Here is a 69,892-nt window from a genome sequence, read left to right as displayed (position 1 = left end):
TAACAGCCGCAGCCTCAGTCTCTGAGATGCGCCGGGTGAAATTGGGAGACAACCAAAGAAGTTTGAACCGATGACCAGAAAATTCAGAAGGATCTGACATCATCCCCAGCAGGCTCATCCAATCATCAGGAAAAGGTATCGAGAGATCATCCTCGAATGGGATGGATCCCTTATTATACCTCAGACCCAGCTGCATATAAATGTTGTATGGGGTGATCCCCCATTCCCCAAAGGGCAAATGGAAAGTGTGGGTCTCTGCATGCCGCTGTTCCATCAAAATAGACAAGAGGGACATATTTGTCTTGCTAAGATGAACTCGAAATAGATCGGTGAAAGGGGTACGCTCCAGTACGTCAAAGAACAGAGGCTGAGGATCATGAAACCAGTCAGGCCAGTGCGTCCTGACTCCACGACCCCTCAAGATCGCAGGAGCACCGCCCACCCTAGCCACGTCAGATAAGTGATGGCCCTCATAAGGAACGTAACACGGATCAACAGACTGATGGGAAGGGCCAGCCTCATTTCTACTATGGTGAGGCATGCTGCACAAGCAAGATTTACAAGTAAGTATCCTTCTCACCAAGTCAAAGCTCAAAGTCAATGGTTAAAGCCCAAGTCAATAGTCAAAATATGAAGACTAAAGGGCCAAGTCAACGGTCAAGGCCTAAATGCTCAAAGTCCATCAAGGCCCATTTTTAAAGACCCATGTTTCTAAGGCTTAAGTCTACTTCTCCAAGGCCCATTCTCTTGGCCCACATGTCCATAATTCAGGCCCACTTCCATAAGTCCATATTCTCACAAGATCATCTCCTGGGACCATATATCCAAATCAAGGTACATTCCAATTTGACTAAATCAAGATCATGATTTGGGGCCCATTTGAAAAACTTCATCAATGGAATCGAAAAAATCAAGCAAAAGTGTGCGACCCACTCCATAAGTGGTGGCCCGCCATCAAAATCCATACCATCCAAGTGCTCAAGTGGGCCTTAAATCATCAATCCTATGGTCCAGATCATCACAAAAAAAGAGAAAAGAGATAAAAAACCAAATAAAAGAGTGGGGCTCCCTTTCTTATCACACCCCACTCTAAAAAATATAAAAATAATAAACAAACAAAAATAGAAAAATCCAGCCAACTCTCTGGCCCAAAACAAAAAAAATCTGGCAAGATCCAATGGTCGAGATCTAGCCAAAATGATCCAACAGTTTCGATCATGGTCCACCTAGGCCCAAAAGAAGATTTAAGTCCACAGAGGAACTCCTTCAAAAACATTCTACAGAGGGGATCCAACCAAAGTAAAAACATGACAAAATCCTTGGATCATCTACTTGAATGGTAGAGAAGGAGAGAGATAAAGAAAAATCGCCAAGATCAAAGACCAAAGAGAGCTTTCAGGGACAACAATGGTGTCCTTGGATATCCAGGAAGTGAAAATAAAGAGGGAAGGAGGCCACACCCATCGGACCGGTGTCCAGCTTGAACCAGTGGACAAACGCTTGGATCTGCGGTAAATGGATTGCTGCCCCTGACCAGATTTGCATGGGACAGTGGGTTTTTCCCCCATGATGAGATAGGATGTCCAGATATTTCCTTAGCCCATTGGATAACAACCCAAGAAAAGATAAAAAAGAGGGAAAGAGAAGATTTCTTATGAGATTTTGAATTTCTCGTGAGATTTTGAGATGAGAAATCAGCAGACTACATGGTAAAAGATTACCTTCACATACCTTGTCCAGGATGTTCGAAAAATTTGATCGAGTCCAAGTCGGTGTAGTGAGTTCCCCATAAGGCCGCACTAACGCGCGGGGCAGCTAACCACTTTGACGATTAAACAGAACATATACTCTTAAGGTGATTACATAGCAAAGGAATGACAGACTAAACAGTACAGGAATCCTCGTAAAGCCGCACCTTCCAGAATAAGTCTCGTACTCGAGTTCTGGAAACACGAGGTGTTACAGTTGTGGTTGGTGACCCGTAATGCAGCGCTAACACGCAGGGACAATCACAACATTTTTCTCAACCCTCATGATATGTGCAAGTCATCTCTTTTCCAAACAGTCACCTGACAATGATACAATGACAAACAAGAGATTCGAATCACTATCCTTTCTAACCAGAAGGGTGGGGTGTCCACTCACTTTGACCTTCGGTTGCTCACAACCTCGGCCAAAGAGGGGCATCTGTAGACACCCCACCCAGGCTAAGAGGCAAGGAAAAATCTGGACCATGATCAATAAACCAAACCCTAAACCCTGATCTAAACCCTAACCCGAACCTAAAGCTCAAATCCCAACCCTTAGAACCTCACAAACCAACCCGAAATTCCAAACTTAAAACCCATCAGAGCTAGATCAGCATGAAAACCCATCCATTCAAACCCAAAAGCCTGAAAGAAGATTGTTGGACGAACTAGTGCACCAAACGAGGCCCACACGCTCGAGCCCGGCCTGAACCCGGCCTGGGCGATAGTTTGACTACCGCCGATGGTATTACTACCACTCGCGAGACGCGTGTCCTCCAAGCAACAGCTAGCTTAGCACCCAAAAATTAGCTTTAACCTCCCATTCGACCTTATTTACTATTTTACCAAACCCAATAGCCAATGAGAGTGCGCCATGTGGCGTTTCTCTCTCCCTAACTACTCATAACTTGCCCCATCAACTTTTACCCCTGTTAAACCCCACATTTACCATAAGACCATTAGAGAAGGCTATAAATAGCCCTCTCCTCTTCACATTTACAACAACAACTTCCACTTTTCAAGTGTGAGAGAGAGAGAGGGAGAGAAGAAGAGAGTGAGAGTAAGGGTGAGAGAGAGCTCCCAAGCCTCCAAGATCAGATTTTTTTAGCCATCTCTTAGCCTCCTCCTAATCTTCTCAATCCCAAATCTAGCCCGGATTGATCATGGTGCAACTCATGTTTTAGCCAACTCAAGTTCAAGATAAAGATCCATTTATCTCATACCCAAGCATTCATCATGACATTTATTCCCTTCTCAACCCCCCTACTCCTCTAGATTTTTAGTGAACGTATGCTCTGTGACTTGCCGTATATCGGATCTGTCACATCAGAAATTTCTAGCGATTTAGTCCGATTTTCTTTTTCTCTTTACATAAGCATATTTACAGCCACCTTCTAGACACACCATTGGACGTATGCTCTGTGGCTTTCTGAAATCTCGGATCTTGCTACATCAGAAATTCGCATGTGTGCCTAGTCCCATCTCAACCACAACATACATCATCCCTTGAGATTATTTTACCACACCAAGTAGAGACCGTACATTTATACAGGCAAAGAGGGTGCCTAACACCTTCCCTCTTTATAACCAAGGTCCCTTACTCGAAATCTCGGATCGTAAACCAGGAGTCAATCTAAGGTAGAAAAGTCTTCAGACTTCTCCAACCTTACATATTTCGGGGGTTCTAGCCGACTGATGGATTCTGAGATTAATTGGCTGGTGGTGACTCCAACATTCACAAATCAGCCTATTTTCACCTTTCATAATCCAAACACCACTTAAATCAGCGTGGGCGCCAATTTCTAGTGTCCACAGATGTATATGAGGCCCATGAGTGAGGCCCAATAGGATGTGTATTAGACCCTTATATGAGGCCATGGGCCCACTATATGTTTGGCCCTTTGAGGGCCACCCCTTGGGAGCAATGTTGGTTGAATGTCCATATTGATGGGCAATCATGGTTAAATGTCCACATTGTGACCTTCCCTTAGGCCTTGTTAGGCTCATTCTCATCCTTCTCTAAGTGGGTTGACCCTAATCATTGGGCCCCATTTGCATGATCCATCTATTCACATTGGGCTATCCTAATATGTTGGGCTCCCCATTGGTTGTTAGTAGGATTATTTCTTTTATCTTGTAGTCCATCTAGGACTTATTTGGCCCCCTAGGGCATCTAGCGGGTTATATGATAGTATAAAAAATGAACCCTTTCTGGATCCTTAGGATATAGGTAGGCCACCTAGGCCCAACCCTGATATAAGGAGAGTTCATCCTTACCATAGACGAAGGAATTCGTGCTATTAGATTTGGTATATCCACAGTCAAGGACTAACCCTCATGTTATGGATCTACTGTCCATCTATGGACCCCGCCTTATATATAGGCCGGTTATCGATACCGATTATGAGTATGTGATAACTTTGCATCATGATACATGCCCATACGCATCATCTATATACTTGTGATGAGATGTGGTTGACCATTACATATGCCTTTGGGCAAGTTGTTTATGGGACTCCTTGATAAGCGGAGTTGTCTCACATGAGCACACGATATGCACAGGATTGATGAATGACTGGACTGTGTGACTCATGCGTCTTTCATTATGTGTTATGATTGTTGTACGCCCTAACGACATCAGGGCTATAGCCTCCACAGGTATAACACGAATAACAGAATTGGATACTGAAAGTACTTGTTAAGCATGGGAGAGCGAAGGATGTCACAGGGTGAAAGTCCCCAAACCCTTATAGTACCATAGAGGATACTTCAATGCTTAGACCGAGTAGATGTATGAGCACATGAAGGCCAAATACTAGGAGGCTGCATCTCGCATTATGTCGTGGTCGGTTGGAAGGGGGTGTGGCCTTACTCGCTCGAGGGTAGGGGGCAATTGCTAGGCTGAGTATGACCAGCTCGTAAATGGGTCCATTATCGACGTGCCGGATAAGTATTGGCAGATTATTGGCCAGGCAGATAGTGAGGTCTCTTATGTTCACTTGGACTGTGCCCCTGTGAGAGGGGCGGTGCCATTTGGAGTGTACTAGACCCTGGTGATTATCTAGAGAGAACTGTACTAATATATGATGCTCCAGAGATGATCTGGATTGATATGTGGATCGGTATGCTTGAGTTGCATCTTGCACATGACCGTGGCTATGTAGGCCTTGCATCATGGCTGATAGCATTCATGCCTTACATCGCATGACCTTGGTGTAGCCGATAGCATTCATGCCTTGCATTGCATAAGCCTTGGTACGGTTGTTAGCATTCATGGATTCTCCAGCATATTCTGTATCACTATGATATTGCATTTTGAGCACGCTTATATTACACACACATTTTCACCACCTTCTAAGCTTTCTATAAGTTTATACATGATTGATGCATGCAGGTGACGCTAGACCATAGCTGAGCAGGAGTAGGTGCGTGTCGTAGTGCTTCTGGAGTTTTTTTTTTATTATCATTGTTTTTCCCTCATGCGTATTATTCTTAAGTTTTTTTTTAAAAAATCATAATGGACTTTGTGATAGTGTTTTAGTTATGCTTATTGTGAAATGAATTTATTTTAAAAATCCTCCTTTTAGGATCTCAGGATCGGAACCTAATATATGGGTGCCAGGAGCCGAGAATGGGGTACTAAGGAGGCCATCGGCAACGGATTCGGCGATCAGAAATTTTGTGAGCCTGGTTTCTGAGTTTGGGGCATGACAGTTACATAATCCAAATGGCATCCGTTTGAAAGCAAACGTGCCAAATGAATAAGTGAACGTGATTTTCTCTTGGTCTTCCAGGGCTATCTCTATTTGGTTATATCCGAAATATCAATCAAGAAAACTATAGAAGGAGTAACCTGCTACCCTATCTAAAACTTGATCAATGAATGGTAGAGGGAAATGGTCTTTCCTTGTGACTTGGTTCAATTTTCTATAGTCAATGCAAACACGCCAACCTGTGGTCACACGTGTTGGTATGAGTTCATTATTAGAATTCTACACAATAGTTATTCCAGATTTCTTTGGGACTACTTGAGTTGGACTCACCCAAACACTATCAGATATTGGGTAGATGATTACTACATCTAACAATTTGATCACCTCATTTTTTACAACTTCCATCGTGTCTGGATTGAGACACCTTTGAGGTTACCTTGGGTTAGACCATTTCTAATATTAGGGGTATAAGCCCTTTCATATGCACCCATCGGATCCACCTCGATGAGGACGCCAAACCAATTAGAAAACTATAGAAGGAGTGACCTACTACCCTATGTAAAACTTGATCAATGAATGGTAGAGGGAAATGATCTTTCCTTGTGACTTAGTTCAATTTTCTATAGTCAATACAAACACGCCAACCTGTGTTCACACATGTTAGTATGAGTTCATTATTAGAATTCTACACAATAGTTATTCTAGATTTCTTTGGGACTACTTGAGTTGGACTCACCCAAACACTATCAGATATTGGGTAGATGATTCTCACATCCAACAATTTGATCACCTCATTTTTTACAACTTCCATCGTGTCTAGATTAAGACACCTTTGAGGTTATCTAATTGGTTTGGCGTCCTCATCGTGGTAGATCTGATGGGTGCATATGAAAGGGCTTATACCCTTAATATCAGAAATGGTCTAACCCAAGGCTCCTTTGTTGTCCCTTAGAACATTCAACAATTTAATCTCTTGATTATTGTCTAAAAATGAAGAGATCACCCATGGATAAGTTTTATTTTCACTAAAGTATATGTACTTAAGCTCATTTGGTAGTGGTTTTAAATCAAGCTTTTGAACATTGGTTGGTGATGGCAGAGGTCGCGAGTCTTCGATAGATAGGATTTGAGTGCGCAGTCTCCGTTGGTACATACCAATGTCCTGGGTGGTAGTGCTCTCATTATCATCATAAATTTCATCAAGCACTTTCTTAAATTAGAATTTTTTTAAGTCCATAAAGACTTGAATCAGTTCCTTAGTCAGACTAGGTTCCAAGTCCTCTTCTTCTATCAAGCAGTCCATGAAATTCAGCTCGTGGATCTCATTATTGTCTATGGGCTGCTTACATAGATTGAAAATATTTAGATCTAGAGTCATGTTACCAAAAGACAAGTTCATCATTCTTATTCCTGCAATTTATGATTGCATTAGTTGCTAAGAATGGGCGGCCTAAAATGATGGAAACTTGAGCGTTAGCGTTTACACAAGATTCAGTGTTTAGTACAATAAAATCCACGAGGAGGTAGAATTTCTCCACTTAGACTAGCACATCCTCTAAAATTTCCCTTGGTACTTTAATGGAGCGGTCAGCGAGTTGGAGTATAATCGTGGTTGGTTTAAGCTCGCCTAACCCCATTTGTTTGTAAACCGAATAAGGTACTAAGTTGACACTTGCACCCAAATCTAGCAAACATGCTCAATTTGGAAATTTTCAATAATATAAGGAATAGTGGGACTTCCCGGGTCTTTATATTTGGGTATAACCCTTTGTTGAATGATAGTACTCACTTTCTCAGTAAGGAAGGCCTTTTTGTACACATTTAATTTCCTCTTTATAGTGCACAAGTCATTGAGATATTTAGTATATGATGAAATTTGTCTAATGACATCAAGCAGAGAAATATTGACAGTAACCTTTTGGAGCACATCCAACACCTCTTGATATTTCATGAGGATAGTTGGATTCCGAAGTCTAGATATGAATGGAACTGGAGGCTCATATGACTTAGTCTCTTTATCCTTTTGTTGTTGCGGCTCTTGAATCATAACCTGTTGATCATTATCTTAAGACGGTGGCTTATCCTCCGATATTTCTACCGGTTGCATTATCTTGTTATCGACCTCTTTTCCACTTCTCAAGATAATGATGACCTTAGCTTGTTCATGATGTAGCTCACTTGGATTTGAGTCTCTAATGAGATATGTGTTTATAGGGTTTGGCATAGGTTGAGAAGGAAGGGTGCCTTTTTTCCTAGCATTTAGTTGAGTCTCAATCCTATCCACGACCGTCTTTAATTCCCGATTTGATTGGATTAAAGTCTGATTCATTTGAGCTTGAAAGTTTATTAATGCGGTCAATGCATCCTCCACAGATGACCGCTGTGATGGGGCCACATATGGTGCATTGTTAGATGCCCCAAAGAAGTTATTTTGTAGAGGTATTTGAGGTGCATTGGACATATTAATTTGTGGTCCATTCTTCCAACTAAGATTAGGATGGTTACACCAATTTGGATTATACGTGTTTCCCATTGGTTGCATAATTGACCTTTGGTGGTTATTTATAGCATTTGCTTGCTCATGCTCATACATGATATTTTGTACAACTGGGATTATTGGACAATCCTTTATGTCGTGGTCTGCACCACCACAAATGCTATAAAAATTACCTAAGGAAGTGTTTGCTTTAACCATATCAACCTTCCTAATTTCCAAGGCTTCGACCTTTTTAACCAATGCAGTGAATTTTACATCAAGGTCGTCTTCCTCTCTTAGGACATACATCCCCGCTTGCTCTCTAGGAATAGATCTAGTTTGGTCTAGTTTATCAGAGACATCTCATGTCTGCATATTCTCTGCTAACATGTCTAGAAAATCTCAAGCCTCATTATGATCTTTGTCAAGAAAGGTTCCACCACACATCATCTTTATAAACTGATGGGTATTCATGGTGAGCCCCTTTCGGAACGCATCAATCACATTCCATGGTTCATAACCATGATGTGGACAAGTAAGTAGAAGGTCTTTGAAGCGCTCTTAAGCTTAGAAAAACAGTTCATTCCCCTTTTGGGAGAATTACATGATTTCCTGTTTAAGTGCATTTGTTTTGTGCTTGGAAATTATTTTTTTTTCAAATATTCTTTATTTATGGCTTGCCATGTAGTGATGGTATTAGATCTTAGAGAGTTGAGACATGCTTTGGCCTAATCCTTTAGAGAAAATGAGAATAACCTAAGCTTAAGTGCACCCCTATTACTATTGTTTACTTGTAATGTTGCAATTACTTCCTCAAAGTCCTTGAGGTGTAAGTAGGAGCTTTCAGAATCCAAGCCATGAAATTTAGAAATTAATTGAATCACACCTGGTTTAAAATCAATGTTCCCTATGTAAGTAGAGAACACTATACAAGATGGTAAAGTTGATCTCTCATGGTGTAGACGTTCACGTAAAGTCCATGGTTGGTTTAACACATTCATATGAACTTCATTTTCATCCTCAAGAGGAGGATTAGGTTGATTTTCTCTATTTTAATTTATAGTTGGATCTAGCAGATTTGGATTTGGATTATCAACTGGGTCTGCCATTAATTCCAAGTGATGTTGAGTGCATCTTCTAAGTGAATGATCAAGGCCTGGAATTAGTCCACCTTCGGAAGAGAGTCGATTGTTTTGATCCCTACTCCAACAGAATATAAATCATCCACACCACGCAACAAATACCACTAATTCAAATAGTAAATATGATACTTAAAATAAAAATAAAAACTTAACCAACAACCCAGGCAGCAGGACCAACCATGAGGGTTCAATCCATAAAGCAAAATAAATCAACAACCTAAGTGGCAGGGCTAACCATGAGGGTTCAAACCATAAAGAAAAAATAAATCAACAACCTAGGCGGTAGGGCAGACCATAAGGGTTCAAACCACAAAGCAAAAATAAAAATAAATTAACAAAAGTAAAACTAATGAAGAAATTAAACTATGCTAATTTGGAAAATAGATTCAGCGGATGATCTTTATGATCAAACAACAACTGTACGACAACCATAATACTTGGGTGATAAAATCCCAAGCAGGGCAACCTTATGTCACAGTTAGTGCTTGAAAGACCCAACTAAATTTACTTTTAAAGAAAAACAGAAAATCTATAGAAATTTTGGAGGGTTTAGAAGAGAACTTACCTTAGCTATCTTCACAGATCTAATTTATCTCAGTCTACCCGGCAACGGCGCCAAAAACTTGATTGCTTGCCTCCAAGTGTAGAGGTTCGTAAGTAGTATCCGGTGAATACAGGGTCGATCCCACAGAGAGATGAATTGCGAAAAGGAGAAAATCAAATGCAAAACAAACTAAATGAAAAAACTAAACTGATGATTTGATTTTAGGAGTTTTGAATGGATGTAATTCAACTGAATTAAAATAACACCCAAGCTTCAAAGTTCCACACATAGGTTAATGTTCCAAAGTCACGATGACTTGGATAACACAACTAGGATTTGAGCACTATAGTCAGCCTAATCGGAAAATAAAATAGTTTAAATATTTTAATAAATGATATAAAAGATTAGAAAATCATGGATTTGCACCATTGATATATATTCTCAAGCGCCAGTGATTTTAAGAATTCAATATCAATGAGATAATGAATATCAAAGAAATATAACAGGTTGAGAACCTCTCCTATCTAGGAAATCTAATTGATCCAAGGTAAGTATATCCATCAATGTGGATCTCATATGCTGGAAATATATAGATCTCACATGAGGATAAAAAAATAAACCTAAACAATATATAACATGCATACACCATTCTTCTCATCATTAAAATAATCAATCATCATAACTATGAAAACATTAAATCAATGTACTTCCATTCTGGCTTACGCTAGAGGAAACTAGAAAAAAGAAAGCAACAAGAAAGAATAAATATCTAAAAGCTTGTAAAGAAAAATAAATTAAAACTATGGAACTTTTTAAAAATCCTCAATAAAACTCTCTAAAAACCCTAGATCTTACTTTGAGATGCTTTGAATGATGCTTAGGAATGCCCTGGGAAGCCCTATTTATAAGTGGGGAATTCCAACTTTCGCACAAAGTTGGAAAACTCTAGAAACTGTCTCAAATTTACGCAGTTTTCCAAAACAGACTTCAAAGTTTTAGAATACGCTTTTTCAGGACGATTTTAGGATTCTTCATTTTAAATCTTTGATTCTCTTCATTCCTCATTTGGTTTTCTTGGATCTTTGATATGTGAATTCTTCAATCTTGATCTCCTAAGATCTATCCCTTGCCTTAGTGATTCTTGAGCATCAAATCTATACTTTTAACACCTTTTTAATCTAAGCTCTTAAATACACCTTGCAACACAAACATGAGTAAAATAGAACATTAAGCTGATTCATGTTCATAAAACCAAGATATAAATAGGAGAAATTATCCATTATTTGAGTCTCAACACCGACCTACTTAACTGAGCTAAAAAATACTCCAATGATGATAAGCTCTTTAGTTCACAAAGAGCTACTCGAGGAGGAAACAACTCGGCTAAGGATATGAAGCGAATGAAAGAAGGGGAGCCCTCTGCTGTTAATGCCAAAAGAAAGAAGGAAGGTAACTAAAATCGAGGCTAGCAAACCAACCGACATCTGAAAAGTCACTTCCATCAATACACTCCATTGAACACTAAGCTGAAGCGGGTACTTAAGGAAGTTAGACTAAGCAAGGAAACTTGATGACTGAGCTGAACCAATTAACCAAGCTTGGTAATAAAGCTCATCGCCAACATCAACCTCGAGTATTGAGGGATGTATCGACTAAAAGAAATGTAGGGTAAGCTCTCTTACTTCACTCATGGAATTTTGATCATCTAAAGATCCACTACCCACGAGGAACTCTGATGGGTGAAAGGACTATGCGCGATTAATCGCATCGATAGAAGCTACTCATGTTCGACCATGAGAAACCTTTCTCAGTTAAAGGGAAGAAGGTTCTCCCATTTATTTCTACTGTTTTACCTACCTTTTTTATCTACATGTTCGACTGTGAGTGACCTCCATTTGTAAATGTGAACAAGGTGTTTGTGATACTGTTATCGTTTCTCATCTACTATTTTATGAATTATACAATAAAAGAACTTCTCTAGGTTAGGTGAAGGGAATTTCTTTTAACATTATTATTCTGACTATCCAAGTTATATGACCGACCACAAGGACTTCCCTCAATTTAAGGGAAGAAAGTCCCAACAAGTGTTCGACCTATTACTATGTGGTCGACTTATTGATTCTACCGTGCACGACCTATCACTACATGCTCGACTATCGACTAAAACCCTACATGCTCGACTATCGTATCCACTAAGTCATTATACACGACCACCCACACATACAGGCAAAAAAATCAAGGAACATACATGGAACAAGCTAACTTTCTCATACATTAGTTCAAAAGTTACTTCCCGAGCTCATAAAGTATAGAGCTCAGATATAGGGGGCCACTATTATGGGTAAAATGGAGCTAAATAAATGTATGAGACAGATGAGCCGAACAACGAGACTTGATGACTATGTATTGCTTAAGAGCCAAAAAATCACTCTGACTTTTAGTGTCGACCAATGACTTTGGAGATTAGCCTTAGTCATCGACCTCAAAAGATGACCTCGACCTCAGGTACCGACCTTGGCTTCGAGGGACGACCTCGACCGTCAGCTTTGAGGACTAGCCTTGACCATAGACCTCGACCTTAGGTACCGACCTTGACCTTGTAATAGAGAGAAGAATCCTCTTTGTATACGAGTGGAATTACCTCTCAAGATTTCCACTGAAAATCACGCCGATCGAGGTAAAGTCGAATGTATTCTTAAAATTAAAGTCCAACTCCAATACGCCTAGAAAGTCTAGAAATACATCCACTACCATGGGTAAAAGTATAGACAACTATCCCGATTCCACCACACCTACTGTGAGTCCATACGCCTAACTTAAGCATCGAAGGGTCCCCGGCCTTAACCGGCACCCCCAGTGTATTCTCTTGTACCTCCATTAATTTGCAGGTACGTAGCGGCTCACAGGAGGTGAGACAAGACTTCTCTCGTTCTCCATTAAATTGCATGTGGAAGACGAGCTAACAAGGATAACTAGATTTCAGCATCAACGATAAGCTTAGGTTGCATTAAATGTACAAAGCATTAAATGCAAGAGTCATTTGTGGTGTGGTCCACTTGAGCCTTGAATCTGCCTATTTTTGTGCACATACCTTAAAGAGAACGGATGAACCACATGGATAAATAGATACATCACATCATGGTAGGTCTGCCAACAGAATTGCCCAACCGTGGCTAGAGACGGATGAGGTAGGATGCAATTTGCATCCGTAACACATACCATCGACCTAGGTGGTGTATTGATGTCATAAGTTTTGTGAGCTCCACCATGAAGTATGTGTTATATCCAAACCGTCTATCCATTTGGTGAGATAGTTGTAAGGGTTGAGCCCAAAAATAAAACAGATCCACCGATCAAGTGGACTACATTGCAAAAAGTAGTGGGGGATTGAACATCTACCATTAAAACCTTCATGGGGTCATAGAAGTTTTGGATCAATTCGATATTTATTTTTTTCTCTTTATTTGGGTTTTTGTGACCTTATCAATAGCTTGGATGAAAAATAAACATTACGGTGAGCTACAAATGTTTTAACGGTGGGAATCATTGTCCCACCGCTATTTGTGGTGTAGTCCACTTGAGCTTTGGATGTGACTCACTTTTGGGCTCATGCTTTAAAATGATCTCTCCAAATAGATGAATAGTGTGGATATAATAAATACATTATCGTGGGGCTCACATAACTTTGATCTCATTTCAACCGTTTGTACATTTTAGGGCTCAAAGATCTAACGCCACATGCCCTAGCTAATCCACTTCTAACCATAGGGCCCACCTAAATTTATGCATTGTATATTGGGTTGTCCATCTGTTTTTCGAACTTATTTTAAGAATAGTACAAAAAATAAAGCACCAACAAATTACAAGTGGACCACATAGGAAGACATGGTCTTTTAATGCCAGGTTAGAAACTTCTTAGGGTCTACCATAATGTTTGTTGACCACCTAACTTGTGGATAAAGTAACACAGTCCTAAATAAAAAGAAAGAATAAATATTAGCTTGAACCAAAACTTTTGTAGCTTATAAAATGTTTTCAATGACCACTTACCACTTTTCTTGCTGCGCAGTTCACATGAAATTTATATCTAATTTATTTTAAGGATCATGCTATAAATATAAATTGGCAAATAGATGGACAGTGTGGATGTACAATGCATACCTCCAGGTGGCCCTACCATTAGGGTCCCACCGACATCACCAGTTTTGGGTTGCATCCAAGTGGTGTTGGTTGTTCACGGCAGGTGAATCCTTTTAACTCATCATTACTTCTTTACAACTATCAAAGCAAATACAAGAATAATCAGTTAAATAAACTTTATAATCAATCAACTTTTTCATATAATTACTTATAATAGTTTTCATTCAAACAGTTGCATAAATTTATTTTGATGATAATTTTCCATTGAGGTGGCATAAAATTGACATCGGTACAATTTTAGTGTGAATGAATCAACCGCCATAAAATTTTAATTATTGTAGTTAAAATATCCTCTTTGTAACAAGATCGGTGAAGTAATTTGTAATCATTACTCATTTTCTTATATTAACTCCTTATGAACAAATTAAATAGGCTTGGACTAGGTAAAATAAATGGGCTCTAACTAGGTACCCATCCAGGTTACTTTAGGAAACTCATAACCATATAGGTGAAACTTTAGTGAGATCCACACATCCATTTTTAACCATTCAACCCAAAATCATCCTCATCCAAAATTATGATAGGACACATGACAAGAAATAGTTGGGATGAAACGCAAAACACTAGTTTTGTGCAAGACCCACTAGCAATTATATGTCATTTAATTCCAAATATGAAGCTCTCGAAGGAGCCCTAAATTTCTACCAATCTAAATTGCTACCCAAATTTCGATGATTTTGCTTGAATTACTTATATCCCACATATGTAATTGCTTGCAACACCTAAAAGCACTGGTGTGGAGGTCCACTATGTTGCATTTGTAAAATCCCACTCAGTCTATTAGGTTCTCTCCTCATGTTTGGCTCCCAGGCTAAAAACCAACTTGATCCACAATTCAAAAGGACCAAACCACATGGGCCAATAGAGATGCAATTCTATTTGGCTTGAAATTTAGTCGTCCATATGTGTATAGTGCGGGGCATACCAAAGCCTTGTTGTATTTTGTTTCAAAATTAATATGAAAATCAAAATTTTAAAATTTTTGTTGATTTTGAGTTGTGGGTTTTGTCCCACATCGGATTTAACAAAGAAAAATATCGTGTATATAAGATAGGCTTTTACCTTGGGGCATGAGCCATATTCAGGAGGCATGTAAAGGGAGAGAGGGGGCTATGCCAATAGCTCTAATCTTTGTCATTGACCACACTCGCGCGTGCGGCGAGCCGAGCTGAGTCCATGTGCGCGTGCGGGACGGGACAAGCACGCGCGGGTGTACTCGCGTGGGTGTGTGTGTATGAGTACTCGCAGGACTTTATTTGTGAGACTGTACTCATATTTGCGTCTTTTCATTTTAAACCAGAGACATGTGACTGTTCGGTTGGTCGCACCAACACTTTTTGGGTTTAAACCCAACGGACCTAACCCTCTTTAAAGGGTTCTTAATGCACCACTTCGAAGTCTATAAAAGGACTTCTGTTCCAGTTTCAAAGTACGAAAAAATAATTTTATTCTCCTCTTCTAAAAACTCTCTCTATTCTTCTGGTTTAAGAACCTTTGTTAAGTTTATTGCTGAGTCAACTCAACACTTTCGGCTTAAACTGCAAGTGGTTCGAGCCCGCATATAGTAAGTGCACCGTTAGGACCGGGTCATAGTCGTTGTTTCTTGAAAGTCGATTGCTCTGGAAACTTGTTGCAATTGGGACGTTGTCCAAGGGGAGCAAATTCGATTTTAAGCCGGGCGAGTCACGTCACGCCTTGACTCAATTCAGTAAGTCATCTTTCTCAAATTTTATTTTCTTTTTGGTTCTCGATTTTTTAATAGTCTATTTAATTCAACTAAATATTCCAACAATCTTGAAATCAAATTTGTTGAATTAAATACACTATGGCTACCATAATAGTAAATGCTTCTGCCGAGTTAGCCAAAATCGAACCGTTCATTAGACAATGCTTTAAATGGTGGAAATAGAAACTTATATTCGCACTAATCACCCTTAAAGTTTCATACATTCTGTCTGAATAATTTACTATAGATCTAGCAAATCAAACTGAAGTAGCAGATGGAAATAATTGTAAAAATTATATTCTGAACTCTTTGTCCAATGAACTATATGATGTGTATGCTCCTTACGAGTTTACTAAAGGCATATGAACTGCTTTGGAAAAGAAGTACATTTTGGAAGATGCAGGCGCTAAGAAACATGCAATCGCTAATTTCCTTCACTATGAAATGACAGATAATAAACTTATCACAAATCAGATTCATGATTTTCAAAATCTAGTTCATGAACTATTGTCAGGAGGAATTAAGTTAGATGAAGCGTTTTGATCAGGAGCACTAATAGAAAAGTTACCACCCTCATATAAAAAATATATGAATCAAATGAAAAATAAAAAGACGGTGTTTCATTAGAAACTGCTATCGTACACATACAAATAGAGGAGGCCAATAGAAACATGGACCAAAAAGAAAATAGAAATGAGATAGATTCAAAAGAGAATCTTGTGGAATCAAGTCGGGAAAACAATAAGAAAAAAAAGGTAAATGTCTTAACTGTGGCAAACCTGAACATTATGCCAAAGAATGCAGGTTTAAAAAGAAGAATACAAACAATTAATTCAAGAAAAAAGAAAATTGCTATAACTGTAGAAAGCCTGGGCATCACATTAAAACCTACAGGCTTAAGAAAAACAAAGATAAACTACAGACTAATCTTACAGAAACATACAATGAGTCTGACATGGTAGTAGCTGTGGTGTCAGAAGTTTTTCTTATAAATAACTTGGAGTGGGTACTAGACACTGGTACAACTCGGCATGTGTGCAGGGATTGTAGCATGTTTACCTTCTATTAAGTATTAGGAGATGATGAACATGTGTTCATGGGTAATGCTAGAACATCTCCAGTTGTAGGAAAATGGAAAGTACTTCTGAAACTCACTTTTGGAAGACTCTAATGTTGAATGATGTCGTACATGTGCCTGACATTAGAAGAAATTTGGTCTCTGGTTCGCTCCTTAATAAGGCTGGTGTTAAATTAGTATTTGATTTAGATAAGCTTGTAATGACTAAGAATGAAACTTTTGTTGGGAATGGATACTATAGTGATGGTCTATTTATTGTAAATGTATCCAATGATGATAATAAAAAGACATCTAATTCTGTTTATATCATTGAACTTTTTTATCTATGGCATAGTAGATTAGGTCATGTGAATGTAATATCTTTGAAGAAAATGAAAAAATTAAGTTTATTACCTGATATATCTAATGAAGAATTCGATAAATGTGAAACATGTGTAAAATCAAAATTCATTGGAATACTCTTTAAATGAATAAAATGATCGTTTGTTCTATTAGAGTTGATACACAGTGACTTAGGCGATTTTAGAAATCACATGTCTAGAGGTGAAAAAAGATATTACATAAATTTTGTATATGACTACTATAGGTTCACTAGAGTCTATCTGTTAAGGAACAAAAATGAAGCTTTACATGTTTTTTTAAAGTACAATATTGAAGTTGAAAATCATTTAAATATAAAAATCAAAAGACTTAGAACGGATACATGAGGTGAGTATGAATCTTTTCAATTTAGAGAATTATGTGAAAAGAGTAAAATAGTTCACGAAACTACAGCTCCTTATACACCCGAATAAAATGGAATAACAGAATATAAGAATAGAACTCTTAAGGAGATGATGAACGTTATGTTAAATAGTTCAGGCTTACCCTCAAATATGTGGGGAGAAGCAATTCTGTTTGCTTGTTATATCTTAAATAAGATTCATTCCAAGTCTTCTGAACAAACACTTTACGAACTATGGAAGAATCATGTTCTTAGTTATAAATATGTTAAAGTGTGGGTGTGTCTTACTAAAGTAAGATTGCCTGAAACTAAGAAATGAAAGTTAAGCCCTAAAATGACTGACTGTGTATTTATAGGGTACGCATAAAATAGTGCAACCTACAGGTTTCTAGTTTTAAAGTCTAAAGATAATATTCTAGATCCTAATACAATTATAGAAGTTATGGATGGAGAGTTCTTTAAGAACATATTCCCTATGAAATCTAAATCTATAGGAATAGAAGAAGTTAATGAATTAGATATCGCGTTTACTAGTAAAAGTATTTACGAAAAAGTAATAGGAGAGATACAACAAGAAAAAATACTAGGGTTAGAAGAGAAACTAACCTATGATATGGTTTTTTCACATTCTTAGTAGAAAATGATTCAACAACTTATACGGAAGCAATTAACTCTTCAGATGTAACATTTTGGAAAAAAGCAATAAATGATGAGTTGTAATCTATTATATCTAATAATATTTGAAAAATTATAGACCTACCATCTGGATACAAACCAGTAGGTTGTCCATGAGTGTTTAGAAAGAAACTAAAATCAGATGAGACTATTGATAAGTTTAAGGCTAGGTTAGTAGCAAAAGTCTTTAAACAAAAAAGAAAGAATAGATTATTTTGATATATATTCCCCTGTAACTAGTATTACAGCTATTAGGGTCTTAATAGTGATGACTTCCATATATAAACTGGTGGTACACCAGATGGACGTTAAGACGGCTTTTCTTAATGGGAATTTAGAAGAAAAAATATATATAGAACAACCTAAGGGTTATAAGATATCAGGTAAAGAAAATAAATTATGTAGACTAATTAAATCACTATATGATCTAAAATAGGCTATTAAATAATGACATGAAAAATTTGATGGTATTTTGAAATCAAATGGTTATCATATAAATGATGCGAATAAATGTGTATATAGTAAAATTTCTGAAAATGATTGTGTTATTATATGCCTTTATGTTGATGACATGCTTATTTTTGGAACTAATATTAAATTAGTTATTACGACTAAGAAATTCTTGTCATCTAAATTTGACATGAAAGACTTAGGAGAGGCTAGTGTAATCTTGGGTATTGAAGTAACTAGGAAAGATGGTGTTATTGTATTATCATAATCTCATTACATTGAGAAGTTACTAAGAAAGTTTAACCATTTTAACTGTTTACCTATCAGTACACTTTATGATTACAGTGTGACTCTAATGAAGAGTATAGGAAATAACATGTCTTAATTGGAGTATTGCAGAATAATTAGTAGCCTCATGTATCTAACAAACTGCACTAGACCAGGCATATCTTCTGCAGTAGGAAGGTTAAGTAGATATACACATAACCCTAGAAAAGAGCATTGGAATACCTTATCTAGGATTTTGAGATACCTAAAATGTAGTATGACTTATGGTTTACATTATAATAGTTATCCTATATTAGAAGGATATATTGATGCTGACCGGATCACTGATTCAGATGAGACAAAATCCACTAGTGGATATGTCTTCACTTTGGGTGAAGGAGCATTCTCTTGAAAGTTTACTAAGCAGACATGTATTACTCGGTCAACTATTGAATCTGAGTTTATTGCCTTAGAAAAGGCTAGATCAGAGGATGAGTGGCTTAAGAATCTTTTAGCTGATATACTATTGTGGCCAAAGCCTGTATCGGCCGTGTCTATTCATTGTGATTGTTAAGCAGCAATTGTAAAAGTAAAGAGTAAAATATATAATGGAAAGAGCAAACATATTAGACTCAGACACAATATAATGAAACACATGTTGCGTGATGGAGTCATATCTATTGACTTTGTGATGTTAGAAAAGAATCTTACAGATCCCCTGACCAAAGGACTATCTAAAAGATTAGTCAATGATACATCAAAGGGAATGTGACTAAGCTTAATATATGAGCTGCTTATGTCGGCAACTCAACCTATACAAGTGGAGATCCCATGAGATAAGTTCAATGGGTAAACAACAAGACACGAGGTAGACGATTGCACTAAGATACATGAGTCATTTCTATGGTGTACAATGCGTGTAAGGCCCGTATCCTAGAGCATACCGTTCTCTAGGCTTCCGCGGTCCTCTTGGTCGAATTTCGGCGATCTGCGATACGTAGATACCATTTGTGCGCGACCCTAAGTCACATCCCGTATATCAGAGTCGGCTCGACCCGAGACTTGTATCCTAGCAACCGCGCCGTCGCCGCGGTTCCAAAGTTACGTTTCGTGCGCCAATGCGATACCCAGGCCAGGAGTTGTGGGCCTGCATTTATTTCGAAGAAAGCACCGTGCGTTGTAAATTCCAAGATGATCTCTACAACCCATCACATCAATTAATTAAGTACACATCCTATCACAAGTACAAGCAACCCATACCCTACCCATCTCTCTCCCATTCCCAAAGTCAACTCTCTCTCTCTCTCCACCTATCCCTTCCTTACACCCATCACCTTTTCATCCCATCACTTCTCTCTCTCTCTCTCTCTCATTTTCTCTCTTCACTCCCAAGCAACCAAGAGACCAATCGTCCAAGCCTCCCAAGGAGAAGCTAGGTGTGGCCCACTTTCATACCCCCTCATCTCACCATCCAACCCTTCAAACTTCATCATCCACCCTTAAAGAGTTAGTTTAGGAGCCAAGGAGTCCAATGAGCTAAAGAAGAAGGCAATAGGTGGGTGTTTTGTAAGATTAGATTTCAATTTTTGTGATGGACCAAGTGGGGCCTACTGATTGATGGTATAGATCCCATTTGGGACCCATCTTGATGTATGTATTGATGTATGTATTGGAGGGGCCCATAGTGGCGAGGTCCCTCCATCACACCATTTCTTTCTTTCTTTCTCTCTCTCTATCTCTCTCTTTCATTATTGATGGCCCACCCGATGATTTATATGTTTTATCCATGCTGTCCATTTAGTGGACCACACCATGGTCCACTTGTGGGGCCCACCCTGCTGCCTGTCCAAACGGACAGGCCTTGATGAAGGATAAACACAAAGATCAGCTTTATTCAAAGCCGTTGGTGGGCCACACATGTGGACCCACCGTTAATACATATATTGTACATTAGCACCGTCCGTCAGAACGGTGCCATGTGGGGCTGTACCTTGATGTATGTAATCTTGACTGTCCGTTGGACGGACGTCCAACCTTCTGGACGCTGGTCCCTTTAAAAAAAGATATAATAATAATAATAACAATTAAATAATTATATATATATATGTATGGTGGGCCCCATGTGGGACCCACCTACTGGACGGATTGGCTGGAGTACCCACACCAGCTGTATAGCTGAGGTAGTGACGTCAGCAAGTTCCATGGGACCCACCAAATGTATGGGTTTCATCCATGCCAACCGTCCATTTGTGGGTCTGACATGAGGTATACGTTATATCCCAACTGTCCATCTGGACGGTGGGCCAGCAGGCCACACCAGCAGCACTTGGCTACTGCCGTGAAGACAACAAGTTCTATGGGACCCACCGCTGATGTATGGGTCTAATCCACACCGTCTAAATGGCTAGACGGTGGGACCCACCGCAGATGTATGTGTTACATCTAAACTGTCCATCCAAATGGTGAGTTTGTCTTAAGGCTTGAGACTAAAAATGAGGCAGATCCGTATATCAGGTGGACCACACTGCAGAAAATAGTGGAGGATTGAACAGTTACCATTAAAACCCTTTTTGGTATCCTAGAAGTTTTGGATCAATATGAAATTTCTTTTTCCACTTAATTCAGGTCCTTGTGACCGTATGAATAGATTAGATGGAAATAAATGTGATGGCGGGCCTTGGCCCGATGAATTGTTTAATGGCGGAAATCATTATCACGACTATTATTTGTGGTATGGTTTAGATGATCTTTCAATCAACATTTCTGCTGTTATTTGTGGTATGGTCCAGATGATCTTTTGATATGATTCATATTTTTGACTAATGCTCTAAATGATCTCTAAAAATAGATGTATGGTGTAGATATAATAAAATAAAAAGTGTATGGGTCCCACCTTGATGTAATGTATATTGGGCTCATAAGAGAGGCCCATTGTGATGTGTTTGAGGCCCATTGGTTGTGGCCCATTGCGATGTATTCGGAGCCTATGGGACGTGGCCCATTTAATGTATATGAGGCCCATGTATTGCGACCCATTTAATGTATGTGAGGTCCATGTATTGCGGCCCATTTGATGTATATGAGGTCCATGTATTGTGGCCCATTTGATGTATATGAGGCCCATGTATTGCGACCCATTTGATGTATATGAGACCCATGTATTGCGACCCATTTGATGTATATGAGGCTCATATGATGAGGCCCGATGTGATGAATACGAGGCCCAATGTTATGCATATGTGGCCCATGAGTAAGGCCCATCGTGATGTGTATTAGACCCATGAGTGAGGCCCATGGTGATGTATATTAGGCCCTTATATGAGGCCATGGGCCCACTATACGTGTGGCTCTATGTGGGCCACTCCTTAGGAGCAATGTTGGTTAAATGTCCACATTGTGACCTTCCCTGAGGCCTGGTTAGGTCCATTCTCATCATTCTCTTAGTGGGTTAACCCAAATCATTGGGCCCCATGGATGTTGCATGGTCCATCCTCGCCGTAGACGGATGGCTCCGTGCTACCGGATTTGATATATCTACGGCCGAGGGCCGATCTTTATATTATGGTTTAGATTGGTTGTTCATCTATGGACCCCGCCTTGCATATAGGCCAATTATCGATGCCGGTTATCGATGCCTATTATGAGTATGTGACAGCATAGCATCATGATACATGACCATACGCATCATTTGCATGCTTGTGATGAAATAAGGTTGACCATTGCATATGCCTTCTAGCAAGTTGTTTATAGGACTCCCTGATAGGCGGTGTTGTCCCTCATGAGTGCACGGTATGCGCAGGATTGATGCATGACTGGATTGTATGACTCATGCATCTTGCATTGTGTGATGTGGTTACTATACGCCCTAGCGACATCAGGGTCGTGGCCTCCACAGGCACATCGTGGAGAGCCGGATTGGATACCGAAAATACTGTTACTAGCATCAGGGCGCCATAAATGTCCCTGGATGAAAATTCCTAAACCCGATAATACCAGAGGATGATTCCAAAGTCGAGACCGAGTGAATACATGAGCACACGAGGGCCATAAACCAGTAGGTTGCATCTCCCACTGTGTCGTTGTCCATTGGAAAGGGGTGTGACCTTACCCGCCTGAGTGAGGGGGCAATATTGAGGTTGAGTTTGACCAACTTGAGGAATGGGTCAGCTATCGACGAGCTGGGCCCGATATTGGCAGTCAGATAGTGAGGTCTTTTCCACTTACCCAGTTGTGCACTCGGATAGGGGCGACAAGCTGGCGTAGAGTGTACTAGACCCCAGTGTTTATTCATTGTGAGAACTGTACTGATATTTGATGCTCTAGTGATGAGTTGTATTGATATGTGGATTCGGATGAGGACTGGTATGCTTGAGTTGCATCTCGCATCGCATGACCTTAGTATGACAGACATCATTCATGCCTTGCATCACATGGCCTTGATATGATCGATAGTATTTATGCCTTGCATCACATAGCGTTGATATGACTGATAGTATTCATGGATTCACCATCATATTCCGCATTACTCTGCTATTGCATTTTAAGTACGCTTATATTGCGACACATTCTCATCACCCTCTAAGCTTTCCAGCATGACCATTGCGTGCAGGTGACGCTAGGACGCCGCAACAGCATTGAGATTGAAGTGTGCGACGAACTTCTGGAGCTTCCAATTTTGTTATTGTATTTTCTTTTATGCATTGTATCTTAAAGTTTTTTTTATCATAGTGGATTTTGCGATGGTGTCTTGGTTATTGTTCGTGAGTTATGCTTATTATGAATCAAATTCATGTTGAAAATCCTCTTTATCCCAGGATCGGAACCTGGTATATAGGTGTTGGGAGCCGAGAATGGGGTACTATGGAGGTTGTCGGTATCGGGTTCAGTGATTGAGAATTTTGTGAGCCCGGTTTTCGAGTTTGGGACGTGACAGTGCGAGCAACAGCATAGAATGATGAGTTTTTTAGAACTCTTAATGAATCCACATCCATATATTTGGTGGTGTATATAGTTGTTGCCTATACTTGATGGAATTCACCTATATGGGTGTAGAGGTGGAGGCCGCTTCCTATGAGAATATAGGTGAATTCTCTATAGCACTCATGAAATCCAGGTAATGCCGTATGACCGAAAAGCACTGAATCGCTGAATAACTTGCAGAGGAAGAGTTGTGTGAGTGACAAATACTTGGGATTTACATTAAAATGATTCAGGTTCAAGACTATGGTGTCACCTGATTCCTATAGATCGGTTTTGCTTACTTTAATGTCGATTCAAGTCTATAGTAACACCGACACCATTGCACAACTATTACGCTTTAACCCGAAAGACTTTTATTTTGAAACATGTGGGGGATTACTGTATTTTGTTTCAAAATTAATATTAAAATCGAAATTTCAAATATTTCGGTTGCCCTCCACATTTGAAATTTCTGTTGATTTTCAGTTGTGGGTTTTGTCCTACATCGGATTTAACAAAGAAAAATATCTTGTTTATAAGATAGGCTTTTTATCTTGGGGCATGAGCCCCATTCAGGGGGCATGTGAATTTGGTCCTGTGAGGACGAGACAGGACGGGCTGAGCGCGGGCGCATGTGCGGGTGTGGGTGTGGGTGTACTCACGCTCGTGAGCGCGTTTGCACGCGTGTACTCGCGGGACTTTATATACGAGAGTGTACGCGCATTTGTACCTTTTCATTTTTGTTTTAAACCAGAGAGATGTGACTATTTTGTTGGTTGTATCAACACCTATTGGGTTTAAACCCAACGGATTTAACCCTTTCTCCATTTCTAAAGGGTGTTTAATGCACCACTTCGGAGTCTATAAAAGGACTTCCGTTCCAATTTCAAAGTATGAAAAAATCATTTTATTCTCCTCTTCTAGAAACTCTCTCTATTCTTCTAGCTTAATAATTTTTGCTGAGTTTGTTGCTGAGTCAACTCAACATTTTCGGGTTAAACTGCAAGTGGTTCGAGCTCGTGTACAGTGAGTGCACTGTTGAGACCGGGTTATAATCATTGTATCCTAGAGGTTGATTGCTCTAGAAACTTGTTGCACTTAGGACACTGTCCAAAGGGAGCAAATTCGATTTCAAGCTGAGTGACTCACGTCACGCCTCGACTTAATAAGTTATCTTTCTCGAATTTAATTTTCTTTTTGGTTCTCGATTTTTTAATAGTCTATTTAATTCAACCAAATATTCCAACAATTCTTTTACAGCTCGATTTAAACTAAACGCTTTGACCCCAAGAGTCGAAATAGATAAAGAAACCATTGGCGATCGTCTATGACCAAGAATTGAAGTAGTTTGGTCATTTATTCTGCCATCTATATACGCAATCAAATAATTTGCGAAGGAAAATGTCGTTCTTCTAATGAGTTCTTTTTTCCTTTTAGCTAAAATGACTCTTTTTTTAAAAAAAATTTTCACCGTGATAGCAAAAATGATCTAATTACATTAATTGAAATAAAAGACAAAAAACTTACAAAAGTATTTCTCAACGATCCAACATTTATAATGTAAATAGCGTGGCTCTAAATCTAAATCTTCATTGGTCGAGCGACTTAGGCATGGACAATGGGAATTACACTATTGAAAAAAGAAAAGAAAATGGCTTCCTTACAATCCAACACTTGGTATGGATGGAAGGAAATTACAATACTCCTAATCTAAGTTGGTCCAATGTAGCAATGTAGAGAGGCCAAATTACACTGCTCCTAAGCTATAATTGGTATAACATAGTAGCGTGGACCGGTTGTGCCAAGATAAAATAAAAGATAAAATATAAGTAGTGTTATGTTGTAAATTTAATTTAATATGTGTTGGGTTAACGATAACTCAAAACTCTTCAATCTTTATATTATTTATAAAACTTTTGAGATGGTTATAAGGAGAGATATTCATAACCACTTCTCATGTTTGTTGATGTGGAGATAATTAGTTGGACCCAAAGACCATCTTGGCCCATCAAACAATGTCACGTATGCTAGTCATTGGTCATGGGTTCTGTGCATGTCTCACCATTGCTACGAGGATGAAAGTTTCTAATGAGGATGAAAGTTTCTAATGAGCTACCACATGTGGTGATAGCTACCTACTTCTCCACATGAACATGAATAAAGCATTGTGATGCTAGGCCAACTCAACATAATCGTTACTTTGCTCCTCAAATATTTTCAACCATAAGAACCATACAAGATACTATATTTCATCGGCAGAACTCACTCCTTGGTGTGACTATATTTTGGTAAGTGTCTAACTCTGGTCATGAGGCCAATGTGGTGGTTAGTTGGCTCTACCACATGTATGAGATATGTGTCTTGTGTCCTTGTTATAACCAGATGGGCTTATCCTTTTGAGACTATTTATAACTTTACTGATCATGAGGCCAATGTGGTGGTTAGTTGGCTCTGCCACATGTATGAGATATGTGTCTTGTGTCCTTGTTATAACCAGATGGGCTCATCCTTTTGAGACTATTTATAACTTTACTGGTCATGATCTTATTCGTCCATACGAACAGTCGAAAAAAATCTTTCTTTCATCCCTTGTTGAAATCTTACTACTATTTAGCATCGTCTGAGTCGTTGCTTCTACGCGATGAAGCCTAAAATAGATTCCAACCACAGGTTTGTTTGTAAAGCCATCATGACATGTATCTTTTGTCAAGCTCACTAATCAGGTGTAACCCACTAGGATAAAGAGAAGATACAAAATCAGCCTCTTATAAAACACAGGTGGGCCACACATGAATTTAGAGAAATTTTACATCATTGCCATTAGTGCGGCTCATCTGAGGTTTTTATCTTATTTATGTACGTTCATATATATGATAATTCTCACCTGATAAAAGTTAATTTTATGCATACAATGTGGACGACCCATAAGAGCTTGGTTATTTTTGGCACTGCGTAAAACAAGCGTTGCATATGATTCTGGTTCATTTTTAAGTGCCTGCCAATCATCCATCCTTTTAAGAGTTGGAGGTTTTTCTCTTTAGTTATCATGACACGATGATGTGGTTGGCCAGCATATTCGCACGTGTCTCCATGATCCAGACCATTGGTTTGTTGAGTCATACCGTGGGTCTTCCATGCCACCAGATTTTCTGGACGGTTCTGTTGCATTTCTCTTCTTGCATGTCCTTGTTGATGAAATAAAAATAAAAATAAAAATAGAACGGTCGAGATTGCCCGGCTGAGGATATTTCTTGATTTGTGGTCCATACACGGTAAGACACATCAGATCAATATGACATATACCAGGGAACGTTGGTGCCAATTGTGGGAAGGAATTGAATTCTGGACACGGATGGCTTATAACTTGCATATACACGCGTTGCACTGAAGGTTATACCGATCTGAGTAGGGAATCGGATCCGGGTCCCGTTCAGATTTTCGGGTCTGGTGTTGATCACTTAGACCCTGGTCTTTTCAGTTATGTGTCCATATCCGAATTCAGGTCCATAACTTTCTTTATGACTCTTAAACAATAAATAAAAATTATGAAAAAAGATAATTTTTTAAAAGTCATAAATTTCAGTTGCATCCTAGTCCATTGATCAAATGGACAAAAGTGGAAAAACAAACACAATCCCGTCCATTAAAAAAAATGGGTGGTGGGTGATAGAGCTGTCACAGACCGGCTTGGGGTTGGTTTGTTCATAGGGCTGTGAGCAGGTAGCCGGACCCATGGTACCCGATGGACCTATCCCAATATTATCGAGACGGGTCCAAATCCTCGGACCCATTTGGAAAACGGGGGTTGGGGTCACCGTTTTACACCGGGTTAAAAGGACGCAGATGGAAGCGGATTGGCTAGTGTACCTCACGATAGCTGCTGGATTGACATTAACAAGTTCTGTGGGTCTGATCATGAGGTATGTCTTATATCCAAACCGACCATTCATTTGAAGAGCTAGTCTTAAAGCTTGATAAAAAAATTAAGACAGATCTAACTATCAATAGGACCACACTGCAAAAAGCAGTGGGGGATTGAACGTCTACCATTGAAATCCTTTTTGGGGTCCCCGAGGCTTTGGATCAATATGAAATTTGTTTTTCCTCTTAATTCAGGTTTTTGACCTTATGAACAGATTGGATGGAAAATAAACGTTATGGTGGGCCCTACAAATTGTTAAATGGTGAAAATCATTATCTCAGCGGCTATTTGTGGTGTGGTCCACATAATCTTTAGATATAATTGACTTTTTGGATGATGCACTAAAATGATCTCTAAAAATAGATGAACGGTATAGATATAATAAATACATCACTGTAGGGCCATGTAACTTTGTTCTGTCTTCGCACGACGCCAGCTAAATAGCTGGTGTGTGGTACACCAGCCAATCCGCTTCCGACGCGGATTGGCTACTGACAAGTGTTTCGGCAGCTATCTGGCTGCTAAAGTGATGTCACCAAGTTCTACAGGGCCATCATGAAATATGTGTTATATCTATACCATCTATTCACTTGTACAGGTCATTTTAGGGCATAAGACAGAGAATGATAGATACAAAGCTCAAGTGAATCCCACTCCAGAAACCGCTGAAACCTTCCTGGGCCCACCATGATGTTTATTTAAGATCCCACCGGTTAATAAGTTCACGCAGGCATGGGCTAAAGGAAAACAAAAGAATTAGCTTGATCGAAAACTTATGTAACCCCCCAAGAAGTTTTTAATGGTACGCATTTAATCCACACTGGTTTCTGTGGTGGGGTCCAATTTAGCTTTGGATCTACCACATTCTTTGGCTTATGCCCTAAAATGATCTCTCCAAATGAATGAACGGTGTTGATACAACGTCAAGGTGGGGCTCACAGAACTTGGTGACGGTACTAAGCGTCAGCAGACAATCGGCGTCCAGGACCCCAGGCTACAAAAGGACGCGGATCGGGTACTAGAGACCAACGGATCTGTGGGGCCCGCCGTAGTTTATATTTTTTATCCACTCTGTCCATCCATTCTGAAAGATCATTTTAGTTCATGGGACCAAAAATAAGGCAGGTTGAGGGTTCAAGTGGACCACACCATAGAAAGATGTATGAATTGAAAACTTCCTGGGGGACATGGAAGTTTTGGATAAAATAGATATTTATTTTTTTCCCTTCAAACACTTATATACACTCATACGTGACCATATGAACATGTTAGATGGCAAATAAATAACACGGTGGGCCCTAGAAAGTTTTCAACGGTATGAATTCAATACCAACTGCTTCGTGTGGTGTGGTCCACATGAGCCTTCTATCTACCTCCTTTTTTAACTCATGGCCTAAAATGATTTGTTAAAATAGATGGACGGTAGATAAAAGATATACATCACGGTGGGTCCCACAGATCCCCTGATATGGCCGTCCGTCTCTATCTCGGTCCTGGTGGGTGTAGCCGTGTGGTACCCAATCCGTGCCCGTTACAAAACCGGGTCTACTAGGGTTTGGGTTCGGGTCCACCAGCTTCGACCCGGTTAAAATCACGCCGACTCGGGTCTGAGTGATGTCCAGTTAATTTCACTGGGAATATTATATAAGTTAGATATATAATTCATTTTCCACCAATGGAAGGAGGTTTGGCAAAAGCCCATTTACACCACGAACGTGTCAAATGCCACACCTGCTTTCAATCTAATCCATGGTCAGGTGAGCCCAACCATGTGAATTTCTTTATGTGGGCCTCGACTGATTACCGACTCGAAACTAAGTTGCAAAGATCGTAGGGCTACCTGAACTCAAATCACATTTGGTGGTCCAGATCCTCAAAAATGAGACCTGGAACCAAAAGGATGCAACCCATTGATAGCCCGGATCAAGCAACAAAACCTGAACAGGATCAGCCCAGGTCCAGGAACTCTAGAACCCAACCCATCAGAGATATCCATTTGGGATTCAATGATGGTTGGTGCCTGAAAATCACATTTCTAAATATCACCGAGTCGACCCAAAACTTGGCTGAGTCAACTTGACAAGTGAACGACTTTTGAGACCACCTTCAGAAAAGGGAATTTTGAGGCCAAAACACCATTTTCATCCAAACGGCAGTTGTGCATTTGGATGCATTTTGCAAAGCCCCATTTCATATCCTCCACAAAATAGAAGCTAAAACACCAACTCAGTAAAAAAAATAAAAATAAAAAATGATCATATTGGTTCCGAGTAGAATGATAATGCAGGCTAGAAATCCCCCCTTTTCAAAACTCCATTCTGAGGAAATGCATCCAAACGGCCCCTTAATAAGTCAGCCAACTGATGATTTGTTTTTGTTTTTTTAAAACTTATTTTAACAATGTTAAATATCCATTTTTATTCCTAATTATCTAATTACAAGTCAGGCATTCTAGTCAACCTGACCTGGCTGGCCGTCAAGTTGAGTCTTGTTTTCGGGAACTATGCCGAAAATGGGCGGCACCAGAGGTGAACTTGAAGCTTCCCATCACACTGCAAATTCCTTTGGGATCCAACTCACAAAAAAATGGAGTCTCTGCACTTCCTATTCCTTGCAGCGTATGCATGAACTCCCAGCAGAGCCATGAGCGGCGGGACTAGGCTGTCGCAATAAGGAAATCATTATAGCTAGTTCTCAAACAAGTTGTTCTCTCATGCTTATCCCGCGTCTCTTCTACTATTCACACCACATTCATTTCTGATCATCCTTCAGGCAGTTATTCATCCAACAACACTACAACTGTTTCCACCGACTGTAATTGCATTGCACCCAAGTTCACGAGTTCAGAGTCGAGAAACATTACCTAAGGGAGTCATGCCTCAATCTATTATTTTCGGACGGGATGCTTACCTCAGTATGCATTTTGTCAGTCATGTTCGTTTGGATGACCACATCAGTGCCACCCACATCATAAGGATCTGTTTGGTTGCCACTCTTGAAAAAATAATAACTTGTTCAAGCAAATTTCTACAGAAGGCAAATTTTAAAAACTTAGTTCCATGGAGTAGATGTATCATGGACTTCGGAGAGGTCCGCACAGAGCTTTAGGTAACACGGGCTCCACGTATCAAGAGTTACAGGGAACTTGTGTCATCACAGAGACGCGGGGCTTCAAAAAAAATAAAAGTTAAATAGGCCCTCTTGCTGTTTTTTTTTACCTCAACTGAATTACATTTAATATGGAAAATGGCCACCAAACATCCGCCTTTTGGATAATTTGTTCAGAGAGCAGTGCATTTTTAGGTGTCTACCAAACAGGCTGATTCAATAATCATCTTCTAGGTCAGGCGTTTTGCGTCCATGATATGTATAGATGGTGAAATCTGCGGCAATCATCCCTAACAAACATCAACATAGAAAATGGACTGTTGCTATGGAGAGATAGCGGCTTTGTACATAGCTCAAAAATATGGTGATCAGACCAATAATCATACAATATACTACTTGAAAATGCACTGTTGAAGTACCCAAGGAAAGAATTAGCAGTTGTCCATAAATTACACCAGTCAGATGGTTTGGACCATTCAGTCCATGCAATTTTTGGGCTGTCAAACATCAGTTAGGTGGCCAACCAGATCAAAGATACAGATCATGTTTCATTACTCCAAAATGCGATTAATTTATTTCTTTTAGATTACATGCTAGCATGCTCATTGCTCCAACACTTGTAAAAAAAAAAAGTAAACTTGCTATTTGAAAATAAAAAATCAGAGAACACAGTTTTATTAATTAATGATAAAAATAACTGTAAAATCTTTTCTTTTCTTCTGTTTTTTCTCTTTTCTTTTTTACTTTTATTTTTTCTTTATTTGGTAGACTTTCAGGGCCACCGCCTCATGAAACTCGGAAACTGTCCTCAGGGACTCAAACCTGAGTGATGCCTCAGGACCACATGTACTTTAACCAACTCAAGTAGACTATGGAGTTGGAGGCAAAACAACTGTAAAATCTTGGTGTTCAATGCAACCCCAAGAGCCCAAACAGAAATACCGATAAGGAATAGCATCAGACCAGAAACTATTCCAAGGAAGTAATCAAATGCTGCATTTGGAAAACCAACCAATCAGCTTTGGCTGCGACAGACTCCCGTAGTTGAACTCCAGCATAACAGATAAACAAATCAGCACCACCTGGTTTACGAGCCTGCAAAAAGGAAAAAAAAGAAGAAGAAGAAGAGAGTAAGGCCATGTCTAAATTTCTCCATCAAATATCGTAAACATCCCCTCTATAAGCATACCTCATTTTACAATGGCAGTAAAATTTGCATGTGCAACATGGTTTTAAGACTTGGACAAGTATGATACAACTCAGCTCAGATTCAGCTCTACCCTATTCAGTTCAATACCATGAGTCACCCTCGACTCACGCGAGTCAGCCCAATACAACCCTCAACTCAAGACACAGTTGATCCAAGTTGCTAAGGGCCTGTTTGGATACCACCAATTAAGTTACTTTTTCTACTTACAGCAGTAGATAAGTAACTTATTTGAGATAAGTTTGGTTTAAGATCAATTATAAGTAACTTTTTTTTTAACTTAAAGGTACTCAATCACTTCAGCTTATTAAGTAGAAACCAAGATAAGCTACTTGAGGCATAAGTAGCTTATCTTAGGTAACTTACGTTCCAAAACCCCCCCTAAGTGATGTGCAATGACTGTGGGAAAAAAATAGTATTTTTTTTTCTTTTGGGCAGGGGGGGGGGGTTCAAAAAGTACGTCTCTTTTTGGTACAGAGGACCATGACACAGCTTCATCCTAAATTACCTACATGCCCTTTCAATTGCTTAAAAACCTTCTCGTGTCCTTTCATGCTACATTTTATTTGTTTTGAATGACTAATAGCGTGTAACTTTCCCCTGCCAAGAGATGTGCGTTGTGCTAGCTGTTTGTTCATGGAAAGCAATAATAGAAGAAAATCTCAAGATCTTAGACATCACAGATTATGGGACTTCTGCATCAATGCCATTTACTGGACATGGCTAATGAATCATTCATTTTTGAAGTTTATAATTCCGTGGGCCACTTAGCAACTTAGCTTGGATTTTGTTAAATGGACTGTTGCGACTCTTGGGTGGACTGCTTGGTTCCACATGTGGGCTCTTGTAATAATTGGGCTTAAATCTACATTGGGGTGGAGTTTAGGCCCATGGGTTTGCTTCATGTAATACTCAAGAAGGGCAATTTTACACGTCTATCTTTAATTATGAAAGCCCTAATACCCAACGAGGCTTGGGCGAATGGTCTTCACCATAGGTTTGCTCCCTATAGGTGAGGGTTCGATTCCCCTCCTTGGCTTTACCCGATACATGTGGTTGTGGGTGATTGCGTGTCTTCAAAAAAAATAAAAATTAAAAATTAAAAATTATGAAAGCCCTAATAAAAACACCCTTCTTGTTACTTTTTCCCTATGGCTGTCTACTGCCACTTCACTATGGTTAGTTAGCAAAGTGAAATAACCAAATTGCCCCAAGAAAAGAAACCAAATTGCCCCAAGAAAAGAAGCTCACGTTTTGAGCAAAAGCAACCTCCTTTCACCATGTCCCCATCTTTGCATCTCTTTTTCTCCCATGAAATCCTAATCTGCTGCGGGTTTCCTTCTCTGCAATTCCTATCTCTAAAAATCCTCTTCCAATAGTGATTTCCATGGTTGGAAGCCAGAAAAATCAAATGACACTCAAGAGAAGAAATCTCCAAGCTTTCCAAGCACAACAGATCTAGTCTCTTGCCATTCCTTGTTATTATATATTGAAAGTCTGAAACCATATATTTCAAGATTAGGTTTCTATTTTGTTGGGTCTTTCTGTCACTCTAGTTCCTTTTGATTCTGCTTAAAGTTAAAAGCATCAAAAAACTACTTTTACGGGTTTGGTTGGGTTTTCATGTATAGACATTAGAAAAAATCAAATAAAATCAAAGCTCTCAACAGTACACTTTTAGGGGATTTATGGGAATCTCCATGTATATTTGTAAATTCGACTTCTTTTTTTTCTTTTTTTTAAATTCTGATTTTGTGGAATTTATTCCCCCTCATTAATCCACTTATCAATGAATTGATGTATACATCTTTTCATCTACACACACACACACACACACACACACACACACACACCCCACAATGGGTACTCAATCCCATGACCATGGTGTTGAAACTCTTGTGAGTCTACCACTAAGCCATGAGTAGGGACCCATCTTTTCATCAATATATGATTCTACCAAAGATCAAGCTTTCATTTTTCAATGCGAGATTATAAAGACTTTTCCTTTTTCAGCTAATAAATCTATGATTTGTCCATGCTGTTTTTGTCCATTCTCCGACCATATACTTTCTACTAAACAGCCATGCTTTGAATATCTTATTTCTATGGGTTTTCTTTTCTTTTGTGGTTTTTTTTTTTTTGGAGAGATAACAACAATTTTATTTAGAAGCCACAAAAGCCGACAAAAAATATAACCCCTGGCCAACAAAATCAAGAAAGAAAGCCGCCAGCGGAGGCCTTTACATAAACCACCCAACTAGACACTAAATTCAACTTTGTACACGACCTCCCCTATACAGATTCTCATTCCTAAAACATCGCCCATTCTGTGCTCCCCAAAGCACACAACAAACACCCATTAAAAGCAGATGTCATTTAGCCTTCCCGGATTTGCCAACTCCCCCTCCATGCCATGCTCATATCAATTCACTAACATACCTAGGCATAACCCAAGTGATTTGCACATTGTTGAAGAAGTGGTCGAAAGTTGAGCGAGCGAAGGGGCAATGGATGAAAAGGTGGTCAATAGACTCCTCATTTCCCATGCACATTAGATAGATATTTGGAATGACCAATGATCTCCTCAACAGGTTGTCCACCATGAGAACTCTACCACTGCCAAGGAGCCAAACGAAAACAGCCACCCTAGGAAGAGCGTCATAGAACCAAAAATGAAAAGGATGGGACAGGCCCAATTGGGAAGGAATCTTTGAAACCAAGAGAAACAAAGACTTCATCATAAACTTCCCCAACCGGTGTCGTAGCCAATAAATCAAGTCTTCTTCGGCAATCGTCGGCCAAACAATGTTGAGAAGGTTCAAGAGATTGATGAACTCATCAAACTCACCATCCAACAAGTTCCTTTGGCAAGGGGGAGACCAAACAACTGAATCCTCAACTATGGAAAAACACTCCGCCACTGTGATAAATCTATCGGAAGTAAGACGAGCGATCCTTGGGAACAAAGATTGACACACTTGCTGGTCATACCAAGGATCCATCCAAAAGCGAATATGATTGCCTCTACCAAGCCTGAAGGAAATCCCCTGTCTAACCAAATGCTCAGTGTTTGCTATCGCTTTTCAAATTGCTGATGCTCTATATAACAAACGATGCCTCATGAACTAACTTCCCTCTTGCGTGCCAAATTTATCTGCTATCACCTGTCTCCAAAGCTTTCCTTCTTCTACCCCAAACCGTCAAATCCATTTCCCTAGAAAGGCCACATTTATATCCCCCAAAGGTTAAATGCTAGCCCCGCCCTCAATAACAGGTTTACAAGCCTCATCCCACCTTAGAAGATGAAACTTCCTTTTGGCACTATCTCCTTCCTAGAGGAAATTTCTTCTCAACTTGTCTAGCTTGTCAAGCACTGACTTGGGGAACTTGAACAAGGAAAGGAAATAAATAGGCATATAGGAAAAAGGCATCTTTAAGAGGGTGAACCAACCCCCCATGGACATACATCTGCATTTCCATGTTGCCAACTTCCTTTTGATGATTTCAATTACCCTATCCCATAGATACTTGGGCGGCTTCCCAATGTATAAAGGCAGCCCTAGAAATGTGGAGGAAAAGGCTCAAATCTTGCAGCTGAAGATGTTCATGAAGCAAAGAAGGTCGAGCCCCATCTACATTCATCCTAAGCATTTCTGACTTTCCCACATTAATTTTCAACCCCGATATAGCTTCAAAACACACCAATTTTTATTTATTTATTATTATTAATTTTTTTTTGTAGATTATCCATTGAGACCTCCTTAGCTTCGCAAAACAGAAGCGTGCCATCCACGTGCTGGAGATGAGAAATCTGTCTGTCAACCATTGGATATCAAATCCTCTAAACAAACCATTCGCAACACCCTTGATGAGCATCCCACTGAGAGCCTCCACCACCACAAAAAATAGGTAAGGCGAGAGTGGGTCTCATTGCCGCAATCCTCTAGAAGCCTTGAAGAAGCCTTTCAAAGCTCCATTAACTAAAATAGAGAATGAAGGAAAAGCTATGCAAGCTTTCATCAATCCCCTCCATTTCTTACCAAAACTCAACCGACGAAGCATGTAATCTAAAAAATCCCAATTCACATGGACATAAGCTTTTTCAATATCCAATTTGCATACTAGACCTGTTTTATTTTCCTTGTATCTAGAGTCAATGCATTCATAAGCCACTAGAGCACTGTCTAGGATTTACCTACCTGCCACAAAAGCCCCTTGATTTTCAGAAAGAAGATTAGACAAAGCGGCCCTAAACCTGGAAGCAAGAATCTTAACCAGGATCTTGTAAGGGCTCCCAATTAAACTAATCGGCCTGAAGTCTTTTAAATTGTCTGCCCCTTCCACTTTGGGGATAAATGCAATAAAGGAGGCTCCTAATTCAACAGAAAGGCGATTCCTTTCCCAAAATTCTGCAAGGAAGTCCATAACACCCCCCCTTCAGAATGTTCCAAAATCTCTAAAAGAAAAGAATTGGTAATCTGTCGGGGATAGGTGCCTTGTCCCCACACATCGATCCAATGACTGCTTTCACCTCTTCTTCCGAGAATGGCTGACAAATTCAAGGATTCTATCTTAGATTTTATGGTTTTCAAGGACTGAGATGGTAGCCCTCTTATAAAATGAATGTTTTCCAAGGGTTACTTTCGTCTTTTTTCTTGAAGAATGCTTAAAAGCGTTCCTATTTCCATTAGAAAAAGCGACATACCAGTTGGTTAACACACATACGAGAAAAGAGGCATTTTCAGAAATACGCAAACATGGGATGTTTTTGCAGTACATGAAAAGGGCGGGTTATATGCAAAAAAAAAAAATCCCAAAAAAATTTATTACCTCCAAATCAGTTGCACCATCCCCAATCATGACTAGAGCCTTGTAACCATGCACCTGCAAATCCAATATATGCACAAGAATTGTGAATTAGCAGATGGCATTCTATTTATCGAAAGTACTATAGATGGAGGCAACTGTAAAAAAACTCAAAGATCTTACTTTTCTTATATTTTGAACAGCGGTAGCTTTCCCACCACTCCTTGAAGTAGGCTCATTTATATCAAACCCACAAAACTCCCCAGACCTTCCAAACAGCAGTTGATTCGCAAAAATGTTCTCAGGTGGGATTCCAAGTTGTAATGCCACAGGCTTCATGAATAATTGCTCCAGTTAATAATTTTGAAGAATATGGTTACAATGGTATATGCAATTTGAAATGTAATAGCTTTAAATTGAAATAATACTGATTAAGTATATAGCATGCATGTGTACATGTATACATGAATGGCATTGCAAAAGGGACCAAATAAGGCACTGAACTGTAAATATGCATGGATACAGATATTACTATGGGCAGTTCTACAAAATTGATATGTTTTTAAAAAATCTCAAATTATAGAAAAAACTATCTTCCTGAATGAAAAACAACTTTTTGAAGTGGAAATTTTATAGCAAAATTCTAATAAATCATGATCAACAGCATCATTGCACTGTTATGCCAATCACAAGATCTGGACCAGGAATTCTCATGATTTCTTGGCGAAAATTCAACTACCGGCCTACCTAAAATTAGCAGTCCTTTATGAGTAGTGCATTGCACTAGGTGGAGTTCAACTCTCAATTTTTTTATGATTAGTGCATTTGTTAATAGTTTCTTGACTCCTGATGCCTGAAGAAAATGGTGAATACCCAGAAGGGCCAGAGAAAATCTAGTGAATACACAGAAGAAGTTTCTTTTTTATATTTTTATTTTTCCTAATATAATTTGTATTTATCTCAGAAATACAATGCTAATATTTTATTTTCAACTGGTTCTTTTCTATTACATTTTATTTCCCACCATTCAGTAACGAATGTCTGGGAATCATTGCAATTGTTTCCCAAACCAAGTAATTGCCTCCGTAATTATTCACGGATCCAAACTTGGCAACATTATTGTGGGGACAAGCCACAAGTCACCATATTAACTACCAATAAATAATGCATACAGCTGTTGAAATTGGGTTTGGCTCAACCTGAACCAGATTGACCAAACCCAAGCTTGGATCAGGTTGTCAATATCCTCAAGTCGGGTTTGGGTTTGAAAACACCAACCCAATTTGAAATTGGGTTAGGTTTGGGTTGAGCAAATTAAGGTCAGGTAAGGTCGGTTTGGGAATGATCACATGTACTTGGGTAAGGTCGGGTCAGGTTGGGTCAGCCGTAGAGAAATTTGGGTTGGGTTCAGGTTGTGCACCTCATGTTGAAATTTGGGTTGGGTTGCAGGTTGGTTCCTCTTGAGGTCATGTCAGACATGGGTTGACCCTCAACCAGACCCAACCTACCCAAGTTGCACCCTACTGGCAACTACAATTTGGGCATATTTTTGGATGGTACACTAATTCGAAATGATTGCCACGGCTATACTTATTTTGTGTTGGATCATGGCTTTTCCTAATCAAAGAGGACACAGCATTTCTTGCCACACTAATCTACCAGAGCTCCACTGCACTGTTTTAAGCATGATTACCTGCACAGAAGCTTCAGGTTGCTGCTCTGAATAGCTTCTTGGGCCACTTACATGACACAAAACACAATAGGATTGGCCAGAACCCAGTTTTGAATCCTTATGCTTTGGGATGTTATGATTTGAGTTCTGAAGCATCCATCCATAAGTAGTCATTTTACTTCCATAACAACTTCTCCGACATTGTAACCATTGTCCTTCACAGGCATGGTGGAGGAGACTGCTTAACAAATCTCACTACTGGAGTATCACTTTTCTATGTGGGTTTGGTGCAGTATTTTGTGGTCCCTTGGGTGAAGCTTGGAGGCTCTTTGGTGTTCATCCAGCAGCACAAAGAAATGGGGTTGGCAAGAATTATATGGAACTGAGCCTCAGGATCTCTACATGTGAGGCCCATGGGTCAGTGATATTTGTTTATCTGATGGGTTCCATGACCCTTTGATCAGTGCCAACAAATAGGGTGTTAAGAGAACCCTGAGGACACTGCAGAAATTCATGGGCATGTATAATGCCTTGATATTCAGATTGGCCACACTTAGAGAGAGGCCAACTCTAGCTGACAGCTAGACTGATTGCAGTAGTAGTACCTTATGGGACACAAACTGCACTTCTATTTCCTGCCACCAATAACTCTCCACTTCTTTTTTTTTAACACACGTACACACCCCCACACACTCACGCCGTAGTGGGATTTCACCACCTATGGATACTCGAACCCTTGACCGGCTGTTGAAACTCCTGAGAGTCTACCACCAGAGCAAGAGTAAGGATCCCCAATAACTCTCCACTTATGTGAAAGAAAAATTACAAATTTTGCTTGCTTAGTAAAGTTTAACTAGCAAGCAATGCTCAAAAAGGCATGAAATAGAAGAGAAGTTGAAGCACGTTTAGAAGTTTAGCAGCATACTTGGATCATCTGACGGAAGCCTCCAGAAATCAGGTAAACAACAGTTTTCTTAGCCTTCAGCTTCTTGATCAAATCTGCTATGCCTGGAGACAACCTACACATAGAAACAGAAAACTCAGATTAAGTTTGACTGAGGGGTAAACCCTAGATCAGATATTAGAGAAAATCCATCATCAGGGAACACGTGTACTATCTATCATAACTTTAAAAGAGGAAAAATAATCATGGTATTATCTTTAATATGATTTTGCAATGCTGAAAAAACTTGTTTACATGAAACAGATATTTCTTTTCCCATAAACTTAGGGCACGTTTGGATGTACCTCCAAAATAGTGCATAATAAGAATAAGGTAGGTAGCATTTGGCAGCACAGAAAATGGATCCCATGATAAGTGGGCTTTGATTTTCTCATATGGGGCTAGTCTTGTCATTTCGCTCAGATTAAGATACAAATAAGGGATGCCCCTCGTATTATTTATTCACTCACCTGATGATGACTTCTCTCCTTTACGGGAAGAAGTTTGAAAAAGGTGAAAAGGGTTACTAGAACCAATGTTTTAAATATCGACGATATCAGCCAATGTATCCCACAATATACCTTGTATCCCACCCGTGTGATATGAAACGCACATGTAGTGCTGATATATCCCACATGTTCGATCTGGTGAGCATTTTCAATTTCCGATCCCCTTTTCTTTTTTTGGTTGAAATTTTGTTAAATTAGTGTCAAATGGTTACAAATCCATTAGTTCTTCATGTTTTGCATGAAAAATCATGGAGTTTGAGCTTTGATTTTGATATACATTTGTTCTTCATGTTCTCCATATTTTTTTCAAAATTTTCCTTCAACCAGCTATCAATTGAGACTAATTTCAAAGTATTTAGGAGTATTTTATGAAATGATTGTCACATACACTATAATTTCGAAATTTAGGTGTTGGTGGTCCAATTTGGGGGAAATTGAGAAAATTTTCCTAAATTGCTTGCAATGTTGCACTCCAAACATGAAATCAAGCATGTATGAGGGTTGATTTACTGATTTGTTAAGTCCTTGTCAATTTTTGAAAATAAAAATTATTTTTAATTAAAAATTAATTAAAAAATGATTAAAATAATTATTTTTTTCAAAATTTCCCTTCAACCAACTGTCAATCGAGACTAATTTTGAAGTATTTAAGAGTGTTTGATGAAATGATCATCACATACACTCTAAATCTTATGCATTCAATTTGAATATAGTAGCATTAATACGATCAAATAGTGCATAACTAAGGACCCTATAGATAGGAAGCCTATTATGTGCACTTCTTTTTTAAAAGATTATGATTTAAAAGTGTTTATTAAGGTCTTTTTTAACAATTCCTGAAGTTTCATTGAAAAATTCAACCATTTTCATAATGTTTCCCAAACAGTGCGATAAATTACTCGATACAAAAGATATATCCCATGCGATAGCTGATAAATTACTCGATAGAAAAGATATATCCCATGCGATAACCGATACATATCTGTATCCAAAGGATGCGATGCATAACGCGACACCGATATTTCAAACACTGATCAGAACGACTTCTACAATAACACATCCCAAACAGTCAACCTAAGTAGAAGTTACTCTTGACAATAGAAGCTATTTTTTAAAAGGCAATAATTTTTATTTTTATTTTTTTCCAGATCATTTCTTTCTAAAAGATGATAAAAGGAAGTCTTTCTGTCTACAATCCTTTTTTTGTGGTGAAATTGATACCAAACACATAAATTTCTCAATTTCCCAAATCCTAGTTCTACCTTTATCTTTCCTTCTATTCTTTTTCTTTCCTATTCATCCAGCTGTTCAAATACCTTGATTTATTTTTGTAATAATCCGAATTAATCTTAACCATCCAATTTTAACCATTAATCAACATACTAAATTAGTCCAATATGACCATTGATCTACAAGATCAATTGTTCCAATCTCAACCATTGGTTTGGACATATCCAATCCAATTGTTCGTCAACTAATAAATCCAACCATGCATATAACCATTCATCTAATGATACAACCATCAAATCGTCCATCTCACCACCAATCCACAAGTACATCACGAAGTCCAGCCCTCGATCACACATGAACTCATCTAACCGTACATTTATCCATCCATCTATCCATACATCCATCCATCCATCTATGTATACATCGATCTGTCCATCCATTTACATAATCCATTTATGTACCATTGAATACATCACAACCATATGGTAATTCATGCATCAAATACTAGACACGTGTACACCCATTTCATGCATGCACACCTCTCACACATGTTGCATGCACACACACTTATCACACGTGTGGCATGCACATACATGTGACACGTACAATGCATGTATAGACTTGCATGCAAGTATACAACATCTGTTAAAAAAATAATAATAATAAATAAACAAATTTAAAAAAAAAAAAAAAAAAACGTGGTTAAAAAGAAAGAGAAAATGGAAGCAAGAGGTGTAAATTCTTTGCTTCACATGTGCATAAAGAATACTATATGTAAAGGAGTTCGTTGTGAGATAAGATGCAACAGCATGCAGTGTGCGACATAGAGAGAGAGAGAGAGAGAGAGAGAGAGAGAGAGAGAGAGAGAGAAGAAAAGAACTTTAGCTATTCGCATGATATGCAGGTAAATATAGGAGTGGAGAGAAAAAAAAAAGGAAGAAAAAAGAATAAGAGGAAAGAAAGAAGAATTTTTTATTTTTTTAAAAAGACTTTCTTTTATAATATGTGAGTTTATCTCATTTGATGTTTATATATACATATATATATATACACACACACACACACACAAACACACACAAATAATTAATGTTGCTATCTTAGTTGTTTTTATTTCATTTTTTTTAAATTGTTGTAATTACTTATTATACTTTTTAATATTTCGTTTATTTTTTTTCCTTCGGTTGCTGATATTTTAGCATGCCTCAATTTAACTTTAAGTTTTGTTTATTATTAATCCTACACTAATAATTCATTTTTAGGATTTCTATTTTTAATTTGCTAAAATTATTGTAGAAATCTCGAGTTTATATATAATTTAAAAGAATCTCAAATATAATAGATTATGTTGCATGTGTATTTTTCTACGTGGAACTTTGATTGTGTATGGATAGTTTATATTGATTTGAAATTTTGTTTTTGGTTTGATAAATTATTTACATCATATATTATGGATTCAACTGAAGAATAACGATCATTCCAAATTTTTAGAAATATTTGGTTCATGTAATATTGAAATCATGAATGACCATGACAGTTTTTAGAACACCAGAAAATAAGTGGGGCGATGAAGTCCTATAGGTTGAAAATCCCTAAAGCGTAAATAGGTAGGGCAATCAAGACCCTTGGGTTGAAAGTCTCAAAAACCCAACTGGTGACATGCTCACCCATCCAAAGGGCACTTGGCGAGGGACTCATTTGTACGTTAGCTGGTCAAACTACTACCCTACCGAACCTGAAAGCAGAAACCTTTGCAATCCTGACTTGCTCACCCACCCAAAGGGTACGGTAGAGGTTCCAAGAGGTACCAGTAGGGTTTCTAGGACTTTCAACCCAAGGATCATGATCGCCCTACCTATTTATACTTTAGGGATTTTCAACCCAGAGGACTTGATTGCCCCACCTATTTTCTGGTGTTCTAAAAACTGTTATGGTCATGCATGATTTCAATATTACATGAACCAAATATTTATAAAAATTTGCAATGATCGCTATTCTTAGGTTGAATCCATAATATATGATGTAAATAATTTATCAAACCAAAAATAAAATTTCAAATCAATATAAATTATCCATACACGATTAAAGTTCCATGTAGAAAAATACAAATGCAACGTAATCTATTATATTTGAGATTCTTGAAAATTATATATAGACTCGAGATTTCTACAATAATTTTAACAAAATAAAAATAGAAATCCTAAAAATGAATTATTTGTGCAGGATTAATAATAAACAAAACTTAAAGTCAAATTGAGGCATGCTAAAATATCAACAACCGCGGCAAAAAAAATAAACAAAATATTAAAAAGCATGATAAGTAATTACAACAATTTTTAAAAAATGAAATAAAAACAACTAAGATGACAACATTAATTATGTGTGCAATATATATATATAGGGAAAAGGTACTATGCGCTTGACCTCACGATAAGCTCCCGTGAGGTCGAGCTGTGTGGGCCCCACCGTGATGCGTGTCGACAATCAACACCGTGCATTTGATGGGTCCCCTCTAAATTATAGGATATCCCAAAAATCAGCCGTATACGGAACTCAGGTGGGCCATACCATCTAAAATCATGTGAAGACACCGTTAAAACATATAAAAGCACTTGGTGGGGCCCACCTGAGTTTTGAATGCTGCTGAAACTTGGTCTGAACCCTCATCCAAGTGGGACACACATAATGGATGGGCTGGATTTGCAAACCACATCTCGGTGAGCCCAAAAAATGATTATGAATGTTTTAATGGTGCACGGCCCCTCCCCACTTCTGTATGTGGTGTGGCCCACACAAGTCACGGATTGACTTGATTTTTGAGACCTAGGCCCACGATGGAATGGTGCATCTGACTGATGGGGTAGATGTTCGAAACGCATCACGGTGGGGCCCACACAGCTCGACCTCATGGGACGGACTCGTGAGGTCGAGCGCATAGTACCTTTTCCCATATATATATATATATATGAAACATCAAGTGAGAGAAACTCACATATTATAAAAGAAAGTCTTTAAAAAATAAATAAATTCTTCTCTCTTCCTTTTTTCTCTTTCCTCTTATTTTTCTTTCTTCCTTTTTTTTTTCTCTCCACTCCTATCTTTACCTGTATATCACGTGAATAGCTAAAGCTCTCTCTCTCTCTCTCTCTCTCTCTCTCTCTCCTCTCACGTTGCACACTGCATGCTGTTGCATCTTATCTCACAACGAACCCCCTTATATATAGTATTCTTTATGCACACATAAAGCAAATAAGTTACACCTCTTGCTTCCGTTTTCTCGTTCTTTTTAACCACGTTTTTTGTTTGTTTGTTTGTTATTATTATTATTTTTAACACAGGTTGTATAGTTGCATACAAGTCTGTACATGCATTGTACGTGTGCCACATGCAAACCACACGCATATGCCACATGTATGTGCATGCCACACGTGTGATAAGTGTGTGCATGTAGCATATGTAAGAGGTGTGCATGCATGAAATGGGTGTACACGTGTCTAGCATTTGATGCATGAATTAACATATGATTGTGATGTATTCAATGGTACATAAATGGATGATGTAGATGGATGGACAGATCGATATATACATAAATGGACGGATGGATATATGGATAGATGGATGGATAAATGTACGGTTAGATGAGTTCATGTGCGATTGGGGGCTGGACTTCGTGATGTACCTGTGGATTGGTGGTGAGATGGATGGTTTGATGGTTATATCATTAGATGAATGGTTAAATGCATGGTTGGATTTGTTAGTTAACGAATAATTTGATTGGATATGTCCAAATCAATGGTTGAGATTAGACCAGTTGATCTTGTAGATCAATGGTCATATTGGACTAATTTGGTACATTGATCAATGGTTAAAATTGGATGGTTAAGATTAATTCGGGTTATTACAATTTCTACCTTTAGATCTATCCTTTACCATCTTTTTTTTTTCAAAAAATTCCAAAAATCCTAGTTCTTGGAACAAAAACCCAAATAGGGCATAGTATCCCTAATAGCGATTAATTGGACACGATATAGGGTGCATCCATTAGTGTTTTGAAAACCTTATCCTACGACCCAAAAGAAAACATAGGTGTTTTTCTTCTCTTTCTTCTCTTTTTTTCTTTTTCTGTTATACCTATTATAATCCAGCCTAACACTATTCTTTCCTCTCATTTTACTATTCTACCCCAACTCACGCCTCCGTCTTGGACAATGACACCCAAAAATATGGCAAATCTATTAAGAAAATGAAGAAATCACAAGTATGAGACCTACTAAGTTAAAGATCAAATGTTTTGTTTATATCAACTCTAATTTGTCTAAGGACATCCTTGCTCAGTCCTGGACATGTCTTCCACTCATACCCTCCTAAAATCACTCCATGTTCTTTAGACAACAATCCAAGGCTCATTTCTGCAAACAAGACTTGAGTTTTGAGACTGCCAAGAAGGGCCTTTAACAATTGATGTATACTTTAAAAAGATCGTATCATTATTGATCAGTTGACTGAATCCGATACCCACTCTATAATAAAAGATAAAATACTATGTGTACTTTGGTAGACTTGGCGATGAGTATCTTATGTTCTCATCTCGGATACTACAAAGCACCTTTGCGAACCCTCACTAAGCCATGGCAACATCAACATGAAGCCTAAAGTTCTTATAGCAAGCAAATCATCTTCCCCAAGTACTCATGAGGCTATCATATAACTTCTTCATCTAGTTGTGGTCATGGATCGGAGGCAACAACAATCCTAATAGTGGTTGATATCATAAAAAAGAAAAATAAAAATAAAAAAACAACCTGGCTCCTCTTTTAGTGCTTGTGGAAAGCAACACAACTCTATAAAGTTCAAAATCATCCATTTTTGGAAGGCCTAGTATAACGGCCGCCACCACTACCTTTACGATACGGGTTGTAATGGCCGTTACAGCCTCCGTGACAACCATTACACTCTCTCTCTCTCTCTCTCTCTCTCTCTCTCTCTCTCTCTCTCTCTCTCTCAATTAAAAAAAATTGAAAAAAAAAAACTAAAAAACCTTTACCGGCCCTGTATGAACAATTACAGGGGTGTTATGGCCTTTACATGGGGGGGTGGGGTTGGGTTGGGGTGTATAACGGACCGTTACGGGGGTTGTAATGACCATCAGAAGTCATTTTTTTATGTAACGCCCATTACAACCCCATAACGTGTAATGCTTGTCATTGTAACCTTTACATAATGGCCTTTACAGCCCCATAGCAGCCGTTTCAGCACACCATGCTGCCTGCCCAACACATGGGAAGCTGCCAGTAGATGGGGAGTCAATACTGTACAGGCAACCATCAACATCAGGTCGATTCGGGTGGGCCACACCAAGGGAAACAGTTTGGAGGGTGAGCTTTGCCCTATACACTCTTTCTAATCATGTGATCCACCTGAATCACAGATGCCGCTGATTTTTTCGCCCTAGGCCTAACATGGGGTGACACACTTGATGGTCAGGGTGGATTTCACATTAGCACCACGATTGGGCCCACCCAAGCCGCCAATCCCTCTTCGAAAGTGATATGAACTAACTCATATTTATTAAGATTAATTTCTAAGCTGGTTGGACGTCCAACTTCCTATTACAATTTTAGCACTAACTATAGTGCCAAAAGCATCATGATTAGCCACATAACCTTTCTCCTTTTCCCCAACCATTCCCCTGACCATGCCAAGCCTGGAAAAGGGTCACTATCATGACATCATCCACTCTATCCTAGACAGGCCAATGAAATTGTAACAACTAACAAAGCCTCCTGGCGTACTCCCAGTGCGTAAACATGTGATCCATAGATTCACCACTATGAAGACAAAAGGATGACATTTACTAGTCATCTTCTCAGTCTTCTCTCCTCTTTATAGATCTTCCACCATGCTTAGGTAATTTTTCATCACTTACAGTGGCATTGGAAACTGTGAAAATTCAGTTGTAACCTTAAAATGCTATTGAACTAAAACAAATCCCTTGAAAATTCAATTCATCAACTAGAATGAGACTTCTCAGTGCCTGACCACATCAGACCATGGGAGATTGATGTTTTCCAAAAGTTAACAGGAAAATGTTGAAGAAGACTTTAAAAAAAGAAAAAAAAAAAAAGACAACCCTGATCTTTTGGAAAATATGAACTATACATTTAGTAGACCCAATAGGCAATGATTTTCTCAATGTTGTCAGAATTCTATCAGGAAATGTAGAAACAAAACCAGTGAGCATGAATTACCACAAAATTAGTACACTTCAAACAATTCTCTACAAGTCCCACCACTTGAAGTGCGGTTATGAAATTCACCTTTTTCCTTTCATGAAAACCAAATGGTTTCAAAAGATTTCTAAGAAATTGTGAATTGTTTGGTACTTTAAAACTAAAAGAAAAGGAAACAAGAAAAGTTGGGAAATATTTCATATTTACTTCAAATTAAAGATGCAAAACAGTTCCCAATTTTTGCCAAAAAATTCCAAATTCCAGTTAATTGACTAGCAAACCTAACATGTTTTAGCTGTCCCTTCAACTTCTAAATACATACAAAAAGGTAGCAATAAAAATAGGAGACGTGCAAATCAATTTGTGACAAACAATATGCACCTGGGGGGTCTCTTCTCAAGAAAATCATGGAGCTGGGACAGCGAAGGGTTAAACAAAGAGAGTCTAGCTGCTAGAGCCTCTTCAAACGGAACAGATCCACTCATTGCCCTGGCAACATCCAAAACAAAAAATGATAAGAGTTCCCAAATAGCGATTAATCTATAAATATCAACAACCAGAAGAACATGGAACCTGGCAGTCCATTCTGCAACAGCTTTTCCAGCACCACAGAACTCTGCAAGTTCATCAATGCCTTCATCCAAGCACACAGTGCTATCCACATCAAAGCAGACAGCTTCACAATTTCTCCAGATCTCAAGCACCTCTACAAGCAAGCAAAGCCCATCCAAAACAGTAAGAATCAGTGCTAGAAGTACAATGCAGATGATTACTAATATCGAAATGATTTGGATATAACCTTTTGTGGGTAGAGTGTTATCAAAGCAAGTAGGAGCAGCAATGTCTTGAGGTTGAGCTGAGGTTATCACTGAGGTGAGAGGTTTGAATTGTCCCATTATCCCAAGAGGAATTTTATGCAACTTCTTTGATAAACAAGGAGAGAAGATAGGGGGAAGAGGGGAGTGATGACGACTACGAGGTAGACGATTTGGGGCGATGTGAGCGCTAATCAGCCCCGCCATTAAATTATCTGGTTCTAATCAAATAAGGAATGGTGTTCCCAACTTTAAATTAGCACGAAAGCATTGAATGCTCAAAAATAACAAAAGGAGAAGCTGAAACATAAAATGAAAGAACCCGAAATGCTAAGTGAAAAAGAACGGAGTTTTTTTTTGAGCCCCAGCCTCACTGCAAGTTGGGGGCATGCATTACCAGCTAAACCAACGGCTGGATGCATGGGTACAAACACATTAAAAAAACCTATTAATGACAAAACCTCCTAAAATATAGGTGAATTAAATAAAATAAATTTTAAAAAAAAAAGAAAAAAAGAAGCAATTGCAAAACCACAAAAGATAACAATGCCCCAGCACAAATAAATCCAGTTATTGAGCTATGAACCACCCAAGAGGGATTTTCTGTTTCAGATCCTACATAAATAGCTTACCACACTGACATGAGTGCATGGTGCACTCCATCTCTCCTCTGCAATCAACAGCCACTGTCATGGATCCTAGTTGTCGTCCATTTCTCATCAATATGCACCAAGTAATACCACCATATTATGATAGTGTTAAAGGATTCTTGTTTCTCCCTCTCTCTTTTTTCTTTCTTTTTCTTTTTTTTTTTTCTTTTTTTTTTCTTTTTTTTTTTTTTTTTACATTCAAAAAATTTACCTTAAAATATGTAAGAATCATTTAATAATTTATATTCTCTTTCACTTTTCTTGAGCATAGAATCACATTGGAAAAGCAGCACTTGATTCTATGGATTAGAGAAAAAAAAAAATGATTTCTAACCATCATTGCCACAATACATGTAGGTCAACATGATCGCAACTATCTATTAAAAAAAATCTACATAAGTCATGCACTTGGTATTAAAAAGCAGTTACATTACGATCATAGAGGTTGTTATGTAGCAGTAACAGTGGTAAGCGTTACATGATACGGGGCCATAGCATTCAATTTAAAATTAGCTCGTGATGGGTAGATATGGGGCTGATACATTTTTTTTCCCTTCATAAAAAATGTTTGATCATTACAGGACCGTAATGGCCGTTATGGTCCGCATCCTAACGGCCATTGGACCGGCCAGTATGGCCACCGTTACCATTATTGAATATTATATCAATTTGGTGTTTCAACCAATTAAGAAGGAATCATAAGAAATGCAAAACGATTTAACATCAAAGAAAATATCTATCATGTAATCTCTTGTAAAGAACAGAATAAAATAATTGACATCTTCCAAACAACTCTTAAAGCCTCCACCGATTTAGAAACATAAAATGAAAGCCAAGTAAAATTTATAATAAAAAATAACAAGTATAATTTGAATCGAAAATCGGGATTCAAATTGAAAATGGTAGGCTTCAAATCATAGAGCCATAGGATTCATCTAAAAAGGGACTCAAGGTGGGATTCAAATTGTTTTGCTTAAGATTCGACTCAAATCGTAAATCGTTGGATTTTGACAACACTATATATAGTGTATGCTACAAGGGAAATACGCTATTTGGTTGTGCCACGTAGCATTGTAGCTACATTACCATGGCATACTAAAATGGTTACATAATGGTCATTATGTAATGGTAACAGCCACAACCATTACACGTTACGGGGCCGAAATGACTGAAAAGGCCATTACAGAAAAAACAACCTGTAACAGTCCATAATGGTCTTGAAACAATTTCATTCAAAAAATTAAAAAAGGGCCGTAATGGCCCGTATTGTAATGGTAACAGGCGGTGGCTGTTACAGCCACTGTTATCATTATGGAACACCTTGTACAATACGCTACATAGCGTAAGCTACTGCTATGCTACAAGTGTTATTTACAACACTGCTTTATTGTTAATCTTTGCCCTTTTTTCCCTATTATTTTAGGATGTGCTTGGTTGTACTAGATATCATGAAATTTCGTTATAGTCAAATATAATTTGGTGAATTTCATGATATTTTGTGCAACCAAACAACCTTAAATAAAAAATGTATGAGTAGCCTGTAGCTAGAGCACTACACGGTTTGTAGTTTATACCCCACGCTTCAAAGGAGTGAACGACCATTGATCTGGTGGGCCTCACGCTCGATGGGCCATACCATGAGTTCTTCTCAGACTATAAGCTCCTAGCCATCCATCCAGTCTACCTCTTATACTCTGTAAAACATTCTTAACCGTCAATTTGCACCCCACTAATCCAACGGTTAAAATTTGTCCAATCGATGAAATTTTTTACCACAGGCTGATCCATGGCGTGACCGATCATATAAACGGTCCAGATCCCATAACCATCAACCCAACTTGCACAAATCATAACCTGCCGATAGTCATATACCTACCCTAACAGAGGAACCCCAGCAATCTCATTATTTATGTTCTTTCATAAAAACAATTCAACCAAAAAAAAAAAAAGCTCCAATTTAAAAAAATAATAATAATAAATTAAAAATTCTCTGCAAAATGATACCAAAAACAGAACAGATGATAGAATGAATGAAAAGAGAGAGAGAGAGAGAGAGAGAGAGAGAGAGAATGGAAGAAAATAGAAGAAATAAGAAAGATTTACTTGCTTTTGTCTCTCTTTTTTTCGGAATTTTTTCTCTTTATTTTTCTGAGTACTCACCTTTTCAGATCTCTGCTGGAAATATGAGGTGAGTGAGAAGGCCCTCGTCTAAAATGCGCCGCGGGGAACAATGTATGGGAGTTGCTCTTCCTTCTCCGTTCCCTGCATCTCTGTCGGATCTCTCTCCTTCTCTCCCCTCATGGGTCCTGTTTGGCGCTTGTCTCACCAGCCTTTTGCTTTCTCATTTGGAGAAAAGCTTTGATACTCTGCAAGTTTGATGGTTGATACACATGCACTAAGAAATTGTATACGTGACATATAATTTACCCCAATCACACTGTTCAAATTTCGGTGCAAAACTTGGATGGATCGTATGTAAAAATTTAGGATGGTTTAATTCCTGAATTGTAGATTGGTGGATTTTTTTTAATGCACGGTTGAAATTAAAAATAGATGATGGCTGGAATCTAACAAATCATTAATAAGAGCTTTGTATCAGCTGAATCAATCTAATTCATATGCTGAAGACCCATAGCTGTCACCAATCTGCCAGAGCATCTAATAACTCCATTTTCGAATGGGGAGAGTTGCTGATTCCACGCAGGTGCGAATCTCAGCCCATCCACCCGCAGACAAACGTGCCTCTTATTACTTATATAAATATCGTTCCACTAGATCCCGTAACATTAGTTTTAGAGAAATTTGCGACTGTACGACCCATTTATGGCCCATTTAGGAAACTACGCCCACCTCATTTTCCTTTGCGAGAATACGCCCGAGCTGTACGGAAGGCTTGCCAAAGGTCGAAAATGCCCCTGCTTGTTCCTTCAAGCGGATACGTGGTGCTCGAAGACGAGCGCTGACACTCCTCGAACTCCGAGTTGTACGAACGGTTCAAAAGATATCAGAGTTACATGGGCCCCACAGTTACGTATTTATTATATCCACAACGTTCATCCATAGTTCGAGATCATTTCGGAGCATTATCAAAAAAAAAAAAATCCTATCCAAAGATCAACTGGACCACACCACAAAGAGCAATGGGAAAATTGATTTTAACCGTTAAAAATTTTGTAGGGCCCACCGTAACATTTATTTTCCATCCAATATATTCATAATGTCACAAAGACCTGGATGAAGAGGAAAAACAAATTTTGTAATGGTCCAAAACTTCTGGGACCCCTAAAAGGGTTTCAATGGTAGACGTTCAATCTTCCACTGCCTTTTACAGTGTGGTCCACTTGATAGCTAAATCTGTCTTATTTTTCTTCCCAAGCGTTAGTACAAGTTCGCCAAATAGATGGACGGTTTGGATATAACACATACCTCATAAAAGGACCCACAAAGGCAGTGGGGATTACAACAAGGAAAAAAAAGAGCTGGTATCTTTGGCTACGGATTATAACCGTAGCGATAACTGCAGCCAATGCTTTTTCAATATGTCCTCTACTATACATCGAAGGTCTTTCGATATATACTTCGATATATCGAATGTCTTTCGATTAATCGGAAAAGGTCCAAAATTGTACAGCAACTTTGCATTAAAAATCCTGCAATTTTCGATTAATCGAAGTGTATTCGATATGTATCGAAGATATAGCTACAGATTATAGCTGTAGCCATAACTGTAGTCCGTAAAAGTCTATGCAAATTTTTTTATTTTTTTATTTTTTATTTTTTAGTTTTTATTTTTTACATGGAGAACTTTATTCTACCTACAATTTTCTCTAATACATATTTATATAAATATGTATATATAAGCATATAAAAAAAAAAATTTCTCTCTTTTTTTCATTTATTTCTCTATTCATTCAACAAGAATATCTTATAAACCAAAATTAGTTACTTGATGTACCCTATATGATTTTGGGGTAGGAGAAGATACTTTAGCCAACTAACCTAGTTATTTTCCAAGATTCCATCAGGTCGATGGTCGAAAATCCATTTCATTCACTTTGCGGTCAATTTCAATCAATTAACCTAGTCTATTTCGTGTTGATTCACGGTCGTTTCGAGGCATTTCGCGGTCAATTCCCTTCACTTCACGGTCAGTTGCATGCAACACCGCTGATCATGAATTGATGCGATTTGAGTGCGAAATGCATGCAAATGACGGTGAAGTGAAGAGAATTGACCGCGAAATGCCTCGAAACGACCGTGAATCAACATGAAATTGTTTGGGACGACCGTGAAATGCATGGGAATGATCATGGTTTGAAGCGATTTGAGCGCGAAATGCATGCAACTGACCGTGAAGTGAAGGGAATTGACCGCGAAATGCCTCGAAATGACCGTGAATCAACACGGAATTGTTTGCGACAACCGTGATTTGCGACTGGGAATGATCATGGTTTGAAGTGATTTGACCGTAAAATGCATGCAAATGATCGTCAAGTGAAGGGAATTAACCGCGAAATGCCTCGAAACGACCGTGAATCAACACGGAATTGTTTGGGACGACCGTGAAATGCATGGGAATGATCATGGTTTGAAGCGAATTGATCGCGAAATGCATGCAAATGACCGTGAAGTGAAGCGAATTGACTGCGAAATGCCTCGAAACGACCGTGAATCAACACGGAATTGTTTGGGACGACCGTGAAGTGCATGAGAATGATCATGGATTGAAGCGATCTGACCGCGAAATGCATTCAACTGACCGTGCAGTAAAGGGCATTGACCGTGAAATGCCTCGAAACGACCGTGAATCAACACGGAATTGTTTGGGATGACAGGGAAATGCATGGGAATGATCATGGTTTGAAGCGAATTGACCGTGAAATGCATGCAACTGACCGTGGAGTGAAGGGAATTGACCGCGAAATGCCTCGAAACGACCGTGAATCAACACGGAATTGTTTGGAATGACCGCGAAATGCATGGGAATGATCATGGTTTGAAGCGAATTGACCGCGAAATGCATGTAAATGACCGTGGAGTGAAGCGAATTGACCGCGAAATGCCTCGAAACGACCGTGAATCAAGGCAGAATTGTTTAGGACGACTATGAAGTGCATGGGAATGATCATGGTTTGAAGCGAATTGACCGCGAAATGCATGCAACTGACCGTGAAGTGAGGCGAATTGACCGCGAAATGCCTCGAAACGACCGTGAATCAACACGGAATTGTTTGGGATGACAGGGAAATGCATGGGAATGATCATGGTTTGAAGCGAAATGCATGCAAATGACCGTGGAGTGAAGGGAATTGACCGCGAAATGCCTCGAAACGACCGTGAATCAACACGGAATTGTTTGGAATGACCGCGAAATGCATGGGAATGATCATGGTTTGAAGCGAATTGACCGCGAAATGCATGTAAATGACCGTGGAGTGAAGCGAATTGACCGCGAAATGCCTCGAAACGACCGTGAATCAAGGCAGAATTGTTTAGGACGACTATGAAGTGCATGGGAATGATCATGGTTTGAAGCGAATTGACCGTGAAATGCATGCAATCGACCATGAAGTGAATGAACCGCGAAATGCCTCGAAAGGGATAGTGAATCAACACGGAATTGTTTAGGATGACCACGAAATGCATGAGAATGATCATGGTTTGAAGCGATTTGGCCGTGAAATGCATGCAAATGCCAGTGGAGTGAAGGGAATTGACCACGAAATGCCTCGAACATAGTGAATCAACACGGAATTGTTTGGGACGACCGTGAAGTGCATGGAAATGATCATGGTTTGAAGCGAATTGACCGCGAAATGCATGCAAATGACCGTGAAGTGAAGGGAATTGACCGCGAAATGCCTCGAAACGACCGTGAATCAACACGGAATTGTTTGGGATGACCGCAAAATGCATGGGAATGATCATGGTTTGAAGCGAATTGACCGCGAAATGCATGCAAATGACCGTGAAGTGAAGGGTATTGACCGCGAAATGCTTCGAAACGATCGTGAATCAACACGGAATTGTTTGGGATGACCGTGAAATGCATGGGAATGATCATGGTTTGAAGCGAATTGACCGCAAAATGCATGCAAATGACCGTGGAGTGAAGGGAATTGACCACGAAATGCCTCGAAACGACCGTGAATCAACACGGAATTGTTTGGAATGACCATGAAATGCATGGAAATGATCATGGTTTGAAGCGAATTGACCGCGAAATGCATGCAAATGACCGTGGAGTGAAGGGAATTGACCGCGAAATGCCTCGAAACAACCGTGAATCAACACGGAATTGTTTGGAATGACCGTGAAATGCATGAAAATGATCATGGTTTGAAGCGAATTGACCGCGAAAGAAGGGGATTGGCCGTGGAGTGAAGGGAATTGCCCGTGAAAGCCTTGAAGCGACCATGAATCAACACGGAATTGTTTGAATGCCGTGAAATGCATGAGAATGATCATGGTTTGAAGCGAATTGACCGCAAATGCATGTAAATGGATCGTGAGTGAAGCGAATTGACCGCGAAATGCCTCGAAAGACCGTGAATCAACACCGAATTGTTTGGGACGACCATGAAGTGCATGGGAATGATCATGGTTTGAAGCGAATTGCCCGCGAAAAAATGACGGTGAAGTGAGGCGAATTGACCGCGAAATGCCTCGAAACAATAGTGAATCAACAAGGAATTGTTTGGGGACGACCATGAAGTGCATGGGAATGATCATGGTTTGAAGCGAATTGACGAAATGCATGCAATCGACCATGGAGTGAAGCGAATTGACAGTGAATTCCTTGAAACGTCAGTGAATCAACACGGAATTGTTTGGGATGATAGGAAATGCATGGGAATGATCATGGTTTGAAGCGAATTGTCCGCAAAAATTGATCGCGGAGTGAAGGGAATTGACCAGCGAAATGCCTCGAAACAAGTGAATCAACACGAATTGTTTGGAATGACCGCGAAATGCATGGGAATGATCATGGTTTGAAGCGAATTGGAAATGCATGCAACTGACCGTCGAGTGAAGCGAATTGACCGCGAAATGCCTCGAAACGCGTGAATCAACACGAATTGTTTGTGATAGCGAAATGCATGGGAATGATCATGGTTTGAAGCTTTTGACCGCGAAATGCAATGACGTGAAGTGAAGGGTATTGAGCGTGAATGCGCCGAAATGAATGTGAATCAACACGAAATTGTTTGGGATGACTGTGAAATGCATGGGAATGATCATGGTTTGAAGCGATTTGACCGCAAAATGCATGCAAATGACCATACAACTTAAGAGATTAGAAGAAGCAAACTATGAACACAACTTGGAAAACATGGAGTGTGTACCGACATGGGTGTGTACTAACAAGCTAACCTAAAAAAGTAAAACAAAAAAATATATATATAAAAAAAAAACACATTAGAAAAAAAAACAGAAAAATTGCACTAAAAAAGCAGTTCGACGCTGGACATTTTCTGACAATGTTCGATATATCGAAATCTAGTCGATATATCAATACCTCGATATATCGACATCTACTCGATTATATCGATAATACAATTTAAAAAGTATTTTGTCGCTGGACAGTTTGTGACTATTTTCGATCAATCGAATAATAGTCGATATATCGGTCGGTTGTAAGGATGACTTACTAATATTATATCGACTAGATTTCGATATAATCGACAACTTACTCTACCATTAATCGATTAGGTTTCGATTATATCGAAGAGTTTCGATATATCGTGTTCTATTCGATATATCGAAGTGTAATTTTTCTGTTTTTTTTCTAATGTGTTTTTTTTATTTTTTTTAAATATTTTTTTTGTTTTACTTTTTTAGGTTAGCTTGTTAGTACACACCCATGTCGGTACACACTCCATGTTTTTCAAGTTGTGTTCATAGTGTGCTTCTTCTAGTCTCTTAAGTTGCATGGTCATTTGCATGCATTTCGCGGTCAATTCGCTTCAAACCATGATCATTTCCATGCATTTCACAGTCATTCCAAACAATTCCGTGTTGATTCACAGTCGTTTCGACGCATTTCGCGGTCAATTCCCTTCACTCCACGGTCATTTGCATGCATTTTGCGGTCAATTCGCTTCAAACCATGATCATTCTCATGCATTTCGCGGTCATCCCAAACAATTTCGTGTTGATTCACGGTCGTTTCGAGGCATTTCGCGGTCAATACCCTTCACTTCACGGTCATTTGCATGCATTTCGCGGTCAATTCGCTTCAAACCATGATCATTCCCATGCATTTCGCGGTCATCCCAAACAATTCCGTGTTGATTCACGGTCGTTTCGAGGCATTTCGCAGTCAATTCCCTTCACTTCACGGTCATTTGCATGCATTTCGCGGTCAATTCGCTTCAAACCATGATCATTCCCATGCACTTCACGGTCGTCCCAAACAATTCTGTGTTGATTCACGGTCGTTTCGAGGCATTTCGCGGTCAATTCCCTTCACTCCACGGTCATTTGCATGCATTTCGCGGTCAAATCGCTTCAAACCATGATCATTCCCATGCATTTCGCGGTCATCCCAAACAATTCCGTGTTGATTCACGGTCGTTTCGAGGCATTTCGCGGTCAATTCGCTTCACTCCACGGTCATTTACATGCATTTCGCGGTCAATTCGCTTCAAACCATGATCATTCCCATGCATTTCGCGGTCATTCCAAACAATTCCGTGTTGATTCACGGTCGTTTCGAGGCATTTCGCGGTCAATTCCCTTCACTCCACGGTCAGTTGCATGCATTTCGCGGTCAATTCGCTTCAAACCATGATCATTCCCATGCATTTCCCTGTCATCCCAAACAATTCCGTGTTGATTCACGGTCGTTTCGAGGCATTTCGCGGTCAATTCGCTTCACTCCATGGTCAGTTGCATGCATTTCGCGGTCAATTCGCTTCAAACCATGATCATTCCCATGCATTTCACTGTCATCCCAAACAATTCCGTGTTGATTCACGGTCGTTTCGAGGCATTTCGCGGTCAATTCGCCTCACTTCACGGTCAGTTGCATGCATTTCGCGGTCAATTCGCTTCAAACCATGATCATTCCCATGCACTTCATGGTCGTCCCAAACAATTCCGTGTTGATTCACGGTCGTTTCGAGGCATTTCGCGGTCAATTCGCTTCACTTCACGGTCATTTACATGCATTTCGCGGTCAATTCGCTTCAAACCATGATCATTCTCATGCATTTCACGGTCATTCCAAACAATTCCGTGTTGATTCACGGTCGTTTCGAGGCATTTCGTGGTCAATTCGCCTTCACTCCACGGTCATTGCATGCATTTCGCAATTCGCTTCAAACCATGATCATTCCCATGCATTTCTCGTCATCCCAAACAATTCCGTGTTGATTCACTATCGCATTTCGAGGCATTTCACGGCCAATTCCCTTCACCCACGGTCATTGCATGCATTTCGCGGCAAATTCCCTCATACCATGATCATTCTCATGCATTTCACGTCATCCCAAACAATTCCGTGTTGATTCACTGGCGTTTCGAGGCATTTCGCGCAATTCCGCTTCACTTCACGGTCATTTGCATGCATTTCGCGTTCAATTCGCTTCAAACCATGATCATTCCCATGCATTTCACTGTCTTCCCAAACAATTCCGTGTTGATTCACGGTCGTTTCGAGGCATTTCGCGGTTAATTCCCTTCACTTGACGATCATTTGCATGCATTTACGGTCAAATCACTTCAAACCATGATCGTTCCCATGCATTTCACGGTCGTCCTAAACAATTCCATGTTGATTCATGGTCATTTCGAGGCATTTCGCGGTCAATTCCCATCACTTCACGGTCATTTGCATGCATTTCGCTCAAATCGCTTCAAACCATGATCATTCCCATGCATTTCACTTCGTCCCAAACAATTACTTGTTGATTCTCGGTCGTTTCGAGTCATTTCTCGGTCAATTCACTTCAACTCAAGGTAATTTGCATGCATTTCGCAATCCTTCAAATCGCATCAATTCCATGATCACGGTTGCTGCAAACAATTCGTGTGATTCACGGTGAAGTGCATTTCGGTCAATTCCCTTCACTTCACGTAAATGCATTTCGTCAAATCGCTCAACCGATGATATTCCAGACACTTCAAACAATTGTTTTGGATGACCGTGAAGTGCATGGGAATGATCATGGTTTGAAGCGATTTGAGCGCGAAATGCATGTAAATGATCGTGAAGTGAAGGGAATTGACCGCGAAATGCCTCAAAACGACCGTGAATCAACACGAAATACACTAGGTTAGTTGATTGAAATTGACCGCAGAGTGAATGAAATGGATTTTCGACCATCGACCTGATGGAATCTTAGAAAATAACTAGGTTAGTTGGCTAAAGTATCTTCTCCTACCCCAAAATCATATAGGGTACATCAAGTAACTAATTTTGGTTTATAAGATATTCTTGTTGAATGACTAGAGAAATAAATGAAAAAAAGAGAGAATTTTTTTTTTATATGCTTATATATACATATTTATATAAATATGTATTAGAGAAAATTGTAGGTAGGATAAAGTTCTCCATGTAAAAAATAAAAACTAAAAAATAAAAAATAAAAAATAAAAAAATTTGCATAGACTTTTACGGACTACAGTTATGGCTACAGCTATAATCTGTAGCTATATCTTCGATACATATCGAATACACTTCGATTAATCGAAAATTGCAGGATTTTTTATGCAAAGTTGCTGGACTGTTTTGGACCTTTTCCGATTAATCGAAAGACATTCGATATATCGAAGTATATATCGAAAGACCTTCGATGTATAGTAGAGGACATTGAAAAAGCATTGGCTGCGGTCATCGCTACAGTTATAATCCGTAGCCAAAGATACCAGCTCTTTTTTTTCCTGTTGTAATCCACACCGCCTTTGTGGGTCCTTTTATGAGGTATGTGTTATATCCAAACCGTCCATCTATTTGGCGAACTCGTACTACCGCTTGGGAAGAAAAATAAGACAGATTTAGCTATCAAGTGGACCACACTGTAAAAGGCAACGGAAGATTGAACGTCTACCATTGAAACCCTTTTAGGGGTCCCAAAAGTTTTGGACCATTACAAAATTTGTTTTTCCTCTTCATCCAGTTCTTTGTGACATTATGAATATATTGGATGGAAAATAAATGTTACGGTGGGCCCTACAAAATTTTTAACGGTTAAAATCAATTTTCCCTTTGCTCTTTGTGGTGTGGTCTAGTTGATCTTTGGATAGGATTTTTTTTTTTTTTGATAATGCTCCGAAATGATCTCGAACTATGGATGAACGTTGTGGATATAATAAATACGTAACTGTGGGGCCCATGTAACTCTGATATCTTTTGAACCGTTCGTACAACTCGGAGTTCGAGGAGTGTCAGCGCTCGTCTTCGAGCACCACATATCCGCTTGAAGGAACAAGCAGGGGCATTTTCGACCTTTGGCAAGCCTTCCGTACAGCTCGGGCGTATTCTCGCAGAGGAAAATGAGGTGGGCGTAGTTTCCTAAATGGGCCATAAATGGGTCGTACAGTCGCAAATTTCTCTTAGTTTTAAGGTGGGAACGGATTGGCTACTCCCCCTCCCACCAGCCCGGTGGCTGATGGTCGGTGCTCTATGGGCCCCACCATGATGTACGTGTTTCATCCATTCCATTCATCCATTTTTACATATCATTTTAGGAATTAGTGAGAAAAATGAGAGTAATATAGATCTCAGGTGGACCACACCACAGGAAAACAATAGTGATTGGATATCCACCAGTAAAATCCTCCTAAGACCCACTGTACTGTTTATTTAACATACAATCTGTTGATTAGGTCATACAGTCCCAGATTAAGGGAAAAAAATAAAGGTTAGCTTGATCCAAAACTTTTATGGCCCCAAAGGTTTTTAATGGTCAACGTTCATTCAACACTGTTTCCTGTAATGTGGTTCACTTGAGATTTATATATAACTCATTTTTGGTCTTATATCATAAAATGATATGTAAAAATAGATGGATGGAATGGATGATACACATACATCATGGTGGTTCCAACATAGCACCGACCATCAGCCATTGGCTGGAGGTAGGGGGGAGTGACAAATCCTTTCCTTTTAAAAGGGCAGGTTAGGTGGGCGTGCGAGCAGACGGGTTGCTTGATTGGGTGGGCCACAACCTGATGTTTATATAAAATCCATCCCAACCATTAGGTGTATCACCTCATTTTAAATGAGGGACCCAAAAATCACTTTCACATGTGATTCAGGTGAACTATATGATTGGAAATAGTGCACAGGGCAACTATCACCCTCCAAACAATTTTTCCTGGTATGGTCCATCCTAATCATATATGGGCCTGATTTTTAGGGCTAGTCATAAATTTTGGTAGGGCATCTAATGGTTTCAGTGGATTTCATATTATTATCATGGTGAGCTCTAAAAAAATCAAGGGTGCACATTTCTCTTTCAAAATTTTATTTTTATTTTTTCTTTGGCCAGGCCTACCTAAACCACAATTCAGTCCATTTCTTACTTTCGGGCTTAAGCTACAATACATATCTACTGGTATAAGAGGACTTCCTGGACACATCATGGTTGGCCCCACCAAAAATCAAGTCTTATGATAGGCCACACCAAAGGAATCAACTGGGAGAGAGACGCACACTCTTGACTTTCACAGTGCACGGTACAGTAATTACATGAAACCCACTTTATATGATAGGTTCTGCACAAACTTTTAGTTCAATGACCAAAAAATCCTACCATCCATGACTCTTCTGGGCCACGTTAACAATTTGGAGGGCGAGTGTTGCTCGGAACATGGTCCACTAGTGTCATAAATGGAGCTGATTTTTGGCCCTTGGCCCAGCATGGACTGACCCACATGGTTAGAGTAGATTTTATGTAAACATCATGATGGAACCCACCCAAGCCACCAACTATTGATCCAACGGCACCATGATAATTATATCAATTAACGTGGTAGCTTTAAAATTTTGTTCCAGTAAGGTACAAGAATGAAAATTTCATATTAATTAAATAGTTCAATTTTATAAAACTCATAAAAGCTGATGGCTACCTTCCAAAGATCTAAAGATGTCTCCCTGATGATTCATATTATAGTTTACCACTATCTACACAAATGATGGTGACCATCCATTATACATGTGGCAAGTGTGCACAAGATCCAGGCATTTAAACTTTTTGTTGTTCAATCAAATGCAAGACCACGTAGTTAATGAACAACCCATGTTTAGTCAAATGCGTGCAAATAGAATAATGTCGGGCGTACTAAATTTGTATTCAACTCAAGTCATACTATAAAATCAAACTTATAGAGATTAATTTGACTGTCCAGTCATCAATGTTGCAACAATCAGGCGATTTGGAATGGGAGGGTTAGTCCTTTGAAGGCATTTTTTTGCCTTGCGTTCGAGACTTACTTCCCTAGATTGTCTTTATTGTCCGACTCATCTTTTTCAGGGTCAGGATGTTTTATAAAAGTGTAGGAGAGAATGTATCTTATATGAAAGTTTAGGTAGAGTGTTGCATGTAAACATTTGTCCGGTAGAAAACATTAATACTGTAGACTTGAAGACACAGGTAAATTGAGGTGCCTTGGTGAAGCTAACTCTAAACCCCTTTAATTCCAAAACAACCTACCTCTAAATGATCCGTTCTCCTATAGGAAAACTCCTGTTTGATTATCATGAACCTTAGTCTTAAAATGAATATATTTAGCTAGGCTTATAGAGGTTTAGATCTGCTGAAACTTAAAAATTATAATCAACAGAATTCTGAAAATTGTCGATTGAATCGATAAGTCTTGTTGATCCAATCGATGATCCAATCGAGAACGGCCAAAATTGTCCAGCAAACAAACTGACAATGAACGTTCGATTGATTCAATCAAACTAGCCATTATGTGTTCGTTGGAGCTTTTTCTCTATAAAAATAACACTCGGACCTTTGTAATTAAAATGGGTTTTTAAAAAAAAAAAAAAATAAATTTAGAGATTCTATGCATTCACTTATATCCCATGCTTCTAGACTTTAAACCAAAGATATTTATGTCATTTTTCTTGTGATTCATCACTCTAATAAGCATTCCAAGCTCCATTTGAATATGTACATGTTATCTTGCATTCTCTAGAGATTAGACACCAATCATTTAAGTAAATCCTTGTGTCTATCATCCTCTAGAATACCCATATAGGTGAATCCTCAATTGGAACCAACGACCACTTAATTGTAGGAGATCCTACCACCATCATATTACCTTGGCATCCTCATAGGTATATCATTGCAAGGTAGCTGATCATTGGAGCTTAAGAAAATCCACATCAAAATCGAGGGAGCAAAAGAGAAACCGCATCAAGATTGATCGAGCATCTCAAGAAGAAGCTATCAACAAGTCTCATCCAAAATATATAAGATTATAATTACACCATATTGAATTGAAACCCAAACGCAAATAGGTCCTTGTGTAGGACCATCGCTGATGGGAGTATACATAGGTCCTTTTGTAGGACCATATCTGACGAGAGTGTACACAGGTCCTTATGTAAGATTGCATCAGTTCTTGATTAGCTTATAGAAAACCTTGTGAGTATCTGAGGGAGCCACTAACACAGGTGCGTACATGTAGGTTATTGGTTAACATATATAAAACTTTTGCAAATTTACATGGGAGCCACTGACACGAATACGTATGTGTAGGTCCTTGTGTAGGACCGACACTAGCACGAATGTGTACATGTAGGTTCATGTAGGAGCGCAAGGGTTTGTAGTGAATCTATTAAAAATCATTGTAAATGTTATTGGTAAACCTATAGAAAATCAATTGAGATATTGAAATCTGGATAACTCAAGTTTGAGTTAGTCATCTAAGAGTAAAGTGGAAATTTATCCAAACCATTATATATTTTTATGTTTGCAATTGTTTATGTGTTTACAATTCTATTATGCTTATATTATGATTTATTTAATTTAATTATATGGATGCATGATTAGATTGTATGCTAGGCACTTAATGTATTGCATACACTAGATATAACCATCTCACCCCATAGACCACTTTGTACAATTAGTTGAATCTTGTATAGTGTATGATCTTGGACCTATTTAGCTTGTGGCTTGAATTGATTAAAATTGGAAAATATTTTAAAAGGTCTTATTCACTCTCCTCCAGGATTTAGCCAAAATTCTAAGCTCCTCAAATTTCCGCTTGTCGTGATATCATGTTAGATAACTGCACAATTTCATGCCAGATAGACTGTATGCATGCGCACAACCAATGTACATGTAAGCATGTATCTACTTTAATCCAGATCGTTTAATGGTGGCCCCATTTTGTATCTAATGATCTTCTCAGTAAAAATTCCTTTGCAAAATCTGAAACATGCCCATGATAGATGATGTACAACTGAAAATTCAATCCCGTCCATAGATCTGATGCTTGGATGGAGAGAAATGTGAGTTGCTTGCACTCACAGCCACACATGCACCATGTGGGAACCACTACAATCATTAGGTAGGGCTCATAGTGTAGGCTCAAATATGCCCAGTTTGATGATATGGTGTACCCATAAGTGCATTTAATCCGGAGCATTGGTCAGATTTTCAGCCATCCACGTGTTCATATAAGTGGGGATCACCAAGTGGTCTGAACTACTCTTCTACTTCAGGAACCTGAATTCCATACCCCACCTAGTGGGAACCAGATTGGGTGAGGTGGTGAAGCATGTTTGAAAATGGTTCGGTTGATGTAACATCATGTGGACGAATCAATTCTCAAGGTATCAGGGCTCACTGAATCCCGACCGGAAGGGCTTGCTGAATCCAGTTCTCTCCATAGATCTCATATTGCTAAAGTGCATATGGTAGTGATTTAAGGATGATTAATGAAGAAATTAATAAAGGTAATGGTACTCTGGCAGAATACTACACATGATATGCGGGTACTTAGAAATTATACAGAAAATGGTGTAGACAGAGGTCAACGCCATTTACTTACCAAAGGGGGCGTTTTGGCTCATAGTATCAGATAGGATTAGGTGGGATGAAATAGCATTTGACACCGTGTAAATTTCATCCAATGTTTGATGAGAATAGGAAAGGGTGGGATTAGGTTAAATGGAATTGCATTTAGTCACTTTTGGATTATGAGTACTATAGCACGACTTCCCATCCTGCCATTTGAAATTTTAAGAAAATGTTTGTTGATGTCAGTAAGTTCTGTAGATCCCACCATGATGTATGGGCTATATCCACATCATCTACATATTTTTCAAGATCATTTTAGGTCATGGGCCTAAAAATCAGGTAAATCTAAAGCTTAAGTGGACCTCACAACAAAAAGCAGTGAGGATTAAACGCTTACTGTTTAAAACTTCTTGGGGACTATTGAAGTTTTGGTTCAAGTTGATATTTTTGTTTTCACTTCGTCCAGGTTTGTTTGACCTTATAAATAGGTTGGATGGAAAATCAACATTACACTGGACCCTAAGAAGATTTCAACGGTGGGTGTCATTGCTTTCTATGTTGTGGTCCACATAAGCTTTAGATTTGTTTCATTTTGGGCCCATGCCATAAAATGAGGTTGCAAAATAGATGGACGATACGGATATAACATATACATGTTATTCTTAATAGTTCCGATTGCTAATTGGTATATTTATTCAATGGTTAACAAATGTACAACCGAATGCCACAATGACATAAACATGGAATAGAGTTATGTTTGTCCCATGGTATCTCATGGCAACGGGGGATAATTTGTAACGTCTCGGAAAATCCGTATAGGGATCCGAGTGCCACCTCAGACAGAAATTACCCAGGACCAAAAACCTTTAGAAATTAGGTTAAAGTTAGCAAGTGTTGAACTAGAGTGCTTGTGAAATTAGCACTAATCACTTTAAATATGATCTACAAGACCCAAAACGTGCAGGATCATTGATGCTACGTTACCCTGAAATCTAGAATCCATCTCAAAACCCAGTTGCTCTTAGGAGCATCTTGAAACTCCGTATCGGACCTCGATCGCATGACGAAAGTCTGATTACCCTGAAACTATACGGATCTGACCGCATTACTGGACTTGATAATCCCTTCGGAAATCAAGTCCTAACTATGTCTAGAAATGCACAACTTGAGCTTGGAGCAAGGAGTGTGAGAAACGTGAAAATATTTAGAAATAAAAATCAGAATTTAAGTAATCTGAGTCGTATCGCTTACGGGCCAGATATAAGGATTCAGACCATTAGAATCTGACCCAAATACACCCTCAGATCAGGAGAAATGTCCCATACATGTCGGTGTACTTGTGACCCTGATCGAGTGACCGTGACCATTAAATTGAAACTGGTCCGCCACGGCTGATCTACAAATCTGATCGGAACGAAAACTCAGCTTGACCTAGATCCATGGTCAAAGAGCTTAAGTTTGATCGCACGTGGAAAAGGGGCCACCAAAAGTGCTCCGTTGGACTGGAACAATCCATATTTGGATATAACCTAAGTATACCTTGGCCCTGGGGCCATTTCCATCAAACCTGGGCCTATATAAGGACCTTAAACCCCCTCTCTCATATCCCATACGAATTTGAGAAGCCCTAGGAGAGAGAGGAGAAAAGAGAGAGGAAAAGGGAGAAAGTAAGAGTGAGAGTTGGAAGTTCTTCCTGTGATTCGATCCCGTCGCTCCACGCATTTAGCCACCCTCTCTATATCGCAAATCAGGCAATTCCGACTCCGTACTTGGGTAAGAAAACCTAACCCTAATCTATTTTAGGGTTTCTAATAGTGTAGGTTGTGAAATAGCTAACTTAATTTATGCTATAGGTTGCCAATCTGCCGTAGACAAAGACTTGACTTTAAAACTGAATTCGTTACGAGTCTACCGGTGAAAGGTGCGGACTATAAACGTATAGGTTATGCTTTTCAAGGCTTTCAATGTCGTTAATAGTTTATTATTGATGTGGGTGAAATTTCACATGCCAAATGCGATGTTTGTATCATGTTTCTGATATATATGAACTATATTGAGTTTAGTGTATTCCATGCATATGTAGAAAGTATCGTATATGTATGAAATTTGAACATGTATTTGTCATGATTAATTGTTGTATGTTTATACTAGTTGTATGTGTAACAACTCCTTGGCGAAAGGATTTGTCCTAATACGTGCTATCACCAACATACGTCATGTATGCAGGAATGTGTCGTCTAAGTGTTTGCAGAAATGTCTGAATGAACAAGTGTATAATAAATTGTACTTTATACGGGCGTTGAGAAGAGATTCTCAACTACCATAATGATGTGTATGATTTCCTCCATGTAACTTATATTCATTGTCTGTTTTACTTAGACACTGCATATGTGTGAATTCATGTTTAAGTTGAAATCCATCAAGTGCCCACATGCTGGTATGATTGAAATTGTTGATCCATTATTGTTCTGATTAACATATATGATTATCTGTATAATCGAATGTGTTTGGGACTACGGAATAGTCCAGACAATCGATAGCAAGCATTGAATAGGTGGCTGAGGTTGATTTCGCCACACAGGACGTATTCGATGAACCTGAGTCGTACCTTGGTTGTCGACAGTGGTTAGGCCACACGGAGTGCTTATGCATTTCATGTCGACCAACTCAACGTGCGCTCATACTAATCGAGCTCGTCAAGTAACCCGATTGACCCGATGTATATTCACCATGTATGGACGCTACTGCTTGAATCTAAGGTACCAAACTCACCAGTGAAACTCTTTTAAACCTTGGTACCTCGATCTGCTAAGACTCATGAGCCAGGCATGGTGGTATGGGACACCGTGGTCGAGCTGTCGGCCTACGCTGAGGTGACGAGCTTCCCCGTAGTGACCAGTGAGCAATCCAGACTCGTGAGCCGAATACGGTGGTATAAGAAACTGTATTCGAGTTGTCGGCCTACACTGATCAGGTGACGAGCCCTTTGTAGTGACCTCAAGTGTACTCTGAGACTGCGTAGAGGCGATGAGCCTTTCCATAGCAATAAGAGTACAAACTTGGCCTGCACTGATCAGGTGACGAGCCCTTTGCAGCGACCTAGAACCATAACATCGTATGAGACTTACTAGGACTGACGACCCTAGAATGGATCATCGTTTGGGAATTGATATAAGGGAGGTACCTTAGCTTCCCAATCCTGCTGTATGAAAAGGACTAATAAGAACTTGGTAATCACGCTCATGCACCACATTGTATGTGCCGTTTGGCGATGTGTAGAGAGCACGAGGAAGTGACTAACATGTGTGACCGTTAGATGAAGATCGTTGAGGGAGTGCAGGCGAGAGCATGCATCATTTATTCATACCATTCCTGCATTAATCAGAGTATCTAAAACTGTTCGATTGTATTTCTTTATCATTACTGCTTGACTAAATTGATAACATGTTAACTTTTACTTTATTGTTCCACTGAGTTGATCACTCACTCTCATGTTATGGGATGGTGTTTTAAACACCAACCAGACCCTGTTATAGGTTCAGACGATGGCACAGCCTGCGAGGCGGAGCCGGACTTTGAGGATGATGAGGAGGCATTCTCTTACATGCAGTATTCAGGCGGGTTTACATAGACCGCTCTGATCGGTGCGGCTTCAGGGTTATACTTGTAGTGGACTATTACATTTTTGATATTTTGTGTTTTGAAATAATAAATGTAATTATTGACCTGGTAGAGCACACATACTTTGGGGACTTATACTGTTTTGAAAACGTATATATATTCGTTTCAGTCTTCCGCTTGCGTAGTATAACTGTCCCTGGATTATTATGTTTTGCTGATTTGGCTTAATCTTATTCATGTTTTATGCACTAATACAACCAACATTTAATCATCATTACATATGTTACATAAGTGATGCGTTGGAACTCGGGAGTTGGACTTTTACTCGACCCCTGATTTTCAGGGCGTTACAAGTTGGTATTCAAGCATGATTTGGATTAAACCGGACGTGGGTTATGGTCACACGATGTACGCTGACGCATTTAGACCTAGGTGGGTACGAGAAAAATGTAGAGACAAGCTTAGGATTTCCAGTTTCGCCAATTGGTGAAATTTACTGAAAACGATCGCCGAGATCGGGTTTGTACACGTCTGTGATCGCTTGAGGTAACCTCAGACCACTTCTAGACCATCAATTGATGGGTTTAGACTATAATTTACCCAACCCCAGCCTTCAACCCTTGAGAAAATACGAGGTTACATCAAGAATTACATAAAATGATCCGAAACGACTCAAAACGGAGTCGGGGGCCAAACGAAATAATTCCAGGGGGACCCAGGATGGGCCCCACATATTTTTACAATCCAGGGGGTAGGAGGATTTCACCCAAAGGCCGAGACCTCGCCAAAATGTCCAGAGACCGGCGAGGGCCTCGCCGGTTCTGCGAGGCCTCTCCGGCTGGCAGGCCTGGTCGGGCGGGCCGATGCCTCTAGGGTCTAGTGTGGCCCATTGATGTGCGTTGGGACGAATTTAAACCCCCCTAACACATCTTCCCTTCATAACCTACCCCTCCAAGCTCCCCTTTTTCTTCAAAACTCTTTGGTTCTCTCTCAAATCTCTCCTCCATTCACCCATTTCATTATTTTTCTTTAGCACTCATACCCTTCCACCGTTTTCCATCAAAACCCTCTCCTATCTCTCTCTTTTCTTTTGATTTGAGAGCACAAATCCCTCATTTGTGTTTCATATACCATCAAGTTCAACAACTCCTCCATTTTTCACCTATCTTCTCTTTTCCATGGCCTTGTTCGAGCTTGTGACGGCCATTTTCTCAATTTTCACGCTTCTTTCTCTCATGGGGAAGAAGAGGATGCCTACGGATAAGGCCGCCCTACTCATTCAAGGGGGCCTAGAGGCGCCGCTACAAGTGCTAATGTTGACCGGGAGATACGGACTAAGCAGGAGCTTGATCCCCAGGCTCCCCTTGAAAGGATCCTCTTGACGGATATGTCTCATGGGAGATTTCAGGGTCGCAGGGTCCTCTTTGAAGCTCATGTGGATGAGAGGCTCTTCGGGCAATATCTGGTGATGGACCGCCTGGTTGAGGCCGGGTGGGT

General features: G+C 39.2%; 1 protein-coding gene across 4 annotated transcripts; it reads right to left on the bottom strand.

Moving 5' to 3' along the window:
- Positions 1–31,248: 31,248 nt before the first annotated feature.
- On the bottom strand, positions 31,249–51,221 carry LOC131228634 (phosphoserine phosphatase, chloroplastic-like). 4 transcript variants are annotated; one of them, XM_058224427.1, is made up of 8 exons: positions 50,952–51,221; positions 48,126–48,362; positions 47,900–48,032; positions 47,708–47,815; positions 39,343–39,436; positions 36,929–37,093; positions 36,770–36,823; positions 31,249–31,725 (listed from the first exon to the last, which is right to left on the bottom strand). In XM_058224427.1, the coding sequence occupies exons 2-8, from the start codon at positions 48,346–48,348 to the stop codon at positions 31,702–31,704; spliced, it is 801 nt and encodes a 266-aa protein (XP_058080410.1). In that variant the 5' UTR covers positions 48,349–48,362; positions 50,952–51,221; the 3' UTR covers positions 31,249–31,701. The 4 variants fall into 4 exon arrangements, with proteins under 4 accessions (XP_058080410.1, XP_058080407.1, XP_058080408.1 ...); XM_058224424.1 differs by having other exon boundaries at positions 31,249–31,827; positions 50,952–51,215; XM_058224425.1 differs by having other exon boundaries at positions 31,249–31,827; positions 48,126–48,356; positions 50,952–51,215.
- Positions 51,222–69,892: the final 18,671 nt, after the last annotated feature.

This window comes from Magnolia sinica, chromosome 16 (genome assembly GCF_029962835.1).
Source record: "Magnolia sinica isolate HGM2019 chromosome 16, MsV1, whole genome shotgun sequence".
Taxonomy (NCBI): domain Eukaryota; kingdom Viridiplantae; phylum Streptophyta; class Magnoliopsida; order Magnoliales; family Magnoliaceae; genus Magnolia; species Magnolia sinica.
The sequence above is the reverse complement of the archived record's forward strand: the minus strand, read 5'-3'. Positions and strand labels throughout refer to the sequence as shown.

Excerpts from the sequence above, each read along its gene's own strand:
- LOC131228634 (XM_058224424.1), bottom strand. The coding sequence starts at position 48,348 with ATGGCGGGGCTGATTAGCGCTCACATCGCCCCAAATCGTCTACCTCGT. Across the intron at positions 47,816-47,899 it reads GTTGCAGAATGGACTGCCAG|GGCAATGAGTGGATCTGTTC; the intron begins GTTCCATGTTCT and ends GGATGTTGCCAG. Across the intron at positions 36,824-36,928 it reads CTGTTCAAAATATAAGAAAA|GTGCATGGTTACAAGGCTCT; the intron begins GTAAGATCTTTG and ends TTGGATTTGCAG.